Raw genomic sequence first — 72,089 nt, forward strand, 5'->3', positions numbered from 1 at the left:
GCATCAGAAAAACCTAACCCGTTATCATAAGTCAGATGTGCAACACAATTTTCAAATTGATCCACAGAAATTTCATTTGGTACATGAGCAGTCCTTAAGAATTTGATCAAGGCTTTAGCATGAGCCTCAGAACACAGCAACAAAGACAACATGGAAATTTTGGAGGGAGTATGCCCCAACTGGTCAACAATATCATAATCACTCTTACGAATGATCTTCAGCACTTCTTCCATCTGTTTAGAGAGATTTTCAGCAGTCGGTGCTTCAGCTTGCACAGGTTCAACCACAGGACCTTTGCCTCGAGCATCAGTACTTGGCTCAGAAGTGGAGGTAGTAGTTGGAAGAACTGTATTTTTTGAGGTAGCTGGAGGAGAGAAAATTCTTCCACTTCTGGTGATCTTACTAGATCCAGCAATATTATCAACATCAAGGTTATCATCAGTAACAAGCGTATCAGTCAAAGGTTCCTGCTTAACACCATGGATATAAACATCAGAACCGTAATTCCAGGGTATAGCTTTATCAGAAGTATAAGGAATAGGGCCAGGAGTGGTAATAATCATGGGAGGCACTCTAACTTCAGCATCAGTCTTCACCAGGCCTTCAGCAGTAATTTTGATAGGACCCTTGGAAGTGATCTTGACAGGGCCTTTGGAGGTAATCTTCACTGGCACTTTATCAACCATATCCACATCTTCAAACTTCTTACCTCGAGTTAGGTGTTCACACATACTTTCCACAGAAGGAGTTCTCTCAAACAATATAGTGTAATTGTCCATGAGGCGTTGAATACCATCTTTCAACTTCCAGCAGCTATCAGGTTTGTAGGCACAATAAAAACAGTCTTCGTTGCAACCTGGAAAGAATCCAGCCTGCACCAGCTTCTTCTTGATAATAGATAAGGGAGTAGTCACATCTGCTACTGAGGAAACATATGAAACTTCATCAACAGCATTAACAGTCTTCTCATGATTGGGCATGGGAGCAGTAATCACATTTGGAGTCCCAAGAGGGTCAAATTCAATCTCCCCAGCTTCAATCATATCTTGAATCTTATTTTTCAGCACCCAGCAATTGTTGGTGTCATGTCCCGGACAATTAGAATGATAGGCACATCGTGCATTAGGATTGTACCGAGGAGAGGAAGTATTAGGATTCTGAGGAGGGTCCTTCAAAGTAATGAGTTCCCCTTTCAACATGTGTTGCAAGGCTTGGGCCAGTGACATGTTGATCTTGGTGAATTGTCTTCTAGGCTCCTGTTGATTACTCTGTGGTAGCTCTGGTGTTGCAGGAGTAGGATTAGAAATGTGAACTGCTCCTACGGATTGGTGACTTCTGTTACGGCCAGGTTGACCATACACAGCATTAGATTCCTTCTTTCCACTAGGGGGCTTCTTTGCAGTGCTTGATGAAGAGGCACCCACCTGTATCTTACCACTTCTTATGCCACTTTCCACACGCTCTCCAGTCATTATCAGCTCAGTGAAACCAGATGATGAGCTTCCAATGAGGTGACTATAGAAAGGACTATTCAGCGTACTCATAAACATATCCACTAGCTCCCTGTCAGTCAGAGGAGGTTGAACTCTGCCAGCCAGGTCTCTCCATTTCTGGGCATACTCCTTGAAATTCTCCTTAGCACCAATTGACATGATTTGTAGCTGCATGCGAGTAGGTGCTAAATCAGCATTGTATTGGTATTGCCTGTAGAAGGCCTCAGCAAGATCATTCCAATCACGGATATTGACACTCTCCAATTGATAGTACCATTCCAATTAAGCTCCAAACAAGCTCTCTTGGAAGAAATGAATCCATAACTTCTTATCAGCAGTATGTGGTTGAATCCTCCAGACATAGGATCTTAAATGCAACTTGGGACATGAGATACCATCATACACCACAAAAGCAGGAACCTTGAAACCAATAGGTATAACCACTCCAGATATTAAACTCAGATCTTCAAAATCCAGCCCAGAAGATTTTTGTAACTCCATAGCATTCATTCTATCCACCAGCATCTTGTACTTATCTTCATTAGGATCATGATAATAATTTGCTTCAGAATCAGAATCTCCCACAGTATCATGGGGACTACCTCCCTCTTTCTCAGAATTTTCAGACTCATGATCATCAACCTGTTCCTTTGTCTTGATAGGGCCTCTGAATCTTCTTCCCAGATTGATAAGGCCTCCTGATCTTCTAGTCTTCTTCTTCTTCTTAGCCAGCAATGTCTTTAACTCATCTTGCCCCTTGGACAAGTTCAGAATCAACTCTTGGAATTGTGCATTCTGAGCCTGGAGATCTTTGACAGTCTGTTCAAGAGCCATTTCTGCTGAAATAAACAGCGAGAAGATAAGATACCTGTTCATAAGAAACCTGTGATGCAATAATATGGTATGTAGATGCTTATGCGATGTTTTCAAGGACCGTAGGATTTAAATTTGTTTAAACCACCAAAAAGTAAACTTTTATTAGTAATAAACTTGTTTGCCCCTTGGGCTTACAATAAAAATGAAATGAATACAAAAAATGGGGTTTTAAGTCTCCCATGGACGTTTCCTCTTTGTGTTGAGGTATGAGTTGAGATTCCGCTCCTCGTGAAGTTGTTTTGTTAGCTCCAGGATTCTTTCCTGACTTTCCTTGTAATGAGTCTCAAAAGTATCTCTTTGCTCCTTCAACTGGATCCAGGACCTGTGTAACTCTTCCATGTCAGTGGGCATGTCTGGATGAAGAATGATGTAAGAAGTATCTCCTTCAGCAACAGGCTCCATGGTAACTGGCAGGATAGCAGGATATGGCATCATAAGAGTCTGAGCACGAGATCGTACCCATCTGAGATATGGTTCCATAGGAATAGTGTACTTGGGTTCCAGAGTCTTGCTGTCAACCTTGTTCACTTTACCCCATGCTCGTATGAACCTTTGACGGTAACCTTGAAGATCGTTGTCGTAGTCGAACACAATACCCTGAATAAGCATGTCATGAGGACCATCAGTCCGAGCGTAACCAAACTGACGTAGAGCTAAAGAAGGGTTGTAGGTAATGCCCCCTCTTATGCCAAGGAGTGGCACATTAGGGAACTCCCCACAACGGTCAATGATGGTAACATTCTCCATATATCTAGAGCACCAACGAATATCTGAATGAGAAAGTGACATAATCCTCTTGGACCACCTGAACCCTTGTTCATTCTTCATCACTGATCGAGGAAGGTGAGAAATAAACCACCTAGATAATAGAGGTATGCAACACATCAGAGTTCCTCGTGCCTTCGTAGTACGGGTATGAAGAGAGTGTAAGATGTCTCCAAGTAATGTAGGCACTGGATTGCGAGTCAGAAATATGTTGATGGCGTGTACGTCTATGAACTGGTCTGGATTGGGGAACAATACTAAGCCATAAATCAATAGGGCTAAGATCTCCTCAAAAGCATCATAACTCATAGCCTTCAGGAATACTTGAGCTTTCTCCATCAATACCTTAGCAAGAATACCCTTAACTCCACTCCTTGTTTCTAGGACAATGTCTGATTTCTTTAAATGTAAGGCTGTAGCAATGACTTCAGGTTTAGGCTCTTTTTCCAAGCCTGTGAAGGGTTTCTGATCAAGAATAGGTATACCCAGAAGCTTGGAGAACTCTTCCATTGTAGGAACCAGCTGATAGTCGGGAAATGTGAAGCAATGATGTTTAGGGTCAAAGAACTGAAACAGGACACTCATCATGTCTTCATTGAACGCTGAAGTGACTAGATTCAGTAGGTGACCATGCCTCTTGATGAACTGGGAGTTTTCAGAAACTTGAGAGACCAATTCCTTAAGCTTAGGAGGTATTCCTACAAAGTTGATCCGGATAGTATACCTACGAGCAGAAGCCATGACCTGCAACAAAGAACAAAGATAAATCCTTTGGTCCTTGAAATGGTTAGTGAAAATGCTATGCTTATGATGCATGATGATGCTATGATGTTATGCTCAATCACAAACATGTGGCACACACAAACAACTCACACAATAGCCCTAGGTTTGAAGGCTTGCATGAGGTTTAAAGGTAAGTACCCTCCCCTGAAGTTTCGTTGATTCATCCTGTCCTACAAAAGTAACCAGGTTCTAAGGGATCTCAAAATCATTGATCCTTCACAAGGGTGGTTGTTCAGTAGGCAACTTACTTGCCAACCAAAACCCTCCAAGTTTAGGATCTCAATGAGTGTAGTATCGAGTATCAACCAGCTTCAGTCTTCACCAAAGCCGGTTATCTCACTACTTTCTAAAGGCCAAGATGGGATGACTAGGGTTCTAAAAGTCAGTTAGTGTATTGACAACATATGGCAGCCTCATATTATCCTCAACTTGCTTAAGGAACATAAGCACCAACCAAGAAGTCACACTAACTATGGCCACCAGATCAACCATATCGATATACGCCGTACAGTTTCCTTGGTCTATTGCCATTTACCTAAGGTACACTAGATCCGAGTTAGGGTCTTTCACACATAAGAGCACCCAACAGATAAGTATAAAGCAAATAAGGCAAACAATTTTAAAGTGATCTAATTCCTAAGGGTACCCCTCTTTTATTAAATCCCCAGCAGAGTCGCCAGTTCTGTAACACGGTGGGAGAACTGACTTTAGTTAAATGTTGCGGATAGCAAGAGTCGCCACCGACTTTTATTTTATCCAAAAGGAAAGGACATAAAAGAACAGGAAAGACCTTAAAAAGATTTTGAGTTCGGGGGGTAGGTTATACAAAGGGAAGGTATTAACACCCTTTATATCCATGGTTATCCATGGGCTCTTAGTTACTTAGCTTACTTTGTTTGTTTGCAAGAGTGTAGTGTGTGATTAGAAAAATTTCTTTAAGTACTTTGTAATGGCCCTCGTATGGGTGTATACAAAGCCTAGTTTAGAAATTGTGAGGTGTAAAAGTAATTTTGAAAAGTGTGAGCAAGTAACTATGAGATACCTACCCTAGATTAAGTCTTTCGTGTTCTCGTATATTCTTTCAATGGTAAGACTGTCCCTATTATTAAGGAATAGGTAGTCATTACCTTGGATGTGTTTAAGGGACGGGCGTAGGGTCATCGTATGGTCAATGAAGGCAACATAAGGGGTGTCTTTAGCAACTCATAGGGACTATCATCATATTTACCGAAGGGACAAGATCATTATATCGTAGGCAACCTCGTAGGGACTTGATCTTTTAAGTTTATAGGCACTTGATGATTTTTCTGTTTGAAGGGACTTTGCTTAAGACACCCCTATTTTCGAGGGACTTGACCATTTAAAGAAGGCAACCAAGAGGAATACCCTAGGAAGTACAGATGGCGATCAAAGATCGACCTACGTGTGTGAGTGTTATTTTTCAGATATTTGTCTTGAATTTAATTTTCTAAGTTCAATTATTTACAGTTAGTTTTTTTTGCACTCCCTAAATTACTAACCACGCAATAAATATTTACAAAAATAAAAGCAAGAAAAATAAATTCCTAAACTATTACATGGCTATGGGACAGATACATAATAATCAGGCGAGAAAGAATAAATTTACAACCTATACATTTGTTCCTAATATTATAAATAAAACAAAATTAAAATAAGGAAAATAATGAAGCAAAAATAGAATAGATAAAAACAAATAATAATAAAATAATAAATAAACAATGGTAATAAAGCAATAATAAAATAACAATAATAATAAAGTGATAATAAAAAGGTTAGAATTTTAAAAGAAATTATTTTAGGTTAAACAAGTTAGATTTTTTTAGACGTTATTAGAAAAATATGAGTTTAAAATAAATTAGTAATAATAAAAGAATTTAAAATACATTAATGTACAAATTATAAAATAAAAGAGTTATATGAAAAATATTAAGTTAGTTATTTACAAAATAAATAAAGATTATAGAAAATATCAAATTATTAGATTAATAGGTTTATTATTATTATTCAATTAGAAAAATGGTCAATTAGATTTTATTTACAAAATATATAAGGATTTATTATTATAAGTAAGTAATAAAAAAAGTTATTAAAATAGTTAGTATTTATTATTTATTTACAAAAAATATAAAGGTTATAGAAAAATATTAAATAATTAATTTAGTAGGTTTTCACGCCCTACATTACTAAACCACGCAGTTAATATAGGATCAATGGCAGGAATTTAAATGGCAGAAAAATAAATGGCAGAAAAATAAAATGGCAGAAAATAAATGGCAGAAAATAAAATCCTAATTATTACAACGCTTTGGTGCAGTTACATAATAAAGATGGCGAAAAGTAAAACTGAAAATATTACAAGTTAAAACTTAAAATATTACAAGGGCGAAGCAGTTACAGTGTATGAATAACATAAATATGAGCGAAAATAGGAAATAATAATAAGGTTTGTTAAGGTTTAAGAAAAGGTTTATGGTTTAGAGGAAATAACACGGTTAAAGTTTTAGGTTTGAAATTTAGAGTTTGTGGCGAAATTGTCAGGGTTTAGGAAAAATCAGGGTAGTTAGTTATGAAAAAAAATGTGCAGATCTAAATATATGTATATATAAAAAAATATGAATTAAAAAAAACAACGGCGTTGCTAGCGCAAAATTGCGATCATCGCAAGTGGATCGGATAACACAAATGTCACGCCTCATACACGTATATGTGAAAACGGCGTATTGACACGATCCGATCCGAAAACATAATCAAATTATAAAATAAAATAGAAATATATATATATTTAACACACTAGTTACATATTATAAATTATATATTATATGATCCATATGCATTTTTATTAACAACAAAATCATTATTATATTATATTATATATTATGAGACATGTAAAACTTGTATAAAACAAACACATCAAATACATAATACAATGAACCAAATTATTATACATGTTATACTTATGTGCATAAAAAAAGCAAAACGGCGATATCCTGATATATTTAACCAAACCGCATGTATCTGGAATACATAACACAGTCACACATATGAACATGTATTTGAAACACAGTAACAAATATATCAACAAAATAGATAAAGTATATATCATATATAAACTATTACCAAACTGTGTGTACGATAGTATAGATCAGCCACTCTCAGTTTCTCTTTTTTGTTCTGTCTTTTTTGCCTCCCTCTATCAGTCATGCTAGTAAATATATATAGGAACAAATTAGATTAATGATAATGGGCCTAAGTTTATTTTGAAACCCAATATTAAATTAAAAACTGAATAAAGTTAAATAATTAAAATTAAAATAAAAACTAATTAACCTATTTATTTATTCTAGACCCAATATAAAAATAAATAGACTCAAAAAAAAATAAAAGTCGGGCACCAAAATGCTCGAAAAAATAAAATGAACACGTCAAAATAATCAGCGCGAAATAAATGACTCAGAAAAATACAGCGTTTGGTCGGATTTTGAAATAAAAATTATGACCGTTTAAACTGCTCAGACTAATCAACATATGACCAAAAATAGTCGTAAAAATATTTTTAGCATGTCAAATTAAACCACGTGAACCGCAGATTAATGTTACCGACATTTGCAAACTTAAACTTGACATTTTTTCGTTGACTAATTTTAGGCACAGTTAAAAAGTTAATTTGACCAGTCTGTTTGTAAATTCCGAGAAATTATTCCGGCTAATATTAAGACAGAAAAAAATGTTATGCTATGAAGATGATGCAAATGAATGTGAAACAAAAAATTGGTTAGAGTTAAAAATAGAGGGCAAATTTTGGGGTGCAACACATTCCTCGACGAGACCGAAGCAAAGCCGGTTATCATAAGCAATCTTTTGTCAAAGAATGAAGAAGCCCGTTTGATCAATGTTTTGAAAAAGAATCAAGAAGCCATGGGTTGGACTCTTTCCGATCTCAAAGGAATTAGTCCTTCCTATTGCATGCACAAGATCTTAATGGAAGAGGACTTTAAGCCGGTAGCTCAACCGCAACGCCGCTTAAATCCTTCTATGAAGGAAGTTGTTAGAAAGGAGGTTGTTAAGTTGTTGGATGCAGGAATGATTTACCCGATTTCGGATAGCCCATGGGTTAGTCCTGTACATGTGGTTCCGAAGAAAGGTGGCATTACCGTGATTCGAAATGAAAAGGATGAGTTGATCCCGACAAAAGTGGCAACGGGGTGGCGTATGTGCATTGATTATAGGCAGTTGAATACCGCAACTCGAAAAGATCACTTTCCATTCCCGTTCATGGATCAAATGCTAGAAAGACTTTCTGGGCAACAATACTATTGTTTCTTAGATGGCTATTCCGGGTATAACCAAATTGCGGTTGACCCGGCCGATCATGAAAAGACGGCTTTCACATGTCCTTTTGGAATTTTCGCATACCGTAAAATGCCCTTTGGGTTGTGCAATGCACCGGCGACTTTCCAAAGATGTGTGCAAGATATTTTTGCCGACCTTATCGAGAAAACAATGGATGTCTTTATGGACGACTTCTCCGTATTTGGTGGTTCCTTTGGTCTATGCTTGGACAACTTGGAAACGGTTCTTGAAAGATGTGTGAAGACAAATCTTATTCTTAATTGGGAGAAGTGCCACTTCATGGTGACCGAGGGGATAGTCCTTGGCCATAAAGTCTCTTCAAGAGGGCTTGAAGTTGATCATGCTAAAGTTGAAGTGATTGAAAAGTTGCCTCCTCCGGTGAATTTGAAGGGAATCCGAAGCTTTCTGGGGCACGCCGGTTTCTATCGGCGCTTTATCAAAGACTTCTCAAAGGTAGCTAGGTCTTTGAGTAACTTGCTAGCTAAGGATCATGTATTTCTTTTAACTGATGAGTGTTTACAAGCTTTTGAAATTTTAAAGGAAAAATTGGTTACCGCTCCAATTATAGTCGCTCCAAATTGGAATTTAAATTTTGAGCTCATGTGTGATGCGAGCGACTATGCAATCGGAGCGGTATTAGCCCAAAGAAAAGAGAAAAAATTTCATGCGATACACTACGCAAGTAAAGTTCTTAATGAGGCTCAAGTTAACTATGCCACCACTGAAAAAGAATTACTTGCGATAGTGTATGCGCTTGAAAAGTTTAGGTCCTATCTTATTGGTTCCAAGGTCATAGTGTATACCGACCACTCGGCGATTAAATATTTGCTCACCAAACCGGACTCGAAGCAAAGGCTCGTCCGTTGGATCCTCTTGTTGCAAGAATTTGATGTTGAAATCAAAGACAAGAAAGGATCGGAAAATTTGGTGGCGGATCATTTATCTCGCTTAGTTAATGTGGAGGTTACCGCTTCCAAGAAGGAAATCCGGGAAGAGTTTCCTGATGAAAAACTTTTCAAAGTTCAAGTTAGGTTGTGGTTTGCGGACTTTGCAAACCATAAGGCTAGTGGTTTGGTGCCTCCCGACCTAACTTCGAACCAAAAAAAGAAATTTCTCTCGGATGCTAGGTACTACGTGTGGGATGACCCATACTTGTTTAAATTGGGTGGTGATAACCTTTTGAGGAGGTGTGTTACTGGCGATGAAGCGCAAAGCATTCTTTGGCATTGTCACAATTCGCCTTACGGCGGACACTACAATGGGGCAAGAATGGCCACTAAAGTCCTTCAGTCAGGATTTTATTGGCCTACTATTTTCAAAGACGCGAATGCCCATGCGCAAAGTTGTGATAGTTGCCAAAGAAGTGGTGGGATTGGTAAGAGAAACGAGATGCCTCTCCAAAACATCCAAGAGGTTGAAGTATTCGATTGTTGGGGTATCGACTTTGTTGGACCATTCCCACCCTCATATGGTAATGAATATATGCTTGTGGCGGTTGACTATGTTTCTAAGTGGGTTGAGGCGATTGCCTCACCTCGGGCGGATGCTAAAACGGTAATAAATTTTTTGAAGAAAAACATCTTTTCCCGTTTTGGAACCCCCCGTGTGTTGATTAGTGACGGAGGGTCGCAGTTTTGTAATGCACCGTTAGAAAGCGTTTTGAAACATTACGGTGTATCACATAGAGTGGCGACTCCGTATCACCCACAAGAAAACGCTCAAGCCGAAGTCTCTAATCGTGAGATTAAGAGAATTCTTGAAAAAACCGTGTCGAATTCTAAAAAAGAGTGGTCGCAAAAGTTGGATGAAGCTTTATGGGCATACCGTACCGCTTTTAAAGCTCCAATTGGGCTAACTCCTTTTCAATTGGTATTTGGTAAGACTTGCCATTTTCCGGTCGAATTGGAGCACAAAGCTTTGTGGGCTCTGAAATTATTGAACTTTGATAAGGATTTGGCCGGTGAAAAAAGAAAAGTGCAATTGCTTGAGTTGGAAGAAATGCGCAATGCCGCATATCTCTCGAGTTGGTTGTACAAAGAAAAGGTGAAAGAGTATCATGACAAAAAGCTTAGGAAGAAGGAATTTGTGCCCAGACAGTTGGTCCTTTTGTTCAATTCTAGGTTTCCCCGGAAAATTGAAATCTAAATGGTCTGGGCCATATCGTGTCAAAGAAGTCAAGGAGTATGGAGCTGTTGTCATTGAGGACTTGGAGAAGAAAGATAGTTGGACGGTTAACGGCCAACATTTGAAGATTTATCTTGGCGGTCTTGTGGATCGCGAGAGCTGTGCAATTTGCTTGGATGCTCCTCTGTGAGCATCTCGAACCGTCGAGCTTATCCGACGTTAAACAAGCGCTTGTTGGGAGGCACCCCAACATTGTAAGTATTTACAGCTTTGTGTTCTGTGGTATTGGTATTCAAGTTGGTGGAACCTTGCTGAATTATGTTGTGCAGTGGTTTTGAAAAAACAAGTTCCTGTCATGTTCGCTAGCTGCTCGCTAGGCGAAGACAGTAGCGAGCTGATTCGCTAGCTGCTCGCTAGGCGAAGACAGTAGCAAACCGTTCGCTAGCTCTTCGCTAGGCGAACGTTGTGTGACAGAACTTTATTTTATTTTTCAGAGGGCCACTCATTTGGGCCCAAAACTCTTTATTTTGTTTTAAGTCTGAATATAAGGTCGAACTCACTCTCACTTTCACACGTTTCACTTCCATCTCACACAATCTCTTTGAGAATCATCCTTGTGCAAACCCTAACTGTTGCATTTCAGAATCAATCAACCTCTTCAATCAGATGGCATCCAGGTCAAGTGCTTCAAAAAAGAGAAAGGTCGGGAGCACTTCCCGCATTATGCCAATTCAATTTTACACCGATAATTTTGTTGGGCCGAAGCAAGCCGCACGTTATGTGGCGTTGGAGAAAAGGAAAATCTTACCTGAGAAGAGGTTTTTGATCAACCCCGAAGGCGATTATCGGACATTTGCAGGGTTGATACATAGCAAGAAATGGGACAAGTTGATCTCTCCACTCGAAAGCTATGATATTGAGATAGTGCCCGAGTTCTATGCGAACACGCTGCCAAATGACGACGAGCCTTTCACTTGGACTACAAGAGTGTCAGGACGTCAGGTTGCTTTTGATAGGGATACTATTAACCGAGTGCTTGGTGAACCGCTCCATCTGGGAGTTAATGAGAGGGATGCATACCACAGAGATCTGAGGCTCCACAGGGACACTGATTCTATTTCTACGGCCCTGTTGTTTGAGGGAAAGTCGGTTGAGGTGAACCCATCTGGGGTTCCTGTGAGGTACCATCGGGAGGATATGATTCCCTTGGCTCAGCTGATCTTGATGCAGGTTCTGACTAACATTAAGCCCAAGTCACACACGTCGACCGTGCCGATCCCAGTGGCACACTTGGTCCACTGTATTCTAACTAATGTACAAATCGATGTGGCACGAATCATTGCGATAGAGATGAAGTCTGTGGTTGAGAGCGGGCTGAAGTCGGGGGCGCGAGTTAACTGCCCGCTTGCTTTTCCTTGTCTCATCATGGCTTTGTGCCAACAGTCGAGGGTGAAGCTACCCTCCCGCAGTCAAGTAAGGATTTCGTCCGCAATCGATGATCGATATGTGGCCAAGTACTGTAAGCCGAAGAACTTCCGAGGTAGTACAGCTGCTGATGATACCGGGGCTGCTGATGGTCCTGGTGCTTTTTCTCAGAGGTTTGATCCTTTCCAGCAAGCTATTTGCAATTACAATTGGGATTGGATGGCGGCGACTCAACGCGCCATGATTGATATACATGACTCTATGCAGTTATTACAGTTGCAGGTATGTGACCCTTCTGGAGAGCATCCTATGATGACGCGTGAGCAGTTCCTGCAGCATGCTAGCTGGCCTGAGGACAGGCCTGTTTTTGGAGAGGGGGCGGGTGCTGATGCTTCAGGTGCTGGTGCTTCAGGTGCTGATGATGCTGCTGCTGCTGATGATGATGATGATGATGGTGGTGATGGTGATGATGATGGTTCCGGTTCTGAGGCCGATAGTGAAGAGAGTTTTGAGTCCTATGAGGACTAAGTTTTTTTTTATGTTATGTTTTATTTTCTTGTATTTTCAGATATTTGGTATTTTGGTTATGTACTTTTTGGGGTGTTTTGTCCCCCACGCACATTTTAACATTTTGAAGTGATGGTTGTTGTTTATGTTTTAAATTATTGTGTTTGGTTTGAATTTCTTTTGTTTAATAAATTTTTGGTTGTTGAGGGTCAAACCTTCTAGATTGGTTGCTCCTCAAAGAAGTATCCAATGAAGGTGCATCCGAGCTTGGATGGCGATGATAAAAATAAACAAGCGAATAATGCTAAGGTACATGGTTACCTCCGGTTAGAATTTTAGAATGCATTAAGAACTTTACTCTTTTCGTAATTGAATATTGTTCTTTTTGCAACATAATTGAATGAATGATTCACCTAGGGCTTAGAACCACAAATTGTGAGGAAACCTCCATTGTACACTAAAATGCTGGATTCTAATAAACTGTGTTGATTCATTTGATTCATGCTTTGTCTTTTATTATTGTTAATTTGTGGAAGCAATTAGAAATCATCAAGGCGCTTGTTTTCTTTCGAGCACAACCAATTCCAAATACAACTTACCCGTGAGCAGAGAGTATTCGTGAACCCCTTTGAGCTTAAACAGTTGAATCTCAGCTTGAAATAAGGCGAGACGTCAAAATCTTTTTTCTTGAAACCCTGAAGTTTTTGATAATTGTTCTTTTTCCGTAAAAAGTCAAGAGCATTCACTTGGGGTGAGTAAAAGATAAGTTGGGGAGAACGAAAATGAGAATCGGTAGGTGCCACAACTCTTGAATAACCGAGCAAGCATTGAAAAAAAAAATTAGAAAAGAGAAACATTTGTTTTGTGAATACGATGTGAAAAAAAATGAAAATGAATGCTTGCTTGGAAGAAAAATAGTGAAAAACAAAATTGAGTTATGAAATAAGAGTTGTGAAGGTTTCAAATGAGAAACAAGTGGAACGAAGTTGAGATGTGTGAATAGCTTGTACAGTGAATGTCTCTTTTGCGTCGGCAAGTTCGTTTTCAATGGCCTTAGATATGACCCTTGTTTGTAAACCTGACCAAGCTACAATCGGAAAAGACCTTAGTGATCTTCGTGCTTCCGCATTTTCATTTATAATTGTTAGACATTGTATGAATTGAATTGACTTTTGCATTGTTTGTTAGAGAGTGAAATATTCCCCGCGGTTGCAAACGCGTAATTTCTTCTATCCTTATTCGAAGAGAAGAGATAGGGTGATTCAATCAGGATAACATTGTTGTGGATTGATACACGTTTTGCATTGCTATAAGGCTTTAGTTCTTGTGTATTGTGTTATTCTAACCATTGGGAACTTGTGTCTGGTTGATTCTCTTGTGTTTGAGCCATTTTATCCGATTTCGGAGAAATATTTTTCTTTAAGCAAATCCTCTTGTCCTTCAAGAGGCATACTTTGCTTGAGGGCAAGCAAGAATCTAGTTGGGGAGAGTTGTTAGATTCCCAAGTTTGCTTATTTGAGCTATCAAATGTGGGCATCTTTCACTCCTTTTTGTCGAAAAAGTGTTCGAAACCGCCCTTGCTTTTGTTGATTTGCAATACTATGTGAAATGATCTTGGTACCTTTAATTTGTGTGTTATTGTGCAGGAATTAGGCATGAAAGAGTAGAAAACTAAGGCACAAGTGTAGCACCTCAAATTTGCACCCCCCATTTGTACATTCATTTGATTTTTTAGGTCATTAACATTGCATTAACATTACATTAACACTGCATAGCACATTGCATCTCATCAGTCAAGACTGGCATCAGGAGAATTCCTCAGTGCAAAAGAGCAAGCATTTCCATGAGATAAAGGCCCTATGGTTGTTCTAGAGAGCTTATATGAGTCAAGGTTCATTTTGAAGCAATTGTATCAAGTGCTAGAGGCTCAAAGTCCACAGTGCAGTTTCAGGTCATCTGGGACCCATAAAAGTCAACTGCAAGTCAACTGAGGGCTAGGAGGTGGAGAAATGGTTTGAGATACTTCATTCATGTCCCGAAGAGGTTTATTCATCATGTCAAACATCTACCTTGAAGATTTTGAATCCAGATCAAAAGCTTCCAAAAATGGAAAGTGACCTGTAATTTTAAGTTTCCAAAAATGGCAAGTTTTTGGATCAAATTCAACTTGACTTTCCAACATCAAAGAAGCTTCAAATGAAATTTTGTCCAACATGAAAGTTGAAGATCTTTCTCTCCCATTTCCAAAAAGTCCAAGATCATGAGAATCTGATGAATGGTTGAGGAGTTATGAGCAAATGATCACCAAGTGTGCATGGTTAAAATGTTCTATGTATCGATACATACGAGTTTTGTATCGATCCATGCTTGGTTAAAATGTTCTATGTATCGATACATACGAGTTTTGTATCGATCCATGCTTAGTTAAAATGTTCTATGTATCGATACATACGAGTTTTGTATCAATCCATGCTTGGTTAGAATGTTCTATGTATCGATACATACGAGCTTTGTATCGATACATGCTTGTATTAATTCTCTAAAATTAATCAAAGCTACAGTATGTATCGATGCGTAATCTTTTGTATCAATACATAATTCTGTTTTGTCTTCATACAGTACTGTTCACGTCCAAATTTACATGGCACGTCCAATTTTCAAATTTTTGCCATACACCTTATCTTGCTTAATCTCAACTAAACCATGCTTAATTTTGATTAGGATGTGATTAGTACAGCATATAAATACCAGATCCTAACAGAATTTCTATTTCTTCACCATTTCTAGATCCAAATTCAAGTTCCCTCTAAATTTTTCTCTCCATTGAAATTCAAAAATTCTTCAAAGAACACTTAATTTTTCTTCCATATTCTTGTTCTGTGATATTGATTTAGTATAGATCAAGCATTGGATCATTGAATTCGAGCAGAATTTGTGCATACCCCAAGCAAGAACATGAAGATGGAAATTGTTGTTTGAGCTAGATCCAAGCATCTCCAGGCCTCAATTTCAACTTCAGGATTCATAACAAGTGTTCGGGAGTGGATCTACACGTGTGCCAAGCCTTGAATCTACCACTGCCATTGTTGGAGCTTCAAGAGGTTGGATTTTCGAGTTTCATAATTCTTGATTTCATGTGCATATTATTGTAGATCTTTCCACGCTGAAGATTCTGATATCAAATTCATGAAAAACGGATAGGAATTGAGTGAGTTATGAGAGATTAAAGTTTGGTTGCTAATTCTTCTTTCCTTCGATCCGTGCGTGTGGTTGCGAATTAGGACTAATGAAAATCATATTCGTGTTGTGCCTGAAGAGACGAGTTTAACCATATAAATTTTACACAATTCTGGAAAAAAAGTTGCATGGAGACACTGTTCCTCCACCGTCTCAACGAAGGAGACGGTGGTTTCCGCCCCTGGCCACCGCGGGCTCCTCCGCCTGCAACAACCTTGAGCGCTAGGGCTTTCATCCCAGTCAGCGCCACATGCGCATCCCAGTGTCCAAACGATAGGCTGTCATTGTTCTGACTCGCTCACGTGTACGCGTTGACCGCTGACCAAGCTCGCCACCTCATTAATGATACTGCAGCGTTTTGATACGCTCCTGGTTCAATTCCAGCATGCAGCGCTTTTTCAAATTAAATCAACCAATTCACTTTCCCTCCAATTTAACATGTACATGTTTCATTTCCATTTCAAATATTTTTGTCAACTTTGAAAAATCACCAAAGATAGTAGAATGCTCCAATTAATTCCCAATTTTTTGCAAAATGATCCTTGAAATGTCTTCTTTTTTTTATATGAATTTCTGGAATTGTGCATGGCTGGAATTTTAAATGTGCTTGATCTTTTGGACATGTATGCTTTTGTGACATTGCCTCATTCAAATTGTTGTGAAATGCTCATAAATGATCCAATTGCCCTGAAATTTTGCATGATGATTTTTAACATGTTGATGGATTTGTGTGATTTTATTTGGCATTTTTTGCTATTTCCTTCCCTGTTTTGGACACATGGACTTATGGTGTGACAATGTGTGTCACACAATTGGATGTCTTGCTTGTGCATTTTCATTTCTATGTCAAATGAACTCTGGTATTTCTGATTTTTGGCATGATGATTGTATTTGATATGTTGTATGCTCATGAAAATTTCCAGAATTGTTTGAGTCTTTTCTGTTTTAATATGGAATTTTGATTCTCAATGGTCAATTGTGAGCTTTGAATTTGCCTTCTCTTGCACATGAAATGACTTTGCTTGATGATTTTGACTTGGTCCTTTTTAGGACATGTTCATGATTGTTTAAATGAGCTTTATGTTGAATATTGGTTGCTGTTTAGACTTTTTTCTCCACCTTTGACCCTAGCCTTGGTGCTAGTGGTTTGTACTCACATTTGAGCTGTGTATTTCAGGATCAAGCATCTAATCTCCATGGTTGATATTGCCTCATCAGTTGAGCTTTGATATTTGCTTTGCTTGCTAACATTTGATTGTGTTGTAGGTCCTTGGGTGGACTCACTTGAGTTGCATTTGACTTGTTTGTGGTGTATATTGGAAATCACTATTGTTTGTCTGTTGGCTGTTTGTCTGAATACTATACTGATTGTTTGGTTGTTTACACAGGTACTTTAGTAGCTTTAACTCATTGCTTGAGTTGCTTTGCTTTGCTTGTGGTTGGCATACCACCTAGGCAACTTCCTATTCTCCATGTAGTCTGGAAGACCTGTCATGTTATTTTGGCAGGCACCTGTCTGAAGCCCTCCTTAAGAGGCAATGTTTGTGCTTGTTTATCTTTGTGCCTTGTACATTCAAAGACCTCCTAAGTGAAGAGGCATTGGCAGATAGAAGGGATGTGCAATCCATCCCCTGCTATTCAGTTGAGTCTTTCATCTTGCTCGCACTACGTGCTGATGCATTTTGAATAAACACCCAAAATCATTGTATATCGAGTCAGTCATGTGGAGTAGAGTCCCACATTCTGGACTCCCACACTTTCATTGATTGAAGCTCTCCCAGGCCAGGGATAAGAGCTATGAGGTCTTACCCTCAGTCCCATTTCATCTGCTTCACCCTAACTCTCAATGTTAGGGTTAAGAGCTCAAAACACCCATAACAGTTGGCTTGTTTGTCGAGGTTGATTTGACCCCTTGACTAAAGCCCAGCCTTGTATGAGCTACTTGTTTGCATATAGTGTGTGTGCTTGCTCTCCTGTGCTTGTGTTTGCTTACTTGATTGATGTTTAGGCTAGCTTGCTCCCTGTGCGAGTTAGGTGCTGATTAGAGACCTCAACATAGGGATCGTATGCATGACAACTTCTAGGCTTGAGTCGTAGTCTCCCTAGTAGTCTGTTATCTCCCTAGTCTCTGGTTAGGATAGAAGTTTCTTCCCTGTTGAGGGGAACTAGGTCGCCCTGATCCTCATGCCAGATGAGGTACGTAGGCAGGAGATGAGCAGATCTCTCCGGGCGCCCTTTTTCTTTTTCAACCCTCTTGTGTGTGTGGTTGGAGTCTGATGTAAGTCCAGCGATTGGAATTCGGTTTCCCTTTCGTCTGTTTGTGTGCGGAGTCTGACGTAAGTCCAGCGATTGGCAGTCGGTTTCCTGTGTGTGTTTGCTTGTTTGGAGTCTGACGTAAGTCCAGCGATTGGCAGTCGGTTTCCTGTGTGTGGTTGTTTGTGTGGAGTCTGACGTAAGTCCAGCGATTGGCAGTCGGTTTCCTGTTTGTGTTTGTTTGTTCAGAGTCTGACGTAAGTCCAGCGATTGGCAGTCGGTTTCCTGTTTGTGTTTTGTTTGGCGTGCGTTAGCCGAGCTACGAGTGCTCTGATTCTTTCTCTGGTTAGAGAAGATACGTATGCATAGGATGCGACATCCTAGCGAACACGTTTCCCGTTCCCCCGAACTACGTCGACTCTGATGTTTGTGTCTGACAAACTACGTAGGCCCGGGATGCGACATCCTGCCAAGTCCCTTTCCTCCGTCTTTCATCTGTGTTTCGTTCCAGTTTTGTGCAGTTCTTGAGCAGTTATTTAGCAACCTTTCTTCTATCCTTTCTGAGCGTGGATCCCGTCGAGTACGACGGATGCGTAGGGGTGCTAATACCTTCCCTTCGTAAGACCATTTTCTTTCTAGGTTTACTTCGAGCGTTTCCTTTCCCTCCTTTGGGATAAATAACGCACGGTGGCGGCTCTGTGTCTTTTCCCGTCGGTTTTTCGCGTAATGCGACAACAAGAAAGATGGCAAAGGAACCAAGAAAGAAAGCAAACATAAGCAAGCTCGCTAGGCGAGTGAGGTAGCGAAGTACTCGCTAGGAGAGCACGCAGCGAGATGCCAGCGAACGCTCCCAGACTTGGACAGAACCAAAAAAGATCAACACTCGTTAGGTGAGCATCCAGCGAGCAGGTAGCGAATAATTCCAGTAGCAAAAAGATCAAAACTCGTTGTGGCGAGGGAAGTAGCTAAACACTCGCTAGGCGAGCATCCAGCGAGCAGGTAGCGAACAATTCCAGTAGCAAAAGCATCAAGACTCGCTGGAGCGAATGTGAGAAGCGAGGGCTTCGCCTAGCGAACATATGTAAACTGGTCTGGGATGATTCCTCTGGACGCAGGCTCTTCTGGTGACTTATTTTGGGGCTCGCTAGGCGAACCATTCTGCTCGCCTAGCGAGCATGACAGCTCAGCAACCATTTCTGTAAGTAGTATGGGCTACTTTTTGGAAAAGGACTCTTAGATCTTTTTATCATCTTTTTACTTGTTTTCTTGCTAGAGGTGATTTTTGTGCCCTAAAAACCCCATTTCTCATTCTTCTTCTTCTCTTGACAATATTTTACAAAAAGAAGGTGGATTCCCATCCAATCTCGATTCTTCGACTCGGATGTTGATCAACCTTCTTCCGAAACTTGTTGTTCAAGCTACCATGAAAATGAGTAGCTAAGTCTTTCATTTTGTCAAGGTTAGATGTAGATGATCATAAGCTTTGTATGTATATGGGTTGATCTTCATTTGTAAACTCTTTGATGATGAATGTATGGTGAAAACCTTGTTTTATTGATAACTCTTTGTGTTGGTTTATGATTGAAAGGTGTTTTCCAACTCTTGACCTAGGTTTTCATCCATCCTTGTTCTTTAGCTAGAGATAGTATTGAATGAGTTTGTTCACTAAAAAGTTAAACCTAAAAGTTGTTATTTTGATAGATTGTGTGAGAAATCAACAATGGATCAAAATGGGAAAAACCACAACGTGTGTTAAAATAAACACATTGGGAGGACTTTGTGAATGTGTTTATCATCTAATGGAGTTTATGAGTTTTGTTTGATCGAACATATGCATGCAAAGTGATCGTCGAACCCTAACTTTGACAATCTTTCTCAAATCGTAAAACCAAAACTTTTACCGCAATTTCTTACTTTTTATGCAAGCTACCGTAACCGAAAACTAAAACCCCCTTGTTACTATAAGTTAAGAACTTAACAACTATCGAACGGCGGCAATATTACATAATCCCTGTGGAGACGATAACAAATCCCGATACTCTATCCCTTTACCAACAAAATGGCGCTGTTGCCGGGGATTGTGAATTGATATTGCGAGCATCGCAATAGTTGCTGAATTTTTGACTTGTGCTTGTTAATTTGTTTGGTTTAGTGTGCAACTTTCGTTTTATGCGAGGGCAGGTTCCTGAGGACCAACTTCTTTTTGATCCCGAGATCGAAAGAACCGTAAGGAGACTGAATAGCAGAACGAGACGAAGGAGGCAACAAGCTAGACAACGACAAGAACAAGGAGAAGGTTCTTCTACAACACACCCACCACCTTTCACACCTATCATAGATCCACCACCACCACCGCCCGCTTCCACACCATGTGTCAACAGTCTGAGGAATACAGCTCAGTTTGCCAACCACCAGGGAAGGCAAGCCGAGATGAAGATGGGAACTCTTAACTTGCTATACGGAAGTCCATTCACCGGAATGGACCATGAAGACCCCTTTGCTTTTCTCACCAAATTTTACGAGATAGCATTGGCAGCCGGAGTTGATCAAGCTCAAGAGCTACCGTTGTTCAAAGGACCTGCAGTCATGACGGATTGGAACGTGTTGGAAGAGAAGTTCATTGAAATATTTTTCTCCCACAACCGGTTCATGTAATCCAAAACGGCTATCTCCGTGTTTTCGCAACGAGCCAACGAATCATTGAATGAGGCATGGGAAAGATTTAAATCCATGCTTCGAAAATGCAAAGGGCATGGTTTTGACGAATTGACGCAAATCCACATTTTCAAGAATGGCCTTTAACCTAATTGCAAGACTTTATTGGATGCTACCTCTGGTGGTTCTTTGTTGTCTAAAAGCACCGACGAAGCTACTGATATCATTAACCGTATGGCTCTAAATGACCTCCAAAGTCAAAGTAGAGGCAACATTTTGAAGAAACCGGGAGTGCTTGAACTTGGGACAAACGATGTTATTCTTGCCCAAAATAAACTCATTTCACAACAAGTTGAACTCTTAACTCAACAAATAAAAGAGTTGAGAGAGCCTTCAAAAGCTAAACAAATAGCTTGTTGTGATCTTTGCAAGGGCGATCATGACACCGGGTTTTGTCCACCTCCCAGGTTCGAAGAGTTGAATTACATGGCGAACCAACGAGACTACCAACCGAGGCAACAACAACAACAACCGTATCAACAACATCCTCAAAATCAACAACAACACTTTCAAGGGAATCAAGGGTTCCAACCAAGGGCTAACTATCACCATAACCAAGGTTATGGGGGTGGTACTTCTAGCCGTCAAAATCCTTACCAACCTCAACAACCGCCGGTCGTGACTTCAAAGTTAGAAGAGACATTGACACAATTTATGCAATTGTCAATGGCTAATCAAAAGAGCAACGATGCGGCAATCAAAAATCTCGAAACTCAAGTCGGTCAACTTGCTAAACAACTAGCGGAACAACAACCCGGACCATCTTTTTCGGCAAACACGCAAACGAATCCAAAAGAGCATTGTAAAGCGGTAACGACGAGAAGTGGAAGGGAGTTGATTAGTGAGAGTGAAAAAAGAGATAAGGAGAAAAAAATAGAGGATAACATTGATGTTGAAGTTGGGGAGTGGAGTGAGAAAGAAGTTGAAAAGAATGAAAAAAATGGTGAAGAAGAAAATAAAGAAAGTGTGGAAGTTGAAAAAAATAAGAGTGATGAAGTGAAGGTGGAGGGAGTAAAAAAGAAAAGAGAGAGGAATTCTAGAGTTTCTAAAGGAAAGGAGGTAGTGGGCGCTACTCCAATCCAAAACCTTATGTATCCACATGCTCCATCTAAGAGGGAGAATGAACGGCATTACGCCCGGTTCATGGATATATTCAAACAACTTCAAGTGAACATTCCGTTTGCCGAAGCATTGGAGCAAATGCCTAAGTATGCGAAATTCATGAAAGACATACTTACTAAAAAGCGGAGGTACACGGAACCGGAGACAATTGTCCTAAATGCTAGTTGTAGTGCAATCATTCAACGGACGCTTCCGAGAAAAGAGGTTGACCCGGGACGAGTTACTTTGCCGGTTACAATTGGTGATTTCTATGTCGGAAAAGGGCTAATTGATTTGGATTCAACCATTAATCTAATACCGTTGTCTATTGTGAAGAGGCTTGGCAACATTGAAATGAAGGCCATCCGGATGACTTTGCAATTGGCCGATAAGTCGACTACCCATCCTCATGGGTTAGCCCAAGATGTATTGGTCAAAGTTGACAAATTCTTCTTCCCGGTTGATTTCATTGTGATTGATATGGAAGAGGATGATGATGCTCCGCTTATTCTTGGCCGACCGTTCATGAAAACCGCACGCATGATGATTGACGTTGACGACGGTTTGATGAAAGTAAGGGTCCAAAATGAAGAAGTTACTTTTGATCTATTCGAAGCCATGAAGCATTCTAAGGATAGTCGTGATAGCTCTCGCATTGATGTGATCGAAGAGGCAACTTTTGAAGTTTCTAAACATATTCATGAGATATCTCCTATGGAGTTGGCTCTTGATGACTCCTTTGAAGTTTTCACAATTGAAGAAGAGCAAGCTCTTGAAGAATGCCTAAGGGAACTTGATAGTCTAAAAGAGTTACATCCGTGGGAAGTTGAGGAGGAAGTATTGAAGAAGGAGGTTAATGAAGAAAAATCGCCGATTGAATTGAAAATGTTACCTTCTAATTTGAAGTATGCATTCCTCGACGAGACCGAAGCAAAGCCGGTTATCATAAGCAATCTTTTGTCAAAGAATGAAGAAGCCCGTTTGATCAATGTTTTGAAAAAGAATCAAGAAGCCATGGGTTGGACTCTTTCCGATCTCAAAGGAATTAGTCCTTCCTATTGCATGCACAAGATCTTAATGGAAGAGGACTTTAAGCCGGTAGCTCAACCGCAACGCCGCTTAAATCCTACTATGAAGGAAGTTGTTAGAAAGGAGGTTGTTAAGTTGTTGGATGCGGGAATGATTTACCCGATTTCGGATAGCCCATGGGTTAGTCCTGTACATGTGGTTCCGAAGAAAGGTGGCATTACCGTGATTCGAAATGAAAAGGATGAGTTGATCCCGACAAAAGTGGCAACGGGGTGGCGTATGTGCATTGATTATAGGCGGTTGAGTACCGCAACTCGAAAAGATCACTTTCCACTCCCGTTCATGGATCAAATGCTAGAAAGACTTTCTGGGCAACAATACTATTATTTCTTAGATGGCTATTCCGGAGACGATAACAAATCCCGATACTTTATCCCTTTACCAACAACAGGCACAATATTGGCCACCCATTGGGGATACTCAGCGGTTACAAGGAAACCGACATCAATTTGCTTCTGCACTTCCTTTTTCATCTTCACAACCATATCAGGATGCGTTCTTCTCAACTTCTTCTTGACTGGAGGGCATTCTGGCTTCAACGACAATCTATGCTCCACAATCTCAGAATCTGAACTAGGCATGTCTTGATAAGTCCAAGCAAACACATCTAAATACTCTCGAAGAAGATCAATCAACCCATTCTTGACATCTGAACACAGGCGAGACCCAATCTTGACTTCCTTCACATCATCCTCGGAACCCAAGTTGACAAGGTCAATCTGCTCTTCGAACAGCTGGATGGTCTTTTCATCTTGCTCAAGAAGACGAGATAATTCATCACTCACTTCTAGATCACTTTCCTCCTCGGCTTCAAACACAGGGAATTCAAAATTTGGAGAAGGAGAATGATCATTGTATTCAATGGGGTTAGGAACCATACTTGCATAATGATTTGATATTTTGATTTTAGAGAAGTGAATTTGTGACCAAATATTATGCAGATGGACAATTATATTGTTTATTTATGTTTTTTGTGATTACCATTTTCAGAATAAAACAAAAAGTAAAAACAAGACATCATAGATGTGGATGAATAGAACTAATTTTATTAATGATCAATTTGAAAATGCCCAAACAATGTTCACTTCTCCCTTAGGCATAGGAGAAGGATTTTTAAAACATATAAAACAATTACTTAGCTTGATGCAAAATAACAGGAACATCAACAGCAGTCCAATTGTTGTAAGCCTTTCCATGCGTTGCAAAATTGGTGCAGTCTTCCTCTTCGTCATCCTCTAGCACAACAGCTAAGTGTTGTTCATTGTCATGAATGAACCCTCCGCTACAGAAGCTAAGTTGCATATCTTCAGTCCTTGCAGTTGATGAACCTTTCTGGAACCCCAAACGGGTTCTACCTTTGTTGTCGGAGACCTCTACCATGCGCCCCGACTGATCAACATTGCCTTCTTCCACAATCTTCTTAGCATCTTTTAATGAGGACATAGGTGCCCCAACTCTCTTTTCAGCAGCAATAGATAAGGCCTGGAATGGAGTTCCAACCTCATCCTTAGCTTCAACATAAGAGAAAGATGACAAATGGCTAACCAATAGTTCCTTTTCTCCACCAACAATCACTAGCTTGCCATTCTTCACAAATTTGAGTTTCTAGTGCAATATGGAGTTAACAGCTCCTGCCTCATGGATCCATGGCCTTCCCAACAAGCAACTGTAGGCCGGGTGGATATCCATTACTTGGAAAGTAATCTGAAAATCACTATGACCTATCTTAACTGGAAGGTCCACTTCACCGATAACTGTCTTGCGCGAACAATCAAAAGCTTTGACGATTACGCCGCTATACCTCATAGGCGCTCCTTGGTATGATAGCTTTAACAGAGTTGACTTCGGAAGCACATTTAGTGACGACCCGGTGTCAGCAAGCACATTTGACAAAGCATCTTCTTTGCAATTCATGGAAATATGCAAAGCCAGATTATGATTTCTACCCTCCTCAGGGAGTTCTTCATCACAGAAACTGAGATTATTGCAAGAAGTGATGTTAGCCATGATATGATCAAATTGATCCACTATAACATCATGTTCTACAAAAGCTTGTTCTAGAAATCTCTGTAGTGCTTCTCTGTGCGCTTCAGAATTCATGAGCAGAGACAACACTGAGATTTTTGAGGGGGTTTGGAGCAACTGATCCACCATATTAAACTCATTTCTTTTAATCAACCAAAGTACCTCATCATCATCGTTGGCCTTCGCATTGCTGGATTCACCAGACTTACCCTTTGAAGCACCAACTAGATCTGCAACAGGCACTTCCACCTTCTTACTCACAACTGATTCCTCCTTATCTTTTGGGAACACCGGCCCAAAGACTCGACCATTGTGGGTCACCTTGGTAACATCAGCAATGCTCACCACAGAGCTAGTCGTAGGCAACGGAACCACTTGACCACCCTCTATCATTGTAGCATTATACTGATACGGTATAGCTTTATCAGATGAATACAGGACTGGGCCCGCTAACCGTATTACCAACAGCGATACTGATCTGTTGCTGACATTGTTACTGTTGTTGTTGTTGTCGTACTAAATTACCAATCTCTCTGGCTGCCTGAAAATGGGCACTATGACATTCACATCGTCATCTACATGACGGGATTGAACAATTTGAATCATGCCTTCATCCATCATTCGCTGGATGTCCCTTTTCACAATTTCACAACCCCTCGGGTTAACAGTACAAACAGCACAACCATCATGGTCGTGCTCACAATCACTTACCAAACAAACATCCTTATGCATCTGCACTAAGGACCTCCGAATAAAGCACACATCAAAAACTTTAAACTCTCCAGGATAACCATCCACCATATTCACATAAGAGTTCCCATGAGCTGGCAACGGGTTTGCTTTCACATTTGGCGCACGGTCCTCGAAGGACACCATTCCACTCTTCATCAGCTTCTGAACCTCATACTTGAGTGGGTAACAGTTCTCTATATCATGTCCGGGTGCTCCTTGATGAAAAGCACAACGGAGTTCAGGTTTATACCACCAAGGAAGTGGCTCTGGAATCTGTGGCGGGTTTCTTGGTTGAATCAGGTTCTTGAGAACCAAGGATGGATATAATTCTGCATAAGACATAGGAATCAGGTCGAAGGAGACCTTCTTCCTCTCAAAGTTTTGTTGATGATTGTAACAACCCAATTTTTAGTATTTATTTATTATACTATTATTACTAGATTTTATTTTATTTATGTGGAGTGTTAATTAATTAATGGGTTGTTCGGTAGTATAATAATCGATTATATTAATTAATTTGGTGTGTTAATTAATTATTTAGTTGATAGGAGATATCATGAATAATTGAATTAATTAACTTGATGGATATATGGTGTTAGTTTAATTTATTTGAATTAAATAGAGATATTTAAATATTAGGTCTTATTGGGCCTATTAATTAAATTAGAAGTATAATGACTTAAGCCCAAATAGAATACTAATATAAATAGTAAGAGGTGAGGAGAGTGAGAATTAGGATTCATTTGATCATTGGAGGCAATAGAGAAAGAGGAGAGGAAAAGAACAAGAGAGAAGCTAGGGTTTCCAGAAAATTGAAGAGGTAAGGGGGGAATCCTTATTATTATGGGTTAGTATGATTGGGTCAATGGGTAGATGTATGTTTAGGTTAAAATCCCTAATTTTGTATGGTTGTTTGGAATTGTTAGGGTTTGATGAGTATGCTCGATTGTGGTGATTGATTGTGTTAAAACTGCAAATTAACGTTATATATTTAGAGTATTGTGTGAGTTATAATTTTCTGAACGTGTGGCTTTTTACGGAATCGAAATCGGAGGTCCGGAAGTCCTCCAACGATGAAAACCGCAGAAAATTATGCATGTTGTCCGTCACAATCGCGGCCCTTTTTTTATGTTTTATTGTCGAAATCATTTTGGTCATAACTTTTGATCCGTAAGTCCAAATTGAGTGTCGTTTGAAGCGTTGGATAGCAAACAGAAGGCTATAACTTTGTTTCAGGAATAAAATAATTTTGGAGATTATTTCATGGACGTTTTTTGGGGTTGAAGAAGATGAAATTATGTTGGAAAATTTAGAAAACAAAAACTTTTTAGTAACGCCTTCGTGCACGGTTTTATTTATAACTTTCAACTCGTGAATCATTTTGGGTTGGGGTTTAAAGCATTAGAAAGGTGACTCTAATAGATATTATGTGAATGGTGTATTTGTTATGAATGTGTATACGTACCATTGGTGGATTGTGAATGATATATTGTTATGAATATGTATATGTACCATTGGTGGATTGTGAATGATATATTGTTATGAATGTGTGTATGTACCATTGGTGGATTGTGAATGATACATTGTTATGAATGTGTATATGTACCATTGGTGGATTGTGAATGATATATTGTTATTAATGTGTATATGTACCATTGGTGGATTGTGAATGATATATTGCTATGAATGTGTTTATGTACCATTGGTGGATTGTGAATGATATATTGTTATGAATGTGTATATGTACCATTGATGGATAATTCATAGAGTTGAATTATGGTGATATATGGAATGTTAAGATGGTAGAGATGATCTTAATTGCATATGTATTGGTATTTATACATTCATTCATGGCATGCATGGTCGGCTTCATGGTGGAAGCGGTGAAACTGTGGGCTCACATGGTATTAGACGCTGATCCTTAATTGGAAATAGGCGTAGCAGACGTTGATCCTTAATTGGAAATAGGCGTGGTAAATAGACGTTGATCCTTAATTGGAAATAAGCGTAGCAGACATTGATCCTTAATTGGAAACAGGCGTGGTAAATAGACGTTGATCCTTAATTGGAAATAGGCGTATCAGACATTGATCCTTAATTGGAAACAGGCATGGTAAATAGACGTTGATCCTTAATTGGAAATAGGCGTAGCAGACGTTGATCCTTAATTGGAAATAGATGTGGTGGCTTGGATTCTAGATATTGAATCGGCAAGCGGTGAAACGTTGGGTTCACATTATGGTACCACATGCATAGAGTCACATGTCATGCATTGAGTCACACTAGAGTTATGTGATAATTGAATATTTGCATTGATGTGATTGTGATGTATGTATGAGATATGGTAAGTGAATTTGATGATGTTTGGAGTTATGTGATAATCGAATGTTTGCATTGATGTGATTGTGATGTGTGTATGAGATATGGTAATTAAATTTGATGATGTTTGGATACATAACTTGACTGAATATGTGATTATGTGATAATTGTAGTTATGTGTATATTTGAGAATATAATATTGGATTTTAATATTGTACTCCTTGAGTTTGATGGATGTTTGAAACATGTGAAATAGATGTTGATGAATATTATTTACATGGTTATATAAAGTGTGATGAATTCCTTTAATTGTTGATTTAATCATTGTGCTTGATTATACTTTTCATAATGATTTGAATTCTCACCCTTTCTGTTTGAATGTTACCTTTACATGGGTATCGTGCAGATACTCAGGAGTAGTATTGCTGAAGTAAGTGAACGGTAGCACTCGAGGTTAGCTGGAGAGCTTCGGTGCTTTGTTTTAGAGACTAAGTAGTGAGTCAATGCTCTGGTCATGTAACACTGGGTAGATTGGTAGTATTGAACTCGTGTCTTATTTGGATATGTTTTATGGTATTACTTGTGAACATGTTTAATTGAAGAGATTATTGAGAGATGATCATGGTATGGGACATGGATCATTTTATGAAATGCATGGATATTCGTTATTTTCCGCTGCGAACGCATATTCTTGAATATTCATGATAATGGAAATGTGTTATTTTAAATGACCAGGTGTATTGTGTATTGATGATGAATGATGTTGGGTTTTCGAAAGCGTTTAGTTTTTGAAAACATCGATGTGACTCCCTTTTGTTTTATATGTGTGCTTATTTACTCTGATTATATGTTAAGCATTTTGGGGTAGAAAAAGGGGTGTTACAATGATGATTGTTGTTGGTATTGTTGTTGTTGTAGGTGTTCGTTCGTTGTTGCGATTGTTGTTGTTGACGTTGTTGATGTTGAATTGGTGTTGATTGCTGATTAGAAAATACTGGGATAACGGAAGATACTTGATGATGATGATGTTGAAGGGATGTTAAATTCCTTCTGATCTGAGGCCTCATCTGCCTCCCATTGCTTATTGCATTCGCTTCATTGTCCTTCTTCTTGCTAAAACTAATGTCATACCTCTTGCTTGTTGACGCCTCATCCTTTGACAAACGTCCCTCTCGGACTCCTTCCTCAAGCCTCATCCCCATGTTTACCATTTCGGTAAAGTCACTAGGGGCACTAGCAATCATTCATTCATAATAAAATGAACTCAGGGTCTTTAGAAAGATCTTTGTCATCTCTTTTTCCTCCAAAGGAGGAGTGATCTGGGCAGCCAATTCCCTTCATCTCTGCGCATACTCCTTAAATGTCTCCTTATCTTTATGAGATATAGACCTCAGATGGTCTCTATCAGGCGCCATATCCATGTTGTACTTATACTGTTTGACAAAAGCCTATCCCAGGTCATTAAAAGTATGAATGCTTGCACTGTCTAATCCCATATACCAACGGAGCGCAGCACCGATCAAACTGTCCTGGAAATAATGAATCAACAGTTGATCATTATCGGTCTGAGTAGACATCTTACGAGCATACATCACTAGATGACTGAGCGGACAAGTATTCCCCTTATATTTTTCAAAGTCAGACACTTTGAACTTCATCGGGATTTTGACGTTGGGCACTAAACACAACTCAGCGGCACTGTTTCCAAAAAAATCCTTACCCCTTAGCGTGTTCAATTCCTTGCGCAACTCAAGAAACTGATCCTTCATTTCATCCATTTTCTCATAGACATCCGGACCCTCAGACGGCTCAGAGTGATAGATGGTGTCCTCTACACGAGGTAAGATGTGCACAACAGGAGGTGGCACAGACATGACCGGGCTAGATGCCGACATGGAAGCAAAAGTAGGCACAAAGCCTTCAGGCACAAAGTTGGACGGCATTCCCCACGGGAATCTGGCAGGCATAGTAGGCGCAAAGTGAGCGGTGGCAGCAGGCATGGTAGAGGTAGCCACCTCTAAAATAACCATCCTCGCAGGAGGAGTTGCAGGCGTTGGAGAAGATTGATTCTTAGCAGCAAGAACTGACTCCATCATGGCAGTCAGGCGGGCGATCTCGTCCTTCAGCTCTCGGTTCTCTTGCTCTAGATGCTCCATAATTTTGAAGTGATTGGTGCGGGTGTTGTATCGATGAGTCATCTTGGCTAAAGCACAGAAGAAACACCAATGAGACATCTGGCGAAAGAGAAACCTGCTTATGCAAATGATACATGAAATGTAATGCTTGTTTATTTATTTTTGTTTTCAAGGAACTTACTATATCATTTTCAAACATCAACAATTGCAATAATTTTTATATAACCAAAAAATCTCTTTTCATTTATATAATTGGAAGGATTACACTGAGTACAATCAAATGAAAAAATACAAGGGAAAAGGAGACTAGTCATCCTAAGGATCCCTAACATCATCAGAAGATCTGGCTGAAGGCGCGTACTTCCTTCGAATGCGACGAATCTCGGTCTCAAAAGAAGCCTTCATCTGAGTCTTCTCGAGGACAAGCTGGTCAACAATCTTCTTCCAAGCAACGGAAGACTAGGGCATGCTAGAAGGTGAAACCTCTGGCTCTCTCTGTCTCTTCGTTACCCGGTCTTCAAGTAGCTCAATGAGTGCATCTTTTTCCTTAGACTCCAACTGCAACTCCTCATGCTTCTTGCTCAAAGCATGGAAACGCTCTTCCCGCATATCCTTCTCTTGCTTCATCTTGACGAGTGCATCTTCCAACCCCTCCATATCTTGGTTAGGGAGAGTTAATGGCTTAACCACAACCATATACATAGGTCTTTCACAAGGATAAGGCATCTTCAACTCCAAATCTCTCTTCTTAACCCAAAGAGTGTAAGCTTCCAAAGCTACACAATTGCACGGACCAAACTCGGATCTTCCTTTCCTATGCACATTATGCCAAGCATGCACAATCTTCTGCTTCAATTGTTGGGGATCTTTACCCTCTTGATGTAAAAGACCTTCTAACAAAGTGTTATTAGGTTTGTCTCTCAAGGGGAACCCAAGTTGACGACGAGCCAAAGTAGGATTGTAGGTAATTCCTCCTTGTGTACCAATGAGAGGCACATTAGAGAATCACCACAACTATCAATAATCTCCAAACTGCTCAAAGAAGGATCATACCAAACTATATCATCATTAGTGAGAGACATAAGTCTCTGAGACCACCTTAGACATTGTTTGTTCTCCACAAAAGCAGGTGTCTGAGGCAAGTGCGAAATAAACCACTTATACATAAGAGGAATGTAACAGACAATAGTTCCACCACCCTTAGAATTCCTTAGATGTAAAGAGAAATACATATCACCCAACAAAGTAGGCACAGGATTCCCAATCAAGAAAAGTCTAATGGCGTTAACATCAACAAAATCGTCAATGTTAGGGAACAAAGCTAATCCATAAATGACCAACACAAAGATAGCTTCAAAAGAGTCCACACTACCAGCTTGAGCAAAGGCAATAGCTTCTTTGATGAGGAAATCAGATGGCAACCCAAACAATCCTCCTTTCTTCACCCAATGAGCCTCTATCTCAGACTTCTTTAAGTGAAGAGCTTCAGCAATAAGATGAGATTTGAGAATCTCTTCCAATCCACTAAAAGGCACTCTACTAGAAATAGGTATCCCCAAAAGATGAGAATACTCCTCCAAGGTAGGCACAAGCTGAAAATCTGGGAAAGTGAAACAATGGTAGAGAGGATCATAGAACTGCATCAATACATTCAAAAGTCCTTCAACCACATCAGTAGACAAAATAGACAAAAGCTTCCCATGATGTTGTTTGAAGTCCAAGGGATCTAATACAAAAGATGCTAGCTTCCTTAACTCTTTCAAATCGGGACATCTGAAATTATACTTCTTAGTGTTCCTTCGTCCATAATCCATGGTCTGAAAATATTTGCAAATAATACCTCAGTTCCTTGAAATTTTCATGTGATGAATGTTATGATGCGCATGAATGCATGAATGCAACAATCACAAATAAGGGATCACAAACAAGGCAAACAAAGGTCAAGGGATGAATCAAGTCATTGTCAAGATCAATCATCCATTTTGGTGGATTATGGTTTACACCTTATCAACACCCAAGTTCCATTGATATTGACAAGACTTGATTGGATCAACCAAGAATCAAGGGTTTGTTGCAAGTCACGAGCATGAAGTCTGGGTAAGAACCATCCCAAAGGAGTGAACTAAGGATAAAAACCTGTAGATCATGTTCTAAAAAGTTCCCAGAGTCTTAATTCCATCTATCGAATATTACAGGTTAAGATGTCTAACTCATCGACCCATAATATTCTCAAGAGAAACTCGTCTGAGTGTAGTATCGCGTAACAACTGTTATCAAGTCTACACTTGAACATTTTCCGCACTACATCCTAAATAGGCCAAGAGGGGGTAAATGTTCTACGGTCCTCAGCTTCTCATACCCAAATTAGAAATAGTAATGCCTAACCACAAATACTTGTGTGACATTTCCAAATCCAAAAGAGTCTCCACTAAGCAGACGGATCTCAAGCCAACTTGTTAAGGACTACTCCACACAAGTCGAACATGACTATACCATCCTCCTATCTTAATTGCACTCAAGTTCGGGTTAGAACTTATCTCACTACTCAGAGATCACCAAGCACAACAAGCAGATTATATCACACATATATATATATACAAACATCACATATATACAAATATATACACACAAAAAAGTAGGCTAAACCCATTGGAGACTACTCCCCAGCAGAGTCGCCACTTAATTTCTGTAGCGGTAAATTCATGATTATCAAGTTATGGATAAGTTATAGATCAAATAACAAGAGTCGTCACCGAGCTTTTATTGTTTCCAAGGGAAAAGGGAAAAAGTACGAACAAAACCCAAAAGTAAGAAGTTTTCAAATCAAAACTAATAAAATGTCAGAGAATACAGGTAAGGGGTTGGTTACACAGAGGGAAGGTGTTAGCACCCAAAGTGTCATAGGTACTCCTAGGGAGCCCTTTTTGTGTGCATATGTATTTGGTACAAAAATGATGTTTACAAACAAGTAGAATGGGGGGATGAGAAAAGAATTCTTTAATTATATTTTTGTGTTTGGCAAGACCTTCGGTCTTGTGCCTACGTACCAACATAAAAATGAGGGATCAAAACCTCGTAGTTCGTGATACAAATTTCAAAGTGGATGCATTGCTTTTAACAAAAAAATTAAGTTTGAAAGGCACAAAGGCCTGAAAATGATTTGAATGAGTTAGTTCTTTTTTGGTGATCTTTTCAAAAAGGAAGTTTCTATCTTCCTTTTCTTAACAAAGGCCTGAAAAGATCTGACAAAGGCATGAAAAGGAAGTTTGATTAACAAAAGGAAGTATGAAAATTCAATGGCATAAGGCCAAAGTTTCTATCTTTTGCAAAGTGGTCAAAGTTTAGAACAAAATAAGCTCAATCAAAGAAGATTTCGAAAAAAAAGAGAGAGATTTTGAAATTAAAGAAATGGGCAGAAGATGAAGAGACTAATCCTATGCACAAAATTAAAAGTTGAGAGTTGAAAAGATCTGACCAAATGGGTAGCAATCCAATAGATAAGAATGTCAATAGAAACCCAGAATTCCCTTGGACTTTTAGAATCAAGCGACTCATAAATGCACAATTATATTATCTTGAAGAGAAAAGGCATCAATTAAAGATAGCCACATCCAAGCTTTATCCATTCCATGATCTTCTTCAAACTTAGCCCATGTAGCAGATGAATTCCACAATAACAGCTACACAATGATCATGTTAAAGATGAACTCAGAGGAATCTTGAATGATGTATCAGATGAAGTTTCAAATTGCAAGCACTTGGTTTCTCAATAAGTTGGCATTGGCCAAGTCCTTTAGCATAAGAATTTTGCCTAAATTCTAAGTCCATTTGTCCAAGATCAAGCCAACAGTCCACACAAAAGTTTTTTAGGCTTTTTGTTGTTATTATGTACATTAATGGTCAAAGACCACACAAACAAGCAAAGTATACACACAAAAAATAATATCACACAATATGGTCCAAGTGTACAAAGTGAAAATTGAATTAACATAAACAATTAGAATGATATGAACAATGGCAAATGTATAAAAGCTAGAATTATATGACATTAAAGTAAATGGCTTGAAATTAAAAGTTAGTTGTTAATAGGTTAGAAGTTAGTATTGTTTTGCTTTTGATTTTCATTTTTAGACATTCTTTGGAGAACACTCAACCCACTTATCACAAGCATGGATCCTTGAGCCAAGACATCTTCCAAAGGAAGGAAAAAGGCCAAGTTTCCACACAATACCATGAAAGAGGGGAGACTTACAATCTCACTAACTAGAATGCTATGCCTTTTATGTCACAAATTTAGCGCTATGTTAAGCAATCGTAATTGGACTTATGTATAAGTCACAACTATTTGAGGCCGGGGAATAGAATTTTGGTGTTAACATATGTTAGAGACATAGTATTATGGACTATGCTCATGAAACATACCACACACAAAAAGAATATGCAAAAGATGTGGCCTAATCTCATCCATACTCATTTTAATTTTTCAATTAACTAGCTTTAAGACTTTGAGATATCATAGGCCAAATGAGATGAATGCATAAAGAAGGAGAATAAGATGAAGAGGGGGCGAATAGATGAAAACTCAAATTGATCAAAGGAGGATTTTTACACAATTAATATCATCCATTCATTTTGGGAGATGGAATGTGCATTTCATCAATCCCCTAAATCCAATGATATTAACTTGACAAAGTCAAATCAACCTTGACCAAGGCCCAACAACAAGAGTCAAACTCAAACAAGTCATCACAATTGGTCAACAAAATTAATTAGCATTTATTCAAATTAAAAATACTAAAATAATATATTTAAATTAAATATGGTTTGTCAAATTCCTAAAACCTCATCAAACACCAAATAAATGGCCATGAGATTTATCATAGGTCAAACAAGGTCAAAGGACCTTGGAGAAAAAATTTCAGAATTTTTGAAGAGTTAAAAGTATTTTTAAACAATTAAAAACAAATACAAAATCAATTAAATCATGAAAAATATTAATAATGATCCAAAAAATAATTTTAATTCAGAATATGGAAGAGGAAATTATTTGAAAATTTTTGGTGAAACTCTCATATTTTTTGGATCAACATTAAAATTAATATGAATTAATGAAAATAAAGCAATTAAAATGAAATTAAAATAATCAGAGAAAACGTGGACCACTTGATCTCCCTCATTAATTGAGGTGGCAGATCAAGTGGCCACCAGCGCGCGTCCCATGGTGGACTTGAGTCAACGCGGCATAGGCTTGTTATTTAAAAGCAACGCACGAGATTAAAACAATTTGAAAAGGATCAATGGCTCTGAACCATGCCAACACATCACCGACGTCCAAAGGTCGGTCATCTTCTTCGGTGACCCTGGCCGGACTGGTTCACTCATCACCATCAAGAAAATGAAAAAGGAGGACATGATCTGAAAGAAAAAAATAGCGTAGAGCACGAATCTGACCTCAATTTTAACTAACTCCACATATATAGAAAGATATGAGGAGTTGAATTTTGAGGTGGGTCAACTGAGTTGCTTCGATTTGACCTCTAAGCAACTCAATCTTCTTGCCTACATTGGTAGGACTTCAGACAACCAAAGATCCAAGAGAATTGAGTGGAATTAAGAGAGAATCGAAGAGATGAAATTTTCTGAAAAATACCTTCAATGTAGGTCCGGATTCAACTGTTCTTGTTTTGACTTGTGCTTGATCTTGCTCAGTATGCTTGCAGAAGTGGATTAGAATGCACAAAATGTCTTGGATCCCTGGAGTTTTGAATCTCAAAACAGTGAGAATTCAACTCAATTTCCGAAGGAAATTCTCAGGTTTATCCTCTCAAATGGAAGGGTTAGGGGTTTAGGATCAAAGTTGGCGCGAATGTGTGTTGAATTCTGAGCATATGGAGCTCTATTTATAGCTGGATCATGTGATATTTGCACCTTCCAAATGACTTTCCAAAATTGGCAATGAGTGATGCATGGGTGCATGGGCGTGTACAGGCCCATGAGATCATTCCATTTGATCCACAATTGAGTGTGAGTAAGTCTGAAATCAACATGGAATGCAAGGCAAATGTATATGGAAGCTTGAAGTTTGATCTTTGCCAAATGATGATATCATGTTCAAGTCATGCGCAGCCTTAGCAAATCTTGTCCAAAATGGATGAAATTGGACTTTTTGGAAAGGTTAGATCAAGAGGATCAACTTTCATGTTAAACACTTTTCCATTTGGATCATGTATCATGATGAATTTTGAGGTGGAAGTTTGGAAATTTCAACATATTGAAAAAATTTCTAAGTGTCAAGCCATATATCTCAATATTTCACCTTGCTTAACTTTTTATATGAGATTCAAATGAGAAATGTGTCTTTATAAAAGTTATAGGTATTTCAAATACCATCAAAATAGTCACCAATTTCATGTCATTTGGATTCGGGATGATAGAGTTATGCATTTTTGAAGTTTTGAAAAATCACTTGTTCAATGGTATAGGTCAAAAGTGACCTATAATGTAACCTCATATCACATGCTCATAAAAGTTGAATTTGCTTTCACTCCAAACATAAAAGTTGAAGTAGACATCTTTAATTTGATTGTGTAACTTGGAAATATTTCATCTCATAAAAATTGAGTAAGTTATGGCCTTGGGAAGTTGACTTTCAAATTAGGGGTTAGATAAAATGACCTATAATGTTTCAACATAGAAAATGATTTTCCAAGCAAAACCATCTCTAGGTATCAACATGAAAGTTTTTTGGAATGTCATTTAAAGTAACTTTTATCTTGGAATCATTTTCATATGGTGAAAAGTGTAGGAGATAGGGTCTAGGGAGACCCGGTTTTGATCAGATGAATTCATCTGGCCAACCACCATCAACCAACTTGCTAACTTTCAATTATTTGGACTTTATTGGCTCATGGTAGATAATATATGCATAATATGATGAATTTTGAAGTGTCCCTTTATAAATTTGATCAAGTGGTGAGATATCTTGTTGGAGAAGTTACTCAAGATACCCGGTCAGACTAGGGTTTCCAAGGCAAATCACCCTCAAACTCTTGAAGAAAACTTGGTCAAAATAACACGTAGGACCCAATAGAACTCATATATGATGATCATAACCATTCTTAGATCAATTCATGGTTGTGCTCTTTGTCATGAGGGTCTCAAACCCTATATATGAACTTGATGAATCAATGTGATCATGCCCTACCTACAAAAGAGTTAGGCAAATGCAAAGACATATTTTTGGTATTTTGGTTAGTAAAATGATAATATACAAGTATGATACAATCACATAGTGCTTGATGATCTCTCCCAAAACAAACCTAATGAAAGAGGGGTAAGGAGGATGGCAAGGTATGATCCCAATGCTAATGCTTATGACGAAATTGCATGAGGGATCTTAGGGTCGAAATTGGGGTCTTACAAAATAGTCTCATCCTTTTGGATATATTTTGGAGTTTCTCCATAGATAATCGTTTCGTCAAATGGTCAGCTAAGTTTTTATCTATGCATACACGATCCTCTCTAACAACTCCCTTATAGAGTAACCCTCTAACAATTTTGTGCTAACAATTTTTTTGCCTCTTACTATTTTAGTGACGGTTCTCAATTTTTGCAATATCCCTCATACTATAGCAATAAATCAAGATAATATGTATCTATTTTTCCCACAGTGGAATCTCCCACTACTAAAGAGTTTGTGTTTAGTGACCGAATTAGAGACTCAAAAAACTTAAAAATCGGTCACTATAACTTTTAGTGACCAATAAAGAGACTTTCATTTTTTCGTAGGTAAAGTGCTAGTCGATATCCTGTAGCAACGTACTCAGTGACCAAATTTTAGTGACCGAGTTTGTGACAAAAATAGAGACCGAATTTGTGATCATTTTTAGTTTGTTAAAAAATGTAAAATAAAACAAAAGATGTGATCAAGAAGAATTGAACTCGGGTATTCTACTTTTCAAATCAAGCACATACATTACTATTGGGACACATGAGCATAGTTACTAGTTAAATATACGGCCGTATATATTATTAAGAATATTGTTATTTTAAATATTATTAACAATTATTTTTATTTAAATAATATTTTTTAGTAAAATTAAAAGATTTATGCTATCATTTTTCACGTACAAATATATGTTTTATTTTTTAAAAATAATAAAATATAAAATTTGAATAAAAAATAAAAGTTAGAAAGGTAAAATATTCAAAAAAGAAAGTAGAAAATTTAAAGGGATTAACTTTGTTAAGAAACGTAGTTGGGTCTACCCCAACCCTACAAAACCGGTTGATAGAGTGAGGATTGCACCCATTTATAAACTCATGTCCAAGTCATATATTGTTTGATGTGGGACTCTTAACACACCCCCTCACGCCCAGGACTGGACATCTGGAGCATGGGAATAAATGGTGGGTGGCCCGATAGCGGAAACCATAATAGGTGGCCCACCGGATGTTAAACGAGGCTCTGATACCACTTGAGAAAATCCCCGTAGCTTGGCGTAGGGCTTTGAAGAGAAGGTAAAGTTTGCATAGTGTCTAGGTTATCAATTTGAGTTGCATTTACCTGGCATGGAGGTCTGACATGTAACTTCCAGCAACGGTCGATAGTATGTCCAAGTCGGTTACAATGGTTACACTTGGGACGAGGTTTGGAGTTGGATGACCCTCCTCGAAGGAGATTCTGATTGTTGCCAAGAGATGCAAGGGCAACAGTGTCACCTGGTATCTATAGCCTACTAAGAGACAAATTTTCGTCGTGCTTTACCCGGTTGACCCACTGTCTTCCTATGAGAATAATTTTTTGCAAACCATGTCATCACTTCGGTTTGCCTCTCACTTCTCAAAATTCTTTTTTTTGCAAACTGTATCATCACTCCGATTTGCCTCTCACTTTTCAAAATTCTCAGGTAAAACCACCTTGCCACCCGATCCGTCCGTTTTTCCCAGCCGCCCCACTCGGCTCCCTCCATCGGTCGCAGATCCGATCTCTATTTTTTGTTTCGACTCTCGAAAACCTGTGCTTCAGTTCGAACATCCCCGATTTTGTTTCTTTAAGCCACGGGAGATGTTGATTTCGTCTCGTTTACTAAAGTTCTGCTTATCCCATGTGAAAAACTAACCGGATCAGCCAACTACAACATATTGGCTCATGTTGTCGATATGTGATTTCGTGGTCAGGGATATGAAGATCACCTAACCACAAAATTGGTTGATGTTGTCGCTGCAAAACTCGTTAAATGGAAGAAAACGGATGCTGTTAGTGTGGCAAGTCAATTCTTAAATTCCCCTTGTCATGAACACATGGATGTTGTTATCCGGATTCTGAGATACATCAAATGTGCTCCAGGAAAAGGTTTAGTGTATGAAGATAAAGGGCATACTCAGATAATTGGATGTTGTTATACCATATTTAATTAGGAGAGACTAAGAGACATTTAGGTTAAACCGTGTTTGACGTATACCTTTTCCCACATCGGACAATATATGGCCTGAACATGAGTTTATAAATGGGGGTAATCCTCACTCTATCAACCGGTTTTGTAGGGTTGAGTTAGACCTAACCACATTTCTTAACATGGTATCAGAGCCTCGTTTAAGATCCGGTGGGCCACCTATTATGGTTTCCGCTATCGGGTCACCCACCATTTATTTCCACGCTACAGATGTCCAGTTCTGGGCGTGAGGGGGTGTGTTAAGAGTCTCACATGACAATATATGGCCTGAACATGAGTTTATAAATGGGGGTAATCCTCACTCTATCAACCGGTTTTGTAGGGTTGAGTTAGACCCAACCACATTTCTTAACAAACTTAATAAAGAAAATAAAAATATCATTGACCGAAATTTTAGTCGCTAAAATTTTTTTAAAAATTATTTATTTATTAATGCTTTTTTATACTGAATTTTTAGGTCACAAATCTTTAGTCGCTAATTCGGTAGCTAATTTTATTTAATGACCGATTTAGTGACTTTTAAAACTTTATCAATATGATTTAAAATTCGGTGGCTAATTCGATGGCTGGAGTAACCGAAATTTTTCAGTCACTAGTTCGGTCACTAAAAGTGAATTTTCTAGTAGTGTCCGCAAGCGAGCATGTCAACTAATTTTCCTCTTTATTAGAGGTTGCAAGAGCTATTATATATAATTCCATAGTATAGTGAGTGAGAATCATATATTTCTTAGACTTCCAAGAGAATGTTCCTCTAGTTATGCTAAAGATGTGTCTGTTAGTCATTTTGGAATCATCTGACAAAGGGCTCCAATAAACATCATTGTATCCCTCAAGGACAATGAGAAAATTTTGATAAGGTAATATGAGGTTCATGTTCATTTTAAGGTACCTAATAAACTCTTCTAATAACGTTCCAATTCTTCATACTAGATCTACTTATACATTTGCACAGCATTCCTACGACATAGGCATTGTCGAGTGTAGTATAATCATTAGTATACCTGAGGTTGTCAATTATGATCAAATATTTAGGTTGTCTTACGCTATAACCTATGTTTTAAGAGTTTAACACTTTGATCATATGGGGTGCAGCTGGTTAACAGACAAGATATTTATATTTCTTTAATATTTTCTCAACATAGGAGATTGATCCAAATCAATTCCCTTATCTGACCTAGTAGTTTTAATACCAAATATTTCACCCGCATATCCAAGGTCTTTCATATCAAAAAAATGTACACAACAATAATTTCATGTTAGTTGCAACATGAATATATGAACCAAATATGAGCAAGTAGTCTACATAGAGACGTATAATAGTGAAAATTCCAATTTTCAGATTTGTAGTGAAAATATTTGTCACTTTCATTCACTTTAAACCAAATCGTGATAATCAGATTGTCAAATTTTTCATGTTGTTGTGTAGGAGCTTGTTTTAGACCATACACAAATTTATCTAACTTAAATAACTTAGTCTCTTGTGAATGAACCAAAAATCCTTCAGGTTGTTATGTATAGTTTTTTCCTTCCAAATCACCATTTAAAACAAAAATATTAATGTCAATTTGGTGCGCATCTATGTTATAATTGATGCAAGTGAAATGAATAGCCTAATGGATGTTTTCTAGTTACACGTGAAAATATGTTGAAGAAATCTACATTCTCTTGTCGTCTAAAACTCTTGGCTACAAGACGAGCCTTGTACTTCTCAAAATTTCCATCAAGCTTTAGTTTCTTTTTCAAAATCTATTTACAAACTATAAGTTTACAACAAAAAGGCAAGTCTAGTAAGTTTTTGGTCTTGTGTATTCAAGAGAATCCATCTTGTCATTTATGACCTCTTGACATAGATCAGAGTCCACTAAAAACATAACTTATTAAAGGTTTGTGGATCTCCTGAATAATATAGACTACAAAGTCAGATCCATAGTCTTTATCAATTCTTATTCTCTTGCTTCTATGTGGTTATACTTTTTCTCGTTTGTTGCTTCCATTGCTTTTGATCTTGAGAGCGAGCCTTGCTCTGGTGCCCTAAATATTTGTAGATTTAAAAGGGAATATGGATTTATGAAAGTTAACATCATTTTACTTTAACATTTAGGTCATAAAACTTGTATGCTTTGCTATTAATTGCATGACTCACTTAGGGTCAGAGATCCTGACAATCAGATAACCACATGTTCAAAGATAAGACAAGTTAAGTTGTCCCTTCTTCAGAATCTCATAAGGAGATACATTTATATTAGATTTAGGACCTATATTCATAACATAATAGAAAATTAATAATATTTCCCCCACTAATAAGATGCATCACCAGAATTTAACACAATAACAACAATTGATTTAGTTAATGTTATATTTTTTTCTTTTAGCTTTTCCATTAATTTCAGGGGATATAAAGCACTGATGTTATGTATAACTTGATGTAATATATAAAATTTATCAACCAGGTAGAATTCATTCTAAGTATATCTATCAATACAAAGCCTCTTAATATTTTTACTGAGTGGATTTTCTATTTCAATAACAAATATCTTAGTCAAGAGCATCACTTTTTTTTAGGATTAGGATATATACATAGGTATAATTAGAAAATTGTCAATAAATGTGATAATATAAAATTTTCCATTTCTATTTAAGAACCAAATTATTTCCAAAGCTGAATTTGAGCCATACGTATCGAGTTCCAACAAAATTAGTGGTGTGAGCATCTCCTAACAACATTTTTTTATCCTTAAAAGTTGTGTATATTGTGCACATAACACGATGTTAACAGACAAGGAGGGAGGATCTTATGTCTATCCATCATCCATATGACCCACCTACAAGATAAATCACAGTTATCATAGAAATAAGTTGATCTTCACCCCAGTTAGTCCGCGAGCAACACTTAGGTTGTTTCTACACTTGCGTGCCACATGCAATGGTTTCATATAATCACAACAAGTGATTTGTGAGATACCAGGTTTATTGCTTTGATGAGACAATTGTTATCCTAGTGCTTGGCCATTCATATTGTCGTTAATGTTGTTGTTTCGATTCATTTTATGATTATCTTCCTACTAGGGTTTTTGGTTGTCTTTAGAATAACATGCATTTGTTTGAAACAACAAACATTTCTCCTTTCTTATCATGTTTCAGAGATTCCTCTTAAATATGGAGGAAATTTATTAGGCTTTCTAAATAAAATTCTTTAGTCTTGATCCTTAGAAGATTTTTGAAATCCTTCTAAGAAAGGGTGGGGTTTCAATGGTAACAAATACATCAAATGTTTCATCTAAAATCATACATTTAGTGATAATTTCATGTGCTACCTTATTAATTTTGTGGGATTAGGACTCCACAAATTTTTCCTTAGTCATTTGGTACTTAACAAACCAACATAGAATTTAATTTTTTGGAACCATCTTCCTCAATGTCATACTCCATTTTGAGAGATCCCGAGATCTCTTTGGCAGTCTTTTAGGAATTGTAATAATCATATAAGTAATCAATTAGGCCATTTAAAATATGATGTTTATAGTGTTAGAGATATATTTGGCTACGCTTGTGAAGAGTTTTAGTCTATGCCAATTGTGACAAAGTTAGTTACCATTGAGTGAGTAGTTTGTTAGATGTTAGTTAGAGGTTAACTTCTCAACTATAGTTTGTTAACCTCTTGATAGCCCATATTTTATGAGTTAGTACACAGACTAATTTCTTGTTTAATTCTAGTAGATTTATCATTTTATTTATGTTTTAATGCACTATAGATATTTTTGTAGTATATAGCTTAGAGCATAATAGGTGCTCTCTCTTGTAGTTTTGATGTGTTTGTTGCTTATTTTTAAGTAGTGTTCTGATGAGCTAAGGCAAGACAGTTGAGGATAGGACCTAGGAGTTCAAGCTAGAACAAAAATAAATTCAGTTAAGGAATGAAATGAAGAACTAGCTGAATACCTATAGCATACGTGGATAAGGAGCTGCATTTGGAAGGAATATTTGTATGTGGGTTGGTAGAGCTCCCTTGACATGAGTGGATAAGATTCATGGTGCTACAAGATAAAAGAAGGTACAATAGTACATCCTCAAAAGAGTGTGCCATTCAGATAGGACAGTGTCGCCTGCACCTCTAATACAGTACACTGCACGCACCCCTGACACCGTAATTTGATATTTTCTGATTGTACATATCATAATTTGATCTATGAGACTTCTTTTAATGCATTATAATATGTGTTAGAAAGCTAAGAGGAAAATCTATAAGTTTCATGTGGAATCCAGAAGCCAATTTATGGTGCAAAAGAGTCAATTTATTGAATTTTGTTCCAGACTTAATAAATAATTAGTTTGTTGGGACAAATGTATCTTTTTCTGGTCTAGTATTGTTATAGTTTGATTTCTTGTACTATTTAAACTAAAACACAGTGCTAGGACAGATTATTCAACTTTAAACAAAATTAGAATAGACGGCTATGAATTCCATGGAGAGCTAAACCACCAAAAACTTATCTACTGAATTCAGTTTTGATCAAACTTTGAGGTTATTATAATTTTCAATTCCTTTTCAATTTTGTCTATGAATCTCATTTTCTTAATTCGATTTCTACATAAGTCCAACTACGATTGCTTAACATAGCGCTAAATTTTTGACACAAAAGGCATAGAATTCTAGTTAGTGAGATTGTAAGTCTCCCCTCTTTCATGGTATTGTGTAGAAACTTGGCATTTTTTCCTTCCTTTGGAAGATGTCTTGGCTCAAGGATCCATGCTTGTGATAAGTGGGTTTAGTGTTCTCCAAAGAATGACTTAAAATAAAAAAAGCAAAAGCAAAACAATATTAACTTCTAACTCATTAACAACTAACATTTAATTTCAAGCCATTTACTTTAATGTCATTTAATTTCAAGTCTATATTCATTTGCCATTATTCATACCAATCTAATTGTTTATGTTAATGTCATTTTCACTTTGTCCATTTGGACCATATTGTGTGATATATCTTGCTTGTGTATATTTTGTTTGTTTGTGTAGTATTTGACCATTAATGTACATAATAACAACAAAAACCCTAAAAAAACTTTTGTGTGGACTGTTGACTTGATCTTGGACAATTGGACTTAGAATTTAGGCAACATTCCTATGCTAAAGGACTTGGCCAACGCCAACTTTTGTGAAACCAAGTGCTTGCAATTTGAAACTTCATCTGATACATCTTTGAGTTCATCTGCAACATGATCATTATGAAGCTGTTATTTTAAACTTGTGACTTGTGGAATTCATCTTCTACATGGGCTAATTTGAAGAAGATCATGGAGTGGCTAAGCTTGGATGTGGCTATATTTATTTGATGCCTTGCTCTTCAAAATTGATATAATATGCATTGTGTGTTGCTTGATTCTAAATGTCCAAGGGAATTTGGGTTTCTATATGACATTCTTGTCTATTGGATTGCTACCCAATGGTCAGATCTTTTCAACTCTTAACTTTTAATTTTGTGCATAGGATTATCTTTTCATCTCCTCCCCACTTCTTTAATTTCAAAATCTCTCCCTCCTTTTAAAAATTCTTCTTTGCTTGAACTAGTTTTATTCTAAACTTTGACCATTTTGCAAACTAGAAACCTTGGCCTTATGTCATTTCATTTTCAAACTTCTTTTCTTAATCAAACTTGTAAATAGACTTAATTATACTCGACCTAAACTTTCAAAATTCCAAAAAGAATTAACTCATTCAAACCATTTTTAGGTCTTTGTGCCTTTCAAACTTAAGTTTTGTTAAAAGCAAAGCATCCACTTTGATATTTGTATCACGAACTACGAGGTTTTGATCCATCATTTTTATGTTGGTACGTAGGCACAAGTCCGAAGGTCTTGTCAAACACAAAAATATAATTAATGAATTCTTTTCTCATCCCCCCATTCTATTTGTTTGTAAACATCATTTTGTACAAAATACATATGCACACAAAAAAGGGCTCCCTAGGAGTACCTAGGACACTTTAGGAGCTAACACGTTCCCTCTGTGTAACCAACCCCCTTACCTGTAATCTCTGACATTTTATTAGTTTTGATTTGAAAACTTCTTACTTTTGGATTTTGTTCGTACTTTTCCTTTTTCCCTTGGAAACAATAAAAGCGCGGTGGCAACTCTGGTTTTATTGATGTCTAGGTTATCCATAGCTTGATGATCATGAATTTACTGCTACAATTATCCTTGTATCATATTGACTTGAGAATAATACACTTTACATTGATTCATCTTTTCATCTTTCTGCATTACAAATTATGATGAACTACATGAAAGTTCATATTCAATATGCATAGACAATTGTTCTTTTTCCACGTGAATGCTTATATAGTTGTTTTATCCTTTTTGGATTTATCAGCTATTTCATCCACGACTAGATTATCCTTAGTCAAAAGAGTGACAACCTTTATCATAGTTAAGAAAAAGAGTATCTTTTGTTTTCATTGTTTGAAGTGGCTTTCCGTAAACTTAAATGGTTTATTGAAGTCATAAATAACATAATTATTACCAATAACTTATTTGGTTGACATGGTAGAAAGACGGGTCTTAACAATATTATTTTAATTTTGAAAAAGTTTGAAAATAACTATATGTCACCTAAGAAATTACAGGTTGGTCCATGTACTAGGTTGCTCTCTTTAAGATATTTTAGACACTGCTTAAAATTGTGCAAGCAGATTATCAACCACAAAGTCTCTAGGATAAAATAACCCAATCAAAATGTACGATATCCTATTGCACAATAAACATTGTTCCAAAATATATTCTTAAATAATAGTTATTTGACCATCCTAAATAATTTCTCGAACAAGTAGAAAAGGGAAGAAGATGAGGCTCTAATAATCTGAAATGTAGAGAAAATAATGATGAAGAAAAAACTCATAAGATTTTTGTTTTATTGGTGAAGTGACTAGAATGTGTGTATTTATAGTGATGTTTTGGATCCAATTTTGGATGCGACCTATAAATTAACGGTTCATATTATTTGTTCGTTAATGAGGTGTATGGTTGGATGAAGTGAAACATATGAGGGGAATTGGAGCAGAAGAATGGTCTCCTAGGTATGAGAGATTTCGATTAAGTTAATGGCTATTATCTAGTTGATGGTAAATAATATGGTCAAAAGGGCGCTTTGATGCTGTTAATTTGACTAGTCAGGGATTGAGTTGGTAATGCGTGCTAACCTCTCATTACGTAGAGAGAAATTTGTATGTTATACTATTTAGGGATTGAGTTAGAGATTTCAGCCATTATTTCCATTAAACATGTAAAAGTATACACATTGAAATAAGTAACATGTGATTAAAAAAAATTATTGATCTCACGTGGGTCGTGTGGATCGTGTTTAAACAATTTCATAAATTATTTGAATCAAATAAAATAATTCGTGAGCTAAAAAGAGAATATATTTAATATCATGCAAAGAATTTATAGAATCTAGAAGTTAATAGTGAGTATCATGCAAAAAATTTATAGAATCTAGAAGTTAATAGTGAGTGTAAATCAAAATTTTCAAAGATGTTGGACAATGATTTATTTCATAATTTCATCAAATGTAAGTGATGACATATGGTGTCATGTCATGTGAGGCTACAGTTAAATCTTGTGGTGATTGTCAACAACTTCAAAATATAAAACAATTAACTAATATTGTCTTATTTTAAACCATAATTAATAGCACTACACTTAAAGTAAAACTTTCTTTATTTACCCTTATAGTCCTAATATTTTATGTGTCTAAAATAATTAAGCAAATATATGTCTACTTCCTATTTTACTATATTAGTTTTTGAGATCTATTGACTAAGCACTACTATAACTTGATAAACTTTCATTTTTACTAAGATTATCAAAATCATAGTTAAACATATAGAAAAACATACAAGAACTAAATTTAGCATAAACCATATCCATTCACGTTTAGAATACTAAACATTTATGAATTTTCACATTATCAAAAAAAAAATAGAATTGGCTCATAGTGATCATAAAAACATCAAAGTACTAAAATATTATATTACACATTCTTAAACAATGATAAATTTAAAGGAGCATCAACAATCTATTTCGATATTTTAATTGGAAATGACCTTTAGAGTCGCGCCTCTTAGTGTCAATTTTGTAGAAGAAGTGGATAGGGGAAGGGGATGAGATGAATAGCGACTGCAACCCTAATTACTCCATTTTTTAGATTTTATCTCAATTCCTCCGAGTTACTCTTATTGTAGTGTTTGAATATAGAAGTCTCTTACTTGTATGTTTGAGCATTGGAAGTCTCTTGCTTGTATGGTTGAGCATCGGAAGTCTCTAACTTTAATGTTTTGGCATTAGAAGTTTCTTGCTTGTGTGCTTGAGAAAATTATAATCTTGTGTGGTTATAGTAAGTACAAAGGGACTGGATTATTCTCAAGTTGTGAGACTAACCAGGATAACTCTGTGTGTCTCTCTTCTTTCTTGATTTTCATATATGTTGCCTACCTTTGATTAAATCAGACTTTATACCTTGTGTTTAGAATCTGACCAAGAGTTTTAAAAAGAAAAAAATCTACATAATTCAACCCCTCCAGACCTACGATGGTTGAGCCAAGTTTCTTGATCAGTGCATTTGGATGCACCCTATTTTACTTTGTGCTACGACATTTCTATACTTTATCTTGTTATTATTATTGTTTTTAGTATGTTTTCTAAGTTTAGTTTAATTTTTCTTTTATTTTATTTTTGTTACTTGTTTTTTGAATAAGCCGTAATTTGATATTTTCTGATTGTACATATCATAACTTGAGCTACGAGACTTCGTTTAATGCATTATAATATGTGTTAAAAAGCTAAGAGGAAAATCTATAAGTTTCATGTTGAATCCAGAAGCCAATTTGTGGTGCAAAAAAGTCAATTTATTGAATTTCGTTCCAGACTTAATAAATAATTAGTTTGTTGGGACAAATGTATCTTTTTCTGGTCTAGTATTGTTATAGTCTGATTTCTTGTACTATTTAAACTAAAACACAATGCTAGGACAGATTATTCAACTTTACACAAAATTAGAATAGACGACTATAAATTCCATGGAGAGCTAAACCACCAAAAACTTATCTACTGAATTTGGATTTCATCAAACTTTGAGGTTATTATAATTTTCAATTCATTTTCAATTTTGTCTATGAATCTCATTTTCTTAATTCGATTTCTTATAGAATAGATTGGGTTGAATTCAATTGATGCATGTTCCTTAATTTAATCTTTAACTTATCTTTTTCGTTAATTCGCGATATCTTTAATTGTTTGCTTAACTCGGAAGTTAGGAATGTAATTTATATAGTATCGATTGCACTTGTTTGATTGATGTTGCAATCAAATAAAATTTGAATATACTTAGGGAATTGGCATTATAATAATCGATCATAAGTCGGGAACCGAACCAGTAGTTTATCTCGTTTGTCATATTTGTTTTCAGTTTATTTATTTACTATTCAAGTTTTTGAAACCTTGAAACCCCCCCCCCCCCCCCCCTTTCTATTATCATATTTTCAACAAAAAAATCAAAATAAACTTGTAGATTCGTTATTTTATTTTATTTTTAGTCATATTTTTATAATTTTTACATTTTGTTTAATTCATTTTTTCATTATATTTTATTAAATTTTAATCATTTTATTAGATTTTCAGTCATATTTTTTTTTCATTATTTATTTTATTGGAATCATTAGCATTGTTGTGTTTGTTTGTTACATGACCAGATCTTAATATGGCTTAAGCTCAACGAACTCTTAAGAGAATTTACCGCACCTTGATTCATTTTTTTTATTTCCCTTCTTTGTCTGATTTTGATGATGTTTGTACTGATACTCACTTATGTTCAGTTTATATTGAAATTAAAGATGTTTTACAGGGTGATATTTCTTATAAGATTTCTACTAACAAAGTTGATGTTGCAAATGTAAATGTAGTTTCTACTTCTGTTGATTGCATTATTGCTATCAAGGTTAAGTATTTGTTTTGTCGTATCCCCAAGGACTGGTGTGATATCAATACCGTTCAACAGTTACTATGATTTTAAGCGTAAGTTTGCAAGATGTTTGATGGTTTAAAGCTACAAAATGTAAAATGGATGAATGATAAATAAAGTTTCAGAGAGATGAGAGCTAGTCAGGATTGAATTTCATCCACCGATAGAATATGTAATTTACAATCAGTTATACACAATCTAAACATTTATCAATATCATCATGTATCGCTCGCCGATAGTGTTTATGTCTAAACTCCTGACAAGAATTCAATTGTATCGTTGAATCGACGATATCTCAACCTATTAAACAATATTGTAGCATTAAGACTCGATACTCAAGTGAATGTTAAACCTAAATATATGTCTAGAGTTTAGAATCTAACAGATGTTCATCTTAGATCAAGATTCGAACCGTATTTCTCAATATCAATTCAAAACATAAAAATAACATGAAAATAAAGATAACAGCGATATAGATTCATAAAGAGGTTGTATACAACGTTGTGATCGATAAAAATATATATTTTTACGACGAACTTACATCCAATCCCAACAAGAAAGGGATCTAGCTACTCATGGTAGCTAGATACAAAGAGAAGAATGAAGATGAACATACATCAATCATGATTTCCCAATGATTGATGCGAACCCAGCTTCCGATCTTCAAGAAGCATCCTCTCCTGTTGTTTTTTAAGTTTATCTCTCTCGAAAATGTAATATACCCCTAAAAATATGAAGTGCAAAGCTATTTATACAAATCTGAAAAAGCAGATTGCGTTAAGCCCAGATTTGGCGCTAAGCACAGCTAGCAGCCAAATAACTTAAACTGCCATAAATATGGCTAATCGCGGAAGCTCCTGCCCAGAAAACTTGGATCGTGCTATGATCGTGCTAAGCCTCATCTGATGTACTACAATAGCGCTAAGAGCCATCAGTAGGATTGCTTTGATTCAAAAAATGCATGTTGAAGCCATATCTTAGCTTTTTATGACCAAAGCTTCTCCTAAGCAAAAATACCTACAAAATGGGTTGAAAATAAGAAAACTACAACTAATTATATGATAAACTAATATAGTTAGATATTTACACAAAGGTTGAGCTTTAATATCATGTTTTCATGTAGAAATTAGCCATAATTTGGCACTTATGAGCTGCCGAAATTTTTTCATTCGTTGAGCAACCACCTGCTTTAGAGATAAAGTCACTTCTTGTGTTTTTAAAATTTAATGAAAAATTTCCTGTAACAATTTCACCTAAATTTGAGTTTGGACAGGAAAAAAAGTTGTTACAAGTATTGAGGAAACATAAGAAGGCAATTGGATAGACTTTGGTTGACATTCCTAGTATTATCTCATCAATGTGTATGTATCAAATACTAGTTAAGGATGGGGAAAATCAGTAATGCGGCCACAAAGACGGCTTAACCCCTTAATTTTGGATGTTATGAAAAATGATATATATATATATATATATATATATATATATATATATATATATATATATATATATATATATATATATATATATATATATATATATATATATATATATATATATATATATATATATATATATATATATATATATATATAGCATCAGAGGACAAAGAGAATATCACTTCCACTTGTTCATTCGACACTTTTACCTATAGAATAATATTCTTTGATCTTGGAATAAAAGGTGAAGACATTGATAAAGAAATTTAAAGTCAATGGATACCACCAAAAGCTACTCCATGAGATCCTCACTTTGGAAGAAGAATTTGTATAAGAGATCTCATTGGGAAAGGCTACTTATTCATCCATTTATCCGTCTTGACTCCTCATGTGTGTTCTTTCCTCTTTCTCTCGATTATTTTATACATATTTCTTTCATTAAGGACAAAGTGTGTTTTAAGTGTAAGGGAGGGATGCCATTTACTTTATTTCTGTTGTTTTCTTCTTTTCTGTTTTTTTAATTAATTAAAAGTGCATGTTTTTTCATTGGTTGTTGGGTTGCGAGTGTTGTGTAAGTCACTTCTTTGTTCTCTTGACTAAAGATTTATGGTGTAATGTGGGTGACTTTCTTTGTATTCCTAGTATTATAAAGTGAATTTAATTCTAAAATATGCATCATTTATGATGGATCATTTTCCTTCGTGAGAATTGGAGTCTTATAATGTATGACATACAAAAATCCATTTTTTTTTCTTTCTTGTATGATTTGGCTCATATTTTTTAGTAACTCTAGAACTTGATTTGACTCTTGTTGAATTTTTTTATTTACTTGTACACACTGATATGATAAAGGAAAATTATTTTTGTTTTATTTTTTTTAGCCACTTAGCCAAAAAGTCAATCGTGAAATTATTATTTGTTCACGAGATTATGAGTGTATCGGATTAACTAACTACAAATGTACAATCTATCGCGTAGTTTCAAAAGATATTGATCCCACATAGACCTAACTGTCAATCTATCGTTTCTAGTTGATACGGTGTTTATCTAAGGCGAATGAATTAAGCAAAGGAGATGTGAAATAAATAACTTGAATAAATTCAGACAAATAATATCGGCACGTGGCTCTCATCAAACAACAGTACTCTTGATTGCTTCTAAACAAGATCGTTGTACGGGATAATATTTTCTACTTTGAAAAGAATGCAATTTAACAGGAACTGTCGCTTTCGCGTATTCATAATTGGATTTAACTCTCTAATTTATATTGTCTACTGTCACGTGTGACCGGCGCTTATTGTGTTAAAGTAGTAAATCATATTTTAAGAAATCAGACTCTTTACTCAGTTGAAAGGTAATCTTAGTTGGAAATTTTAACTTAAAAGGGTTCCAAGTTTTCGCTCTAATAATTGGATCCTAAACCTATAAACGCGTCCGCAAATAGTTTTAAAACCTTCTTCTAAAAATATTATACTTTCCTAGTTAATTAACAAAGTGCTTTTGCGGTATTCATTAATCAAAAACAAACCAATCTTATTCTTTAATGTCATATAGCTTTCGATCTTATCCGACGTTTTCACGACTCTACTTTCGTAGTGACCGATAAATTGAGTTCAGAAAGATTGTATTAAAATCAAAACAGCCCACAATTGAAATCCTAAAGAAACAACAACTAGAGTACCGTCAAGTGACGGTCCTCACATCCCAGTATCAATAAATTAGTTGGACATGCTTATGACAAACATGAAAATATAAGTCTGAAACTTAGAAGTAAACATTTTGAAAAGGTAATTGAAAACAATATAGTGCGAGAAATAAAACTTGGAAATAAAAGAAGTAGTGTGAGGCGAGGAAAGTAAAGTGCGAGTAAATAAATAAAGCGGTAATAAAATGTGAAATATAATAAAAACCTGCTCCAAACAGAGGCTTGAATCTGGTACAAAATAAATTGCTGAAAAATTGTAAAGAAATATAAATGGCGGCAAGTTTAAAATGCGGGAAAATAAAGTTTTCTAAACTTCGTACAAACTTAATGCTCTCTGGTGTTATAACCCCTCGATGTGATAAGTTATAACTTTGATCGGTAATTCTAGTGCTTAAGATTGTGCTAAGCTTGGATGCCTTGGAAAATGAAGCTTGTCGCCTATTTATCATATTCCAAAGTCCAAAATATCAAGTGGGAAGTTTCTTCATTCATGAGAGAGAATGTATGAGTACTTGGAGTGAGTGGGAGACCAAGCAAGTCCATTTCCTAACCGCCTGGCCTTCACAAAGGATGAAAAACGCCATGTCAAGGTGGCGAGTGCCACCTTCCCAACGTGTGGAAGAGTGGGTCAATCCGCTCGTTGGTGAGTGGGGCACGTCATTCTTCATATGGCATTCTCCATGGTGAATGCCATGTAGGTTGCCTTGTGTGTAATTTCCCATTTTTTTCTTCGTTTTGCATCCAAATTGCTTCATCTCTTCGCACATGGCTCCTATATGGTCAAATACCTGAAATGTAGACAAAATACCCACATAACATTAAAAATGGAGGTAAAATGATAATACAACAAGTACAAAACGATTCAAAATAACAGTGTAATTTGGTGTTCTCAAACTCCCCCATACTTGGACCTTTGCTTGTCCTCAAGCAAACATTTATGAAAAAAAACAGTGGTACTTTTGTAACTATTCTAGGCTAAAGATTCTAATTACTCAAGATCATATTAATAGGTACTAACTCCCAAACTAAGGATATCGTAACAACACATTCTGCATTTACGGTCATAAATCTCCTTCCTATACAAACCAATTCGCATCATGTCATTATGCTCAGGCCTAACTTACTCATCCCATTTTTCATCCTTTTTCATTCAGGTGCAATCATATTAAGTCTGTTATCTATTCACACACTGCAAACGAACATGTTAGTGACCATGATCTATACTATGTCAAAAATTATGATGAACATGCAACATTCTTAGAGGTTTCACAGCTGTTAGGCTAAATGACCAGGTGAGGGTCACCTAACTTAGAAGACATATTCCTTTTTTTCTATTTCTTACTTTTCCAAATTTTTTCTTTTCTTTTCTTTCTTTTTTATTATGGGATCATTCACCTATTTGCATCGGTCTGCTTACTCTATGGTAATTCAGATGGTGTTGACTGCTAGGATAAAACTACTCAAAAACTTATTTAGGGGCAAGATTTCAAGGTTGTGGCATAACAAGTATCCAATCGATCTCTATAATTATGAGACTTATGGTGTTAAGACGATATTGATCTTTTGGGGGGCTTTCCCAAGTCTCTATAACTCATCCGTAATTTCTATGATAGCCTTTAAATTTCAAATAACACTTGTTTTCTAAAAAGAAAATTTTTTGTATGGCTCATAAAATGGAAGAATTAATAAACAGCAAAAACCATGCATAAAGACTCGACAACACATACAATGACTCGGTGAACAAGTTAAAACTAGAAAATAAAAGTTAAGCGATTATGCTAAAAAGCAATAAATTTATCTAGAAAACATGGAAAAAAAACAGGGGAAATAATCAAAACATGCATTAAAGATTCGAAAAATAAGCAAAAATCCAAAGGTTCATAATGGAAATGAGTAAAATAACTACAAAGAAATAAAGATAGAGCAAATCTAATAACGATGAAAATAAGTTCCTCCCCCACACAAGAACTAAGCATTGTCCCCAATGCCTAAAGATCTGCGGATGGAGTAGAGTGTTTGATAAACGTGGTTCATCTGTTCCTACATAGAATCCATGAAATGGTGTAAAACATTACTGAGAGTTGAGATATCAGTTTTTATGGCAGTAAGTTCAACGGTAAGTGGGTCAGGATTAATGGGTTCAGCCAGAGGTGATGAGGGGGCGTCTTTAGTAGAAGATGAGTGGTACTCTTCTTGATTTCCCAAAAGGTATCGACAGTTGTCACGGTTATGTACGTTAGTCCTTTCCGGGTTTGGGATAGTGAATTGGTGTACTAGGTCGCGAAGGACTAGAATCTTATAGGTATCGGGTCCTTGCCTCACTAATCCTTTATTTAGGCAATGTTCAATGTTGGTCAGGTTATAACCACATAAAGGTTCTAGATGTGTGACTCGGTTGCGAAGGCCTAAAGCTATGGCGATATGGGTGACCATACCGCCGACATAGATTTTCTCGATAACTTGGGCGACTATTTTGGCTAAACCTGCCATCAAGAAAGCAACATAGTGTACTGAGCGGGATTAAAAAATACTGAATATGAGAAATACTTCTACTTTACTGATAGGTCCAATATTTTCAACTTTTCCAAACAAGGTTTGGGCCGCAGCCATCTAGAAATACCTTATGGAAGGGTTATAGATTAGAGGGTGGTTCATTCTTTCATAATCAGGTGGATAATCTTCAGTAATGCTACCCCGTAAAAAATATAGTTCCCATTGCATATCATCACCTACTAATACTTTGGTGTAGGCTTGGGGTTCATACTGAAAAGCTAAAAGTCTGACTAACTCATTATGTATGAGTCGGTATTCCTTCCCAAAGAGTCGGAAGGTAGAGAAGCCATGGACCCGGTATATTCCTACACTAGAGTTGTTTCGGTAGGAGCTTAGGAATTCCAATGTCAGGTTCTTATAAGTTGGGTGTGTGTGCACAAATAAATGGTCCCAACTGAGCTGGCTAAACATGTACTTTACACTATCATAGAGACCTAAAGTTATTAAGTTAGGGAAGTCAGAGTATCGGGTTGGTGAAATGGTTCTTGTAGCTAAGGTTTCACATCGTCTTCTTTGAGCTTCGTCTCTGAAAATAACTCGCATGTTATATGTACTCTCCATCTCTAAATGGTTAGTAGGAAAAATTAGTCTGAGTTAGGCATGTAACGTAATCAATCAAAATTTAGTCTTAGTAGTATGAGTAAAATAAATCACCTTTATTCGAAGAAAAGGGCAAAAAAAAATTAAAATGACAATGAAACTGTGGGTTGCCTCCCGCGTAGCGCTTTGTTTAATGTCGGTAGCTCAACATTGGTGTAAATTAGGTTGTTTGTGTAGCAAATGGTGGTTCGATCAAGTCATGGTGAGAATAATAGGTAGGTACATCACCATTGGTGTAGTGTTTCAGTCTTTGTCCAATAACCATGAACGGGTCAGTTGATTGGCTTTTAATCTCCACTGCACCAGATGGCATGACCTTTGTGACTTCAAACGGTCTGGTCCATCTGGAACGTAACTTACCAGGAAATAGGCATAATCTAGAGTTGAATAAAAGTACTATGTCGCCTACGTGAAATTATTTCCTTGCGATACACTTGTCATGCCATGCTTTTGTTCGTTCTTTATAGATTATAGCATTTTCATAGGCATCGTGTCAGAGTTCCTCTAATTCTTGTATATCTAACAGTCATTTGTTTCCAGCTTCTAAATAGTCCATGTTTAGGGCCTTAATGACCCAATAGGCTTTATGTTCTATTTTGAAGGGTAAGTGACATGATTTCCCATAGACTAAATTGAAGGGTGTTGTTCCTATAGGGGTTTTATAGGCAGTCCTATAAGCCCATAGTGTGTCTTGAAGTCTTGAGGACCAATCTTTCCTGGAGAGTGAGATTGTTTTTTCTAGAATTTGTTTTATTTCTCTGTTTGATATTTCTACTTGTTTATTGGTTTGAGGATGATAGGGTGTAGTTACTCTATGTCTCACGCCATATTTATTCAAGAGTTTTCAAAAATTCTTGAAATAAAATGAGATCCACCGTCGCTTATAACTAGGTGAGGTGTTTCTAACCTAGGGAATATGTAGTTCTTAAACATTCTAATTACCACTTATGCGTCATTGGTAGGTGAGGCGATGGCCTCTATCCATTTTGACACTTAGTCGACAGCAACGAGTATGTAATTGTTTCCCATAGATGAAGGGAATAGACCCATAAAATCGATACCCCAAACGTCAAATATTTCTACTTCCTGGATATAATTTAGGGGCATTTTATCGCACCTTAATATGTGTCTAGTGTGTTGGCACGGCCGTATTTAATTATGGAGGCATGCATATTACGCTATAAAGTTGGACAGTAAAGGCCTGCTTGGAGGATTTTAGTGCAGGTTTTGGATGTGCTGGCATGCCCGCCATAAGGAGTAGAGTGGCAATGAGTTATGATATTTTGTGCCTCCTCTTTAGGAACACAACAATGAAAAATGTTGTATGATCCTCTCTTGAAGAGAAGGGGTTCATCCTAGTAGAAATGTTTCACGTCATGGAAAAACTATTTCCTCTGTTGGTACGTCAATCCCTGAGATAGTATATTAGCCACGAGGAAATTGAGGAAATCAGCATACCAAGGTACACTGATCACTACACGGGAAGGTTCAATGTTTAGCACTACCTCATCTAAGGCTTCTTCATGACTTATCCAATTTCCGACTGATGTTATCAGCCTATCATATGCAAAGTCCTCATTGATAGGGATATGGTCAGATTTCAGGTACTCTAATCTGGAGAGATTATCAGCTACCATGTTCTTAGTCTCTTTCTTATCGGTGATCTCTAAATTAAATTCTTGTAATGAAAGGATCCAGCGAACTAGTCTAGGTTTTGCGTCCTTTTTCCTCAATAAGTATTGTATGGCAGGATGGTCTATATATACGATGATTTTAGCTCCAACTAAATAGGATCAGAATTTGTCTATTGCAAATACCACAGCTATGGGTTCTTTCTTTGTAGTTGCGTAGTTTAGTTGGGTTGCATCTAAGGTTCTTCTAGCATAGTAGATCACATGTAATCTCTTATCCTTTCGTTGTCCTAGGACAACGCCTATAGCAAAATCACTAGCATTGCACATAATCTCGAAAGGTTGGTTCCAATCGGGAGGTTGCATAGTAGGTGCAGAGATTAGTGATTTCTTAATAAGTTTAAACGCCTCTAGACATTTTTCATCAAAGGTGAATTTGACTTCTTTCATTAGGAGGCCGGTTAAAGGTTTAGTTATCTTGGAGAAATCTTTAATGAAGCATTGGTAAAAACCGGCGTGTCCAATGAAACTTCGGATTTCTCTAAATGTTTTGGGTGGTTAGAGGTTCTCTATTATCTCTATCTTAGCTCTATCGACCTCAATTCCCATTTTTGATACTATGTGTCCTAGGACTATTCCTTCTGTCACCATGAAATGGAATTTCTCCTAGTTTAGCACCAGATTAACTTGTACGCATCTTTCTAGAATTCCCTATAAGTTATCCAGGCAGTTTTTAAAACTGGATCCGCATACTGAGAATTCATTCATGAAAACTTCCATGATTTCATCTAGAAAGTATGTGAATTGGACATCATGCATCGTTGGACGGTTGCAGGAGTGTTACATAGTCCGAATGGCATTCGTAGATAAGCGAAAGTGTCATATGAACATGTGAATGTTGTTTCTTCTTGGTCATCTGGGAGGATGGGAATTTGGAAAAATCCAAAGTATCCGTCTAAGTAAAAGAAGTAAGAGTGTCTAGCTAAACATTCTAGAATTTGGTCAATAAACGGAAGGGGGACATGATCCTTTCGAGTTACTTTGTTTAGCCTTCTATAATCTAAGCACATGCGTCATCCGCTTTCTATGTGTTTTACTACTGATTCTTCTTTCTCACTTTGCACGACTGTGACACCTCCTTCTTTGGAACTACATGTACAGGACTAACCCATGTACTATCATATATTTGGTAGATAATTCATGCATCTAGAATTTTTAATACTTCTATCTTGACTAGATCATTCATTATAAGATTTATCCTTCTTTGGTGTTCTCTAGAGGGTTTAAAATCTTCTTCTAGCATAATTTGGTGCATTCACACAGAGGGACTTATTCCTTTTAAATCAGAGATGGTATAGCCTAGAGTTGTAGGGTATCTTCTTAAGACCTCTAAGAGTTTGTTGGTTGTTCCACTGTTTAGATTGGCATTTACTATAACTGGACGGTTGAGTTCTTCATCAAAATACTCGTATTTCAAGTTCTTAGGCGGTTCCTTAAGCTCTATTGTGGGTTTCTTAATGCTTGGCATATGATTAGGGGTAAGTTCTAGGCATTCGTTAAGGTTATTGTCTATATAAGGTGTAACTGATTTAAATCTATCATCTTCCATTATGGACATCGAAGGTAGTTTTATTGTTTCGATATGCTCTTCCTTATCAAACTCTCTTATGCATTCATCAATGATATCAATTTCACAACAAGAGTCATCCATGGCGGGTGCTTTCAGATACTTGTATAGGATAAACTCCACCTTCTCATCACCTACTTCGAAAGTCATTTTTCCTCTTTTTACATCTATCATGGCTCCAGTAGTTGATAAGAATGGTCTGCCTTGAAGGATAGGAATTTCTTCGTCCTCCTAATATCCATTATGAAAAAGTAAGTGGGGATATAGAGTTGTTCGATTTTAACTTGGATATCTCCTAATATACCTATCGAGTACTTAACCGATCGATCAGCCAGTTGAAGAGACATCCTAGTTGGTTGCATGTCTCATAGGTATAGTCTTTCACAAACTGCTAAAGGCATCAAACTTACGCTTGCTCCCAAATCGAATAATGATTTGTCTATAATATGTCTTCCTAGAACACATGGTATCAAAAACCTTCCAGGATCTTTCTATTTCTTGGCTAATTGGTTTTTAGCAATCGCATTGCATTCTAAAGGTTTAGGATCATCGAGCTTGCGCTTGCTCATTAAGATGTCTTTTAGGAATTTGGCATATGATGGTATTTAGGTAATGGCTTCGTTTAAGGGTATCTCAATGTGAAGTTTCTCGATTACTTTCACGGACTTCTTGTATTGGGTGTCTTGTTTAGTCTGTTTAAGTCTTTGTGGATATGGAATCGGTGGTATGTAGGGTGGCGGTGGTACATACGGTTGATTTTCTTGGTTATCATTCATTGCCTCATTATCTTTAATATCCTTATTTCTTTGTTTTTTAGGTTATAAGGTTTCCTCTTTTCGTTCTTCCGAGGTAGTCACAACATTTTCTTTTTGTGGTTCTGAAATTTTAGGCCCATCGTATTGAGTTCCGCTTCGCAACGAAATGGCGTTAGCATGGCCTTTAGGGTTAGGTTGAGGTTGTTCAGGGAATAATCCTCCTGGTGTAGCCTGAGTAGCTTGTTGTTGTGCTACTTAAGAGATTTGGATTTCCATCAGTTGTGGGTTACCACAGAATCAACCTTGTTTCCTAATTATGAATTCAGTTTATTAATATGGACGTTTTGGTTCATGAAATTATTTATTCTGTCGAGTTTGAGTCATGATGAAATCTTCCATGATTTTCTCAAGGTTTGACTTCTGAGGGGTAGTTTGTATCGGTTTTGTTGGTGTTTGGGCTTGGAAACCTGCTGGTCTTTGAGGAGTGGAGTTTTGGGAAAAATCATAGTTACTGTTCTTGTAAGAGAAGTTTGAGTGATTCCTCTATCCAGGGCTATAAGTGTTCAAATAGAGGTTTCCTTAGGCATAGTTAGCCTGGTCTGGGTTTGTTTCAGCTAGTAGACAGCACTCGGCAGTCAAATGTCCTGGTGCTCCACATATTTCGCATCCGGGTTGCATTACAGCTACGGTAGTTGTAGGGTTTATGACTAAGCTTTCGACTTTCTAGGTTAGGGCATCCATTTTTGTGTTCATATGGTCAAGGCTTTTAGCCTCGAATATACCTTTTTTAGTCTATTTCTTCTCTACTTGTGTATGCTCTGTACCCCATTGGTAATGGTTTTTATTCATGTCTCGGGGTATGGTTTGTTCATTAGTGCATCATCAGCGGCAGCGGCGATAGTCATCTTAGTGTTGTAGAAAAGTCCATTGTAGAAGGTGTGGACTATTAGTCATTGTTCTGATACATGATGTTGACAAGCTCTTAATAGCTTTGTGTACCTTTCCTAAGCGTCAAAGAGGGACTCGCCATTTTGTTGAGTGAATCTAGTAATTTGATTAAGTAGGACGGCAGTATTACTAGGTGGAAAGTATCTAGACGGGAATATTTTCTTCAGGTCATTCCAAGTAGTGATGGAATTTATTGGAAGGGAATCTAGCCATGATCGCGCTCTGTCTCTGAGGGAGAAAGGGAATAAACGTAACAGGAGCAGCGTTATTGCATTTTAGTGTGTCGGTTAGTTGAATGAAAACGTTTACATGCTGGTTTAGGTTATTTGTTGGGAGACTAGCGAACTGATTCTACTGCATGATTTGCAACAAAGCAGGCTTCAATTTGAAGTTGTTAGATGTAATAGATGGGTTGACAATACTTGAATGAGGCTCTTCATTAGAGGGTAGGGCAAACTCTTTGAGTTGCCTACGACTTTGGTCTTCTGTAATTTCTCTTTTGATTCGTTGGAGCAAAAGTTGAGCTCTTACGTACTTTTCTGGTTCAGCTATTAGATCTTTTAAAGTTCCGATACTGCGAGTTCTTCGCATTAACCTACGAGAGTTGCCTTAATCTAGACGGTGTAACAACAGGTTACGAAATTTGACGATATTGGTCCCCAGCAACGGCGCCAAAAACTTGTTCACGAGATTATCAGTTAATCGGATTAACTAACTGCAAGTGTACAGTCTATCGCGTAGTTTTAAAAGATATCGATCCCACAGAGATTTAACTGTCAATCTATCGTTTCTAGTTGCTACAGTGTTTCTATAAGGTGAATGAATTAAGCGAAGGAGAGGTGAAATAAATAACTTTAATAAATCCAGACAAATAATATCAGGATCTGGCTCTAATCAAACAACGGTACTCTTAATTGCTTCTAAACATGATTGTTGTATGGGGAAATATTTTCTACTTTGAAAAGAATGTAATTAAACAAGAACTATCGCTTTCGCATATTCATATCTGGATTTGACTCTCTAATTTATACTGTCTACTGTCACATGTGACCGGCACTTATTGCGTTAAAGTAGTAAATCCTATTTTAAGAAATCAAACTCTTTACTCAGTTGAAAAGTAATCTTGGTTGGAAAATTTAACTTAGAAGGGTTCCAAGCATTCGCTCTGGTAACCGGATCCTAAACTATAAACGCGTTCGGAAGTAGTTTTAAAACCTCCTTCTAGAAATATTAGACTTTCCTAGTTAATTAACAAAGTGCTTTCGCGGTATTCATTAATCAAAACAAACCAATCTTATTCTTTAATGTCTGATGGCTTTCGATCTTACCTGACGTTTTCACGGCTTTACTTTCATAGTGATCGATTAAATTGTGTTCAGAAAGATTGTATTAAAATTAAAACAGCCCACAATTGAAATCATAAAGAAACAACAGTTAGAGTACCGTCAAGTGACGGTCCTCGCATCCCAGCATCAATAAATTAGCTGGACATGCTTATGACAAACATGAAAACATAAATTTGAAACTTAGAAGTAAACAACTCGGAAAGGTAATTGAAAATAATACGGTGCGATAAATAAAAGAAGTAGTGTGAGGCGAGGAAAGTAAAGTGAGAGTAAATAAATAAAGCAGTAATAAAATGCGAAATATAATAAAAATCTTCTCCAAATGGTGGCTTGAATCTAGTACAAAATAAATTGCTGAAGACTTGTAAAGAAATATAAATGGTGACAAGTTTAAAATGCGGGAAAATAAAGTGCTCCAAACTTCGATCAAACTCAATGCTCTCTGGTGCTATAACCCCTCGATGTGACGAGTTATAAATTTGATTGATAATTCTAGTGATTAAGATTGTGCTAAGCGTGCCCTGGAAAATGAAGCTTATCTCCTATTTATAATGTTCTAAAGTCCAAAATATCAAGTGGAAATCTTCTTCATTCATGGGAGAGAATGTAGGAGTGCATGGAGTGAATGGGAGACCAAGAAAGTCCATTTTTTAACCATCTGGCCTTCACAAAGGATGGCGAACGCCACGCCAAGATGGTGAATGCCACCTTCCTAACGTGTGGAAGAGTGGGTCAATCCGCCCGTTGGTAAGTGAGACACGTCATTCTTCATATAGCATTCTCCATGGTGAACGCCATATAGGTTGCCTTGTGTGTAATTTCCCATTTTTTCTTTGTTTTGCATCTGAATTGCTTTGTTTCTTCCCACATGGATCCTATATGGTCAAATACCTTAAATGCAGACAAACTACCCACATAACACTGGAAATGAAGGTAAAACGATAATAAAACAAGTACAAAACGAGTCAAATTAACGGTGTAATTTGGTGTTATCATTATCCTTTGTTTGAAACCCATTTGAGTCAATTTATCTCATATTTGTATAACTCATTACAAGGCTAAAAGTGAAAAACAATGTTATGACCCTATTAAGGGGATGAAGGAGTCTTGTTTGGATTTGTGTGGGGGTTAAATTAGTATATGTGTGATATTTCAACAGTTGGCAGAAAAAAATTGAAAAAGAAAAGAAAAGAAAAGAAAGAAGAAAATTCATATTACTATTCCTTCTGGAAAAAAGTAAATTTGATCTATGTGTGGATGTAATACAAGTGTGGATCTTAGAGTCTTTTCAAGTTTATGGTAGTGTTAACTTTCATGATGTGCTTTGAGAGTAAACAGATACTCTAAACACTTGAGAGGGAGAGAATATTTATATCATGTGAGGATCTTGTCACTCTGATGTATTATTTGGTAAAATATTCTCTTATTTGCTTTGATTGTCACAAGAAGTTACTCACTGACGTCATATTCCTTGAAGCTTATAATGGGAATTTTGCTTATTCCTTTGAAATCTTGAAAGTCTTTGAAACTGAACGCTATGTTTTTATTCTTGTTTTTCGTTTTTATTCTGTTTTAAATTTTGAAGTTAGAAGTTTTCTCGGAGTGCAAAAGTTTTTTTTTTAAATCAGAGTATCCAATCCAATACCACAGCACAATGGATCCATATAACAGATTATGATACAATAACACAAATGAGATGACAAAAACATAAGATAAAGAAAAGACACAATACACCAAACTAGGCTTGACTAACTTAGGGAGGATTCCCTAGTAGAGTCATCATTTGTCGTACCTCGAAAAATGGGAACACAACACTTGTGAAGCGCGATCGCACACTCACTGGATGGACTTAACAAAGTCTCCATCGAACTTTATTTATCCCCAAAATAGTAAAGGGGAAATATCTATAAAACACAAAAAGAAATGACTAAGATATTAATCATCGCAACTAAGTTAGAGTTCAGGAGTCGGTTACGCAAGAGGAATGTATTAGCACCCTTCAAGTCCGCTGCACTCAACGGGAATCGTCTGGTTAGTTGTGTATGTTAGTGTTAGCTTTAAATGTTAGGCTTCTCAGGTTATTAAAGGGAAAGAAGAATAGGAAAAAAAGGTTTATTTTTCATTAGGGTTTGAAAAAAGAAAAGAGAAAAATAAATTGGAATTTTTACTAGTGGGTCTGACAAGATTTCACAATTCTACTCCTACGTATCTTCAGGTACAATAGAAATGCATACGTAGTTCTAGATAGAAAATGTTTATTTGTTGGTCGATTTTAGCAAAAGCTATTTTGTATCAATCGACGGAAAATATTATTTTACCCAAAACAGGCGAGGAGCGGGCGTTTGCATCACATTGAATGGATTTCTATGTATCAACATTCATGGGAAAACGCCAATTATCTCAACTCAAAAGTTATGGATGAAGCATTTATTTTCATCATCTCAAGACAAAATGTCTTTCGTTTTTGAAAATGTTTTAACAAGTTGTGCCAAGAGGAAAAAAAATTGGATGTGTTTGATGTATTTTTTAGGTTTGAAGGACGAGTATTTATGACTTGAAAGCTTTTATGACTTGGGTCTAACTCTCGAGACTACGGCTGGAGTTTTCACTCAGGTAATCTTTTTCTTCCAATTTTGTTATGAAAGATGGTCAAAGTTGTTAATGGTTAGTCATTTTGAATATGTGTGCAGACAGGTGAGACTTGTTGTTATATGAAGTGAAGTTTAATTGTGTTATTATGGTTTGTTGTAGTATCGAAGTCAAAAACTTGTTGAAACAGAGGTGAATGGGTGTTGATTTAGGTGAGAGTTTATCGATGTGAAGAAAAGGTTCTTCCTCCATGTTTTTGTTTTCTTACTTTCCTGTCACTTTATTTTTGAATGAGAAAGAGAGATATGGTGTATGTGGCTACAAAGTGTCTTTTTAGAAGAAGAAAAAGAAACTTCAATGTTTTTTATTTGTCATATTGATGATATATGAGAAAAGGGAGGGTTTATGTTGAATGTGGTGTAGTAGAAAGTAGAGGAAAGTTGTAGGTGTTGGATCTTATGGTGAAGGTGATGGTAGTTTATGAGGGTGTTTATATGATGTTTATAGGGTGTTGTGAAGTGAGTGTTTTATTTTAATGGAGGGTTTAGAGTGAGGTTAAGAAGAAGAGAGATGGTGAGGTTCTGATGAATGGAAGGGTGAGGGATGGAAGAGCGGTTATGATGTTGATATGGTGTGAACAGTTTGTTTTGGTTGTGAGAGGTGAACCTTGGAATTGTTTTAAGGTGGTGGATGTAGCAAGATACACAAAGTGTGGTGTAAGTAGTGAGTTGAATTTGTGTAATTATATGGTGTATTTTGTGCATGAACGGTGGCTTTTCATGTTGAAGCATGTAATGTTGGTCAGGTGTTATTAGGAAGGGTGGTAGCGGTTTTGAGATGTTGGTGTGGTATCCATTTTTTCATGAAGAAGATGATAACATGTTATTCTTCTTTTTGACGAATGAGAGAGAAATACGAAGATGAAGCCTGCGTTTATTGACTAGTATTTTCGTGGGAAAATTGGCAAATGTAAAATGGAAAGAGTATGTTTAATGGAGAGAATGCTTAGTTGTTGACTTGTGAGAAGAGAAAAAAAAGTTGGATCCAAAAAAAATGAAGAAGGTGATAGAGGTTCTTTACGCTTTTTGTTTGGCTTTTTCCATAGGTAGAGAAATGTGGACAAGAGAAGGTGAGTTGAAATGAGTGACGAGAAAAAAAGAAACTAAATGAAGAGGAAAGTCTAGGTGATGATGGATATGAGGAGTTTAGTATGGGTTTTGGTTGTGATGATATTGTAACGTTAATGGATGAAAATGAGAAAAAACAAAGATCCAGTAGGAACATTTCAGACCAGAAGAGCCAAGTTCGCCTTTTGAAAGAAATATTATTCGTTGTTGTTTTTAGTGGGAGGCGTCGCTTGGTATATGGTTATTGGTCTCGTTTTTCCTCATATATGCCATGTGCGAGTTATATAATGAGTGTCTAGAGTTTACAAAAATTAACAAAATCCATTTCTACCCTTGACATCTAGTTTAGAGACAAAAATTAACTAAAGCTAAATAAAACTTCATAAAAATAAACACCTTAAAATAAATCTAATAAAATTGAAACAAAATTACAGTTAATTCTAAATAAATATTATGAACATGTTGACAAAAATTAAAAATTAACGGACTCAAAATGAATAAAAATCGAGCGCAAAGGTGCCCGAAAAATTAAACTAAATGCACTAAAATGATCAGTACGAAATAAACTTCTCGAAAACATACAGGTTTCGATCAAATCTTGAAATAAAAAATGATCGGTTAAAAGGCTCGATATGATCAAAGTGCAACCAAAAAAGTAGTCGAAAAATTAAAACGAGCACGTCAGGTTAAACTATGTGAACCGTAGATTAATAAAATTGACGCCTGCAAGCTCAATTTAGAAATTTTGCTCCCACTAATTTCACATACACTTGAGGATCAGTTTGATCGGTCTGTCTGTAAATCCAAAAAATTATTCTAATTGTCATTTTAGGTATTATGTGGAATGAAATATATGTTATACTATGCAGATGATGCAAAGGTCATGATGCATGTATCTATTTATTGAATGAGGGAGAAAATTGGGGTGTGACAAATGTCAATGAGAATGTTGTGTTTGGTCCAAAGAGGCAAGTATTGTTGATGTTGACTGTTACAGTGTAGAGATATTGTCTGTGGAGAATAAGACTTGAAAGTCATTTGATTTGAATTGCACTAAACTCTATGAACGGAGGCAAATACTTCAGATAATTGGGGTCTATGCCTTATTCCTAAAGATACTCAAAACAAGGATAAGAATAATCCCTCTCATTCTTCTTTGTTCCTTAAGGCTCGTGGCACATAATTCGCATCATAACTGACAAGTGTTCGAAGAAAAGTCTTTATTTTGAAGAGGCAAGATGTGCTTGAATGATGAAGCTCAACAGTGATCAAGGTCTTGATGTCCAGACTCTTCAGAGTCTTGCATGTGAAGTGTTGAACTTACTTGAGAGATCTAGTGCAGTGTAAAGGTCTCAATTCAATCAAGTGATCAATGGGCTTACAATCACTCAATTGAATGTGAGTCTTAAGCGGATGATGTAGTTGTTCATGAAAAGTCTAAGGCAAACCCTAATGTTAAATGTAATCAATTGATCAAACATGAACTTGATCAACTAATTAAGGGGAAAAGATCATGCTAAAGGCATTGTAAGCACATGGAATTATGAGAAAAACAAGACATTAAGAATTGGAAATAATCATGTCAACTTAAATAAAATGAAATTAAAAAGAAATAGAAATTAAACTCAATTAAGAGTTAATTCTAATTAATCAAAATTATCAATTAAATTCTAACAAAATTAGATCCACTTAAGAAAAAATAAATCTAATAAATTCAATTCAATTAAAGACTAATTAATATCTAATCTAACAAGTATTATTTTTAAAGTGACTAAAAGAAATATGTATTTTCTATGTATTGCAATGTGTAAAAAAAAAGTATTTTTTTTTATGTATTTAAACATGGATTAAATGTAGAAAAAATTTGGTAAAAAAAATTTTAAAAAAAAAATTGGTTACTAATTAATTCAACAGGGGGTGTATGGCCCAGAAAGGGTACTGGTAGTAAAAAAGGCCCAATTTGGGCGCCAAAAATGGCCCAATGGCCTAGTCAAACAAAAAATCAGCATTATCAACAGTCAGCAAAAGATCAACACGGTGAAAGAACCATGGTCGTTGGATGCATGTGAGTTAGATCAGATGGCTGGCAATAATGGTCGCGTGGTACATGTGCAGCATGTGATCAACAGTTCTGCCATTTTCCCTGTTTTGCCTTATATGCTTCAGGAAAAGCCATTCAGGACGCACCACGTGGTGCAGAGAGAGAAAGGAAAAAATAAATAAAAACGGGCAGTGACATGTGTCAGCATACTGTGCATTCTACATTTCTTCTTCATTTGTTCATTAATTGTTCATAGTTCATGAATTTGATCTACTAAAATAAATAATATGCAAATCATATATCATCAGACTCGATTTTTCGCAAGGAACCCAAATATGCGATTAAATTTTGCAAATGAACCACGAATTTTAAAGGAACGGGAAAAAAGGTGAAGAACAAAGTGTATAAAGAATCGATCGATTCGCTTTCATTATAATGATTCGTGAAAAAGTAATCACATATTCAGAATCGTGATGAAAAATCACTTTTAATGATATATTCACATGTTATTAATAGTTAAGAATTAAAAAAATCACTATTTTCAAGTTTATGTGTCTTATGTCAAAATAAGTGATTAATCTAATAAGTAGTTCCAAAATTGTATCTTAAATTAATCAACAAGCTAACATCCAATAAGTCATGTCAAGGGTGTGGAAGAAATAAAGGATTACCGACGGAGCGGATGTTTGCTCAGGTTAGTGTTGAAAATTGGAGTGTATGAGAGAAATACATAAAACTTCAAGAATAAGCTCCTTTAATTCAATTAACTTTCAAGCTTGATGATCATTTTTGATGATGAATGAATGTAGAAAATGAATCTTGAATATAATGTTGATGAATAAGCTTGAATTGATGAACTTTAGATGATGATTGTATTTGAGTCTTGATGAATTTTAGATGAAGATTGTTGATGATAATGTATGAATTATTGATTGATAATTTGTGGAAATTGGATTGTGACTAAACTCTACCATTTTAGAACTTCAATGTAAAGTTCTAAATGATGATGAAGATGAACTTTGATGATGGTGAGGGAGAAGATGAATTGAGAGAGAACTTGATAAAAATAATGGCGAAAAATAATGGTTAATTGTGAATTTTCTAAGCTACTTTAGTTAATCCCCCAAAATGTGAAAAATGACATGTTTATATAGGTTTTGTGAATGAATAATCATCATTGGATTGTGATCCAAGTAAGAGGTTTATCAATGGTGAAAAATTAATTTAAACTTTAGTTGAAGATCATCAATTTCAACCCTTGGATTAATTGTTAAGAATGGTTAGGATTGAATGGATTTTTTTATTGAAAATGGAAGTTAAAGTTTGTGTTTGTTTGGAAGTTATTTGTGCTACTTTGGTAGTTATGGTAGTTAAGGGTTAATTCGGTAATTGAATGGTTGTGAGAATGAGGTAGTTAGAGACCAATGGTATTTGAGTTTAGAAAAAGTATCAAGTTGGGATGTAAGGTAAATGGTCACTAGTAATTAACTTGAAATTGAATGTTTTTTGCCTTGATTTTTCTACCACTTTTGAATTGAATTTTTAGTGAATCATCCCATAACTTTAAGTGATTTTGGAAAGTGGTTTTGTGTTGAAAATAAACACTTTTGAATGGTGTAAATTTATGAATCAGATTCTGAATTTTTGGGCTTGAAGCAATGTTAGAAAGTGTTGAAAAACAAGTCATGGAAATGAAGTTTGATGGAAGATAGAATTTGTTAGAAATTAGCACTTGACATAATCATAACGCAAGTCATTTGTGATTAACGATGATGAATCCCTTGATCAAATGTTTGTAGAATAGGTCTAGGAAAATTCAGGAGTCAAAATCGAGTCAATGGTCGACAGTTGACCAAAAGTAAATAGTTTACCAAAAAGTCAAATGTATCCAAAATATATACTCCCTCTGTTCCTTTTTAAGTGTCACTTTCTTGAAAAAAATTGTTTCTTTTTAATTGTCATTTCCAAATTTCAAGATAGTATTAAATACACTTTTGTCAAAATTACCCCTAGGTAATTATTACAGAAGAAGAAAAAGTAAAATGAATTTAATAAATAGTTGAGGGAATTATAGGTAAAAGAAAAATTATTATTTCAAAAGTAACAATAATGATTAGCTTTCTTGGTATGTGTAAAAAGTCAAAAAATGACACTTAAAAAGGAACAGGGGGAGTAATTTTTTATCCTCTTTCTTTATAATTCATTCTTTTGATTTGTATCTCAAGAAATATGCATTGTACTATGAATTTCCAATAAATGAATGAAATCTTCCTTTTTTATTTCAAGTTTTCTATTTTCTTTGAATTCAAACAATCATCTAAATTAAGCCATGAAAAGAGATAATCCACACCGCAAGTAATATGAAAAATAAACCTGAATAATTACCACATAATATCCTCCTAGAAAATTCATTTAAACCAAATAAATTCATTATTGCGAATATTTGGCCTGAACTTGTTACAATATGCAAATGTCGATAAATAACCTAAATGCGTGATCAAATAGACAAATATATGCAAATGAACAAAATCATGAACCATTCAAATTGAACGGGGAGGCTGGACAAATTTTGGGATATGACAACGATAAATAAAATGTTGTCATTTTTTCTTTACGGGGGATTATATTCATGTCTAACTCAATGTTGCACTCTGGGTGTTTGTTAAAAGTCAAAACTTATTTATTTTTGTGCAGTTTGGGTTGATATGTAAAACCCATCTAAGGTTTTTCTTTCTTTTCTAGTTAATTATTCAATTAATAAATATTTGGCATCTTAATTTCCCTTGCGTGTACCTGTTGCATTGTAACAAGACATTGTTGATTTGGAGATTGTATTTAACTCTCTTAAGAAGTTAATTAATTGGTTATTAGAATTCACTTACAATCCGGAAGAGGTGCGAAGCTGCATCAGTAGCACCGAAAGCGTCAAATAGTGTAGATGAAAGTGAAAAAAAGTCTAGTAATGATGCTGAAATCCGAAGTTGTTTCATTCTTTATGATTCCAAGTTGTTTTTTATATTCATTCCCTACACATTTGTATTAAATATGATTTGTTCATTTCCATGGTGCAAGGACTAGGTATTGTTCTTAGCTTCTCACATATGACTTAGAATATAAAAACTCAAAAAATTACTAAGACCAGATATTAATGAGAAACAATAAGTGTAAGTCAAAAGAAAATCATATACTCATTGGTGTAAAAAGCTTCTCAATCCCTCCCTATATATTCAATATGAAGTTATCCTTGAACAAGCTATCATCAGAGAAAAAAAGGAAACCATAATGAAATTATTATTACATAACAGTGTTAAAGATAGTCAAGTATCCAGGAATTTAATACAATATTTCTATCATATTTGACTTAGAAATGACTTGTTTTAGTTATATGGGTAAGTAGACATAGATCCAATCTAAAAAGAAAATATGACAAATATGAGAGGATCTTCTATCAGGTTATCACTATTTTTAAGTGACAATTTTCTTTTTAATTATTTATTATACTCTTATATAGCATATTTTCATTATAGAATAGGTAATATTTGTTGGCATATGTATGAGAAGCACTATAATAATTATACCATCTTTATTTTGATAAAAAAATATCATAATCGATGTGGATTGCCCCCCGAAATAGCAATAGAGCTATTTCAGACATTTATAACTTGTGGTTTAATTCGAAATCATTTTGCTTCGAACATAGGAGTTACTAAGAGTAAAATCTGGGAAATACTTCAAGAAGTTATACAGGGGCATCCGGTATTGCTGAATAGAACGCCTACTTTGATTCATAATTGAACTCTATGAATGGCATCATATCGTGTTTCATATTTATTAGTCCCTTCTTAGGTAACAATTTTAGTAAAAATCTCTATTGAGAATGCTAGGATTTAATCATATGGTATCAAATATTTTCCACCAATGATAATTGAAATAATGTGTAATATTTCATATTTTTTACACCCTATTTAAAGAAAATAGTGTGTAAATTTTTTGAAATTCATAATAAGCATTATTCATTTTACATTCAATTTTTATCAAATTGGATGTAAATTTGTTTGGTTTAAATGTGTACATGTAACCATCCGTTTTCTTAAATAAATAAAAAGTGTAATATATCCTCTTTTTACATCCGTTTTAAAACGGGTGTAAATTCATCATACATTTCTCACTCTTTGAATTTATACCCTCTAATAACGGGTGTTACATGTATAAAAAAACTTGTGTAAATTCCTCTTTCTACACTAGTGTTTATTTTCCTTACAACTTCTCTTATTGTTTCCTATAGTTTCAAACTTATGACAATTAATTGTTGTA

Source organism: Lathyrus oleraceus, chromosome 2 (genome assembly GCF_024323335.1).
Source record: "Lathyrus oleraceus cultivar Zhongwan6 chromosome 2, CAAS_Psat_ZW6_1.0, whole genome shotgun sequence".
Taxonomy (NCBI): Eukaryota; Viridiplantae; Streptophyta; class Magnoliopsida; order Fabales; family Fabaceae; genus Lathyrus; species Lathyrus oleraceus.